Here is a 72,089-nt window from a genome sequence, read left to right as displayed (position 1 = left end):
GGATTTCTGTGAGACCGGCCCGATAAGGTGATACAATTCCGGATACGAGTTCCAACGGATGACGCGCGGGGGAGGATTGATGGTAACGTGGGTCGATTTTGATTGACCGTAATGGTTTGGATACGTTTTCCGTTGTGTTCATAATTCTGCATCGTTTGTGAGGGATAATGCCGCTTCTTTATTCCTTTTTCCTGTGATACACTATAGCCGCAATCAGTGCAGAAAAGCGTGGATTAGGGAAGATCCGTTTATGGGCAGGATATATGAGAGTCTATGTTGTCTTTATGAGATCATGAATTCTTATTTGCAGAACTTGTATCACTTCTTGGAAATATATAGGAAAAATATAATATTGTTTTCCGCATTCAAGTATTAGGGTCTACTCCTTTGTCTACTCTTTAGTATGCTCCCTAGAGTTAGTAACTATCCAGAATCTAGTAAAAACGTTCTATATTACATAAGTTCGCCGTGGTTCTTGCTTCGTAAGACATTTTCTACCCCCCAAGGACGGTCCATCGCTTACCGCACTAGAACAAACCAACGGTTTAATCTTTCCTCGAAGCAAACGAAGCATGTTCTCTACCGGTGCGCGTTCGAAATGAGCTCTGGGATGTCTTCTTCCGTTGGTGTTCGTCTTTGGGAAAATCCCACCAGATGGGATTTGCATTGTGCAGCGATTTACTTCAAATTCATTTTAAATTTTACCAGATGAAACTATTTCCACAAGTCGAGTGGGTGAACCGATGCCGGAACTTCATTGTGGTTGGGGACAAGCCTGCACTTTTCGGGCCGGCAAAACCACCAGTCGTAGGAAATGCATAAAAGTCAGAGAGAGGAAATTGATTTTTGTGTCAAAATTGTGCGGATCGAGTAGGCAATGCTTTCAAAAATGCAAATGGAAGCTGAGTCTGCCTGGTTGGGAAGGAAAGTGCTCGATATGTAACGTTTTGACCGAAGCGGAAATGGATTTTTGATTTTTCATTTTCATACACCAACTCCTTAACAAACGTTACGCTCATGATTTTGTGGATTGCAACAAGCCGCCCATTTCTAAAAGTCCTTTTGAAAGCATCAAATGGTTAGTGTTGGCACCCGAAAAAGCTTTCTAATGTAGGGGAGAGTGTGGTATGATGAAATAAAATAAATCTGCAATTTTTGAGCGGCATTTTGCAACTGAAAAGAATACTAAAATGTAGAATTGATTTATTTTCATTTGTTCTTTTTCGTTTCACCTCAAAGCTTTCAAAAAAATAATAGAGGTGAATCTGTTTGACTCTGAAAGCATTTAATATTTACTAACCATACTGCAATGGCTCAGACATTTACTAAAAACTTTAATATGTTGTTAACACGTTGACTGCCATGTCTCCCAAAAGTGGGTGACAGCAGAAATCAGTTCTAAAAAGTTTTTGACCCATAAACAATTGAAAATGCGGCATAAAAATTCTAGTAATATTTAATAAAAATTCTTTGGAAAGCCAAGTGTTTGCTTAGCCTTCAAAAATCGTTGATTTAATAAATGTTTTAAGCAAGTTTTATTAAAAAAGAGTGTGTTAAAAACGCTTGGCAGTCAACGTGTTAAGCAACTATTACCACGAAATGGTTTCCAAATTCCATGCATTGTGTTTTAGAGAAAACACTAATAAATGTTCTCAGTTGGGAGTAAAATGTGCTTCTGAGTATTCAAATAATGGGATGGATTGAAAAATTTCTATTCTATTAAAAAATGTTTTAATGCCATTCACGGATCGAATTATTTTACCCCAAAATGAATAATAATGTGAAGAAAAAATATGTGGGGTTTGAAATCATAGCATAATTGTGCTCAGATTCTTGGTAACATTGGGAATTGAACCGTTGCTTGTTACACGCATACCACGAAATTTGGATGTGTTTTCTTGGAATTAACCTGAAACAAATTTCGATTTGCACTCAGGCGATCCTTATTCCCTCAGCATCCCCAAACCGAATGCGAATGATTGCCAAACAGTGTAACCAACTCGTTTGCGTTACTTCAAAGAGTTCTTCCGTTCGCGTTTGACGAAAAAGCGCTCTCGTTTACTTGCAACTTTATGCGCCACAAAAAGGTGGCGAGCGAAAAACATATTTTTCCCTCGAGCAAACGAAAAGAAAAGTGTCAATCAAAACCACATGTTTTTCTTACGGCACCATTCGGATGCGAACGGCTGCCGGTAAGTGGCTCGAGCGAAACATGCTGGCCCCAGCAGTGGAACATACTTCTCGACACGGGACATAATTTTTCTCTCGACAACTCGTCCCCCCTCACCCCTCCCTACCTCTTGGCTAGTCGATTCCAGTGACACCACACCACCAGGATTACTGGCAGGACCAAACGCCAGGCGGTGGAGTGTCTTAAATCTGTCGCATGATTCATACCGGCGAACAAATTGCTGGAATTTTTCGTCGTCTGCAGTTTACTTCACGCGGCGTTCCGCTTTTCGGCTGCATGTCGCTTTTGCTGCACCCGCTACAAATATATGTGTGCTTCTGCAGCTGCACGACGCTTGGGAATGTCGTCCGGACGCGGAACGTGCACACACGGAACCCGATGCGAGGTACGTTCCTGCCGCACTGAGTCACCGGTGCTGACGTGGCCGAGTCTTTCGTGGCGAGGACGAGCGTTCGAATGGTTCCAATTTGTCAAACGTGCGATCGTTCGCCTCGCGCAATACCCTGGCGATCGGGTGAACTTCGAAACAGGCATGGAAACCCCCACCCGAGGTTAGTTTGGGATGCGCCAGTTTAGTGCAAAATTAATTACATCTCGTCCGTAGATTTGTTGCCGGCGGTTTGTATCGTGCCACAGCTCCGCGACAGATCCACGGCAGTCCTTTTCCACGCACGAAGAAGCGATTTTTCTTCCCCCCCATCGGTTGGGACCGCGCGGAGAGGCAACTTCAAAAATTGAAAAAAATAAGAAATAACAAACCCAACCAGGAAACCATGCTCGTTACGCCCAGTGGCAAAGATCACATCATCGACATCGATCATGCCGTGGAATGGAGTTGCTCAACCGCGCTGCGAATGCAACACGGCGGCGGAGAAAATACGGGAAGCGCTTGTTATGGGACACATATGGGCGACAGGCGACACTTTTTACCGTACCCCAGTACGCCGGTGGAAAATCCTGCGCTTTGATCCCACACACGGGCACGGGCACGATCGACTCGTAACGACTCGCAGAAGAAGCTGCCGTTTGATGGACTATCGTGTTACAGACGCCGAACGTGCTAGCCTTCGGTAGAAATAGCATCAGATACGCCACGTGTCGGCGTCGGCCAGCATAACAAGCGACGAGATTAATGGCAAACGGTGCGGAACATGGAGACGGAAAACAGGTCTTAAATTTAAAACAAAACGATGCGATTGAATAAAACAGGTTTTTTTTTATGGGATCAAATGCAGATACGGTTGATGAGACATGACTTCGTTCAAATGAAATATTTAAAATATAAATTAAACAAGGTCTTGGTTTCACAATGAGAATTTAAAAATAAATAAATTTATTTATTAAGGTATTACGGACGTTGCCGTATCGCTCTAACCGTAGCCAACATGCTCTAACTTACTTTTTTGTTCTTAGGGCATTTCCTCCCTACCATTAAGCCTTGTCCTGGGCTTTCTCGATTAAAATAAATAAATATATTAACCAATTTATGATTTAAAGAATCTAACAATTAGAAGCTGCTCTATCTATTGTTATCTAAACCAACTCAAGTCATGAACTCAATAATCAACTGCATGACACTTTTTAAATATGAACAACCCTCACCAATTAACTGTTCTTACATGTTTTTTTTCAATTTTAGAGATTTTGACCTCCTCGGTCATTCGTCTCTTTTCTTACATGATATTTTTCACTCTCTATGAGATTTTACTTTAATATTATTGATATTAACTATTTTTTGGTACTCTCAACTAGTTCATTTTGGTGCGAGTTTTGACTTAAAAATCTATGTTCTTACCTTACTTCGTTTAAGATTAACCCTTTGTAATCTAGTGCCGTTATGACGTCTAGTGCGTAATATGAAGATCATGTAATTTAGAAATTGGAAAAAGTAGAAAGTGGTAGAAATAAATTTGTAGCGTTCTCTTTCTTGAGGTTTTTGGGTTAATTGATTTTTATTAGAATAATGCAGTCATATCCGAAACATCTCTCAAATAGATGCACCTCTAATTATCTAAATTTGAAAGGTATTAAACTAATATTTTCGAAACTATTTAAAATTGTCCTTCTTATTTAAAAAAAACCCTTCAAGAACTTTTTTTTATATTTTGTTCTGATTTATTAGCACTCTTCTTTCGCCAAACGAAGAATAAACAAATAAATATCACTACAATTGTTACCCCCGCTGATGATAAGTTGTGGTGCCAAGTTCTATTGAATTTTGTAATTTATTTTCATAAAATCTGCAGTACGAAGCATTACCAAACATTTGTGCGCACATAAAACCGCACCATAGTTCAACGCCAGCAATTTTAATTTAATTTCGTCTCCATTGCACGATACACCTTTTCCATGGCCGGTACATATTGTTTCAAAGCGACCGATGAACGAATTTTACAAACCCCGAACATTCCCAAGACGATCGCTCATAAATCTCTCGGTCGAGCCGGTGTGATGACGATTGCAGTTCCACATCCTTTTTCGGACGGAATGCCGGTCTGCGCCGGCAGAGACTGGCGCACTGGAATGCAATGAAGCATTTTCGAATGGGATAACTTTGTTGCCCGTCGTCCGGAAAATGTCGGCCGCATCGCTCAACGCTTGCTTGCTTCGAAGTGGATCCTTCCCGCTCCGGCAGGTTTACGTACTGCAAGCGGACGACAATAAACGACTCGACGGTTTACCACTTCATCGTTCATGTCAAACATTTCCGCCACGCACCGGGACAACTTTTACCAGCGACTATAAATTTAAGGTAATCTCCTTACATTTCCTCCAGGAGCTCCTTCTTTCCCGCTTTCCCACTCGTCGGTCGGAAAAGGGTACAAGAGCCTTAGCGTAGTCCTCGCAAGCAGCTATTCATTTTTACGTCAACCTAATGAATGTAAACGGCTTGGAGCGTCGGTTTTTCGCCAGCGCCAGGGTTAGTTTTACTCAATCCCTCCCACCGACCGATGCGGACCACGAAGGTCCAACACGATACTATATAGCTGGTCGAGCGTCTTGAGTCGGAAACGAACGCAAGCAGAAAATTAAATTCTTAAGAATCGGTACAACCGATGCCCAAGCCTCCCCCAATCAAGGAAGACCCGGCCAGCTCGCCACCACCCGGGCTATAAATAATGTGTATATTTCATCTGAGCGCACAGCCACAGACTTCATTGCGGTCGGAAATCGAGCGAGAACCCTTGGCTTTCCTTCTGGTTGCGGGACTCTCCCCAAAACAACAGAAAGAAGCACACACCCAACACTGGTTTTGGGGTTCCGATAACGATGAGCAATTCATTACCAAGCTAACTTTTGGGTGTCATCCACCCCGAGATGCCCCAACTTTTGGTACGTTGGACACGAATGTTAACGAAATCGTTCACGCGTGCTCTGGTTAGGTAACGGGCAAACGCCGCGGTTAAAATAATGCTAAGACATACACTTCCTCAAACGACCTGTTGCGAGAAGACGCTGTTTTTCAACATCACCCGACGCCCAATTACGGTGTTGTCGCGAATAATTGGGTTGTCGTATTTGTTCCCCGTTCCTTTCCCCGGTGCGGTTGCGAGGTGGATGGTTGATGGCGTTCCACACCGACGCAAGTACGATTGTTTTAGCCCAACTTACAACGAGCTTTTAATTTGTGTTTTTGTTGTCCCTACAAATAGCACGGGAAACGGGCTCTTGTTGAACATCGCGAAGTGATACTCAATTAGGTTTGTGAAGCGACAAAGAGAATGTTGTTCTTCTTTCATCGCCAATGAGAGGTTTTCGAAAGTAAGCAAACAGTCTTGTAATATCGTAACAGACGATCAGTGGATCACAGAATTTGTGTTGATGCCGGTTTAATTTCCCTCATCATACACTTGTGAGTGTAGAAGACTATTAAATTTAAATTAAACTAGGTAAAACGGCCCGGTTACACGGGCCAGTTACAGGACCCAGGTACAGGACCTGGATACAGGGCCCGTTGACAGGTCCCAGTTACAGGGCCCGTTTACAGGACACGTTGAATGTTCCCAGTTAAAGGGCCCGGTAACACGGCCAATTTACAGGGCCCGGTTACACGGCCCGGTTACAGGACTCAGTTCACAGGGCCCGGTAAGTCGGCCCGTTGACAGATCCCGGTTACAGGGCCCGTTTACAGGGCCTAACCTTATGAATGTAGTTTACTGCTTAATTTTATTCTGCATTGGTTATTTCCATTACGTTGCAGCACCACTTTTTCCAAGAATACATGCAATGTTCGAAAAAATTGTCCCTAAAATCTCGAAAACGTTTCATTTCCTTCGTACTGCAAACTTTGAATGAAACTGTGTAGCACGTTCACGCTTTACCGTTTTCATTTCGGCAAAGTAACCATCGACTACCAAAAACTCGTCCAGCGCAAGAAAAATTTCCCCTACCATGCTGCATCCATAGTATCCTTAGCAAAATAACAGCAAGTGGGGAAACCGTACAGTGCGTGGGAAAACCGGAACGTCGAAATTGTGCATCTCACTTTGGCGCTCGCTTCGCTCGTTCAACGGTGCTATTGCTATCTAAGCTCAAGGTAGAAATTGTCGAAATTGTGCATCTCACTTTCACGCTCGCTTCGCTCGTTCACCTTCGTTATTGCTATCTAAGCTCAAGGTAGAAATTTCATCTCGCTTACGTGCTCGCTTCGCTCAATCGCACTGTCTAATGGAACCACTCAGTTAGCGGAGTTTGTATACGGGACTAGGTAAAACGGCCCGGTTACACGGCCCAGTTACAGGTCCCGGTTCCAGGGCCCGTTGACAGGTCCCGGTAACACGGCCCGTTTACAGGGCCAGGTTACAGGGCCAGGTTACAGTGAACGTTTACAGGACCCGTTTATAAGACCCGTTGACTGGACCCGGTCACAGGGCCCGGTAACACGGCCCGTTTACAGGGCCCGGTAACACGGCCCGTTTACAGAGCCCTGTAACACGGCTAATTTACAGGGCCCGGTAAACGGCGGTAAGACGGCCCTTTTACAGGGCCCAGTAACACAGCTCGTTTACAGAGCCCGGTAGCACGGCCTGTTTACAGGGCCCGGTAACACGGCCCGTTGACTGGTCCCGGTTACAGGGCCCGGTAACACGAACAATTTACAGGACCCGTTTACATGGCCCGGTAACACGGCCCGTTTACAGGGCCCGGTAAACGGCGGTAACACGGCCCATTTACAGAGCCCGGTTACATTGCCCATTTACAGGACCCGTTTACATGGCCCGGTGTCACGACCCGTTAACAGGACCCGCTTACGTGGCCCGGTAACACGGCCCGTTTGCAGGGCCCGGTAAAAGGCCCGTGTACTGGGCCCAACCTTATGGATGTAGTTTTATTTTGCGTTGGTTATTTTTATTCTGCGTTGGTTATTTTCATCACGTTGAAGAACCACCTTTCCCAAGAGTAGATGCAATGTTCGATTCGAAATTGTCCCCAAAATCACGAAAACGTTTCATTTCGTTTTGTATGCCCAGAGAAAACGGGAACTATTTTACTACGATGGTGCAAACATTATTACGCATACGGTATATGGTATACACGGTGGTGCAAACATTATCACGCATACGGTATTTGGTTTCCCTTAGCAACAGCACAGCGGTTAAGGGGAAATTTCGACGCTTAGGGGAAATTTCGACGCGTAGAAATTGTGCATCTCTCTTGCGTGCTCGCTTCGCTCGTTCAACTGTGCTATTGCTATCTAAGCTCAAGGTAGAAATTGTAGAAATTGTCTGCATCTCACTTTCCCCCTCCCTTCGCTCGCTTTCAATGCTATTGCTATCTAAGCTCATGGCATGGTGTAACAGTAATTTGAGAGGCGATATGCATGTGAGTTCGAACTGGTTTCGTCAAAATAGCTCCTCGTGGGTTTTTCGACTAGGACTAACGTTCTTATTAAACAATCTTCCTAATCCCTTAAAAGTTGGGAAGCTCTGTTGGAGCCATTTTAATCCCCCCAACCCTATTCTGCCAGGACGAGTTAGCCCATATTTCACGGCCAGTTCATTATTATTCAATTACTCAACTGCCGTTCGCCAAGCTTTGTTTCCAGCCTGGAAAGATGCATCGGAGAGTAGGGAGGGAGGGTTAAATAGGCCCACCTTGGAATGGGCAAATCTAAGACGCTCCTCCATTAGAGTGACACGAAAAAACCGACAGGTGATTACTGTCGGGGGAAATAACGATCGGAGTTTAAGTTTTCCGACACTAATGGCCGATAACGTGGCCGGAGTGACTTTTACGAGAAGTAATTGATTTAGTGTCTCGGTGAAGATCGAGATGGGTAAGTTAGAGCCTGGCAGCTAGTGTCTTTAAGGTGCAAGTTTTTCGATTACTAACTTGAGGAATTTAATTTTCCTAGCGTCACGAAATGTTACTTACAGAAATATCATTTGAAAGTCATAGAAAACTTGTCAATGTAAATGATACTGTAATATCATATTTATGTCAAATTTAGGGTAAGGGTAAAAACTTTTCTCGATCCATAGTTAATCCATCTTTCCGCTTTTTGGCGTTCTGACTCCAGGTAAATGGCCAAAAATCTGCTCGAAATTCATTTCACCCCCTGCTCTGTGAAAGCCAACTCCAGGCTTCGTACGTAGCCAGAAATGGTCGAATACGGGGTTTAAAACGATGGATTTTTCATGTAATACCTCACAAATAGCGCATCCAAAAAGGGAATTATCCAGTGGGAAGCGGAATCCAGACAAAAACAAACCCAAGGGAAGAAAAGCCAAGGTGAAAGGATCTTACCGGCTTAGTTCAACGACTTACTCAACCGCAAGCGATGCTGCGATTCTGCAAAAAAAGCACCACTAGAAGACCGATGAAACACACCACCAGGTGGGGACGGGAAGTCCGGATGAAGATTATGTTTGCTTTGCTTGCCATCATGTTGCTTCCCCAATCGGAACGATTTTCCGCTTCGCCAGAGCCGGTCAGCGCGTGAGCGTTTACAAAAAATAACGAAATGGCAGAAGAAAGAATGAACGATTTTGATCGTCCGGGCGAGAAAGGCGGGAATCACCGCCGGAGTGGCTGAGCTGGCCACTCTTGTCCGCTAAAGCTGCAATTTCACTCCCGGGGATGGAGCTTTTCTTTTTTTAGTTCGATTTTCGGACAAACGATCCAAACAGAAGCGCACTCATCTACGGGAAGCCTTTTCGCCCCACGCTGCGGGAAGTGTAGGAAGTCTAATATCAAATTTCGAACTCCCGGCTTCAACCCCCCTTCTCATGCGCGCTCGTTGCAGCCGAGAGGCCACACCCGAGAGACACAAAGGCGGTTTGGGCACTGCAGTTTGGCATGGCCAGCCCGACCAAAACCACCAGACCCGACGGCTAAACCGGGAAACCACATCCCGAGGTGAAGTACGATGCGGACTACGGCTACCCAAGGGGGAGAGAAAGAAGGAGGGAGACGATAGGAGAAACATGCGCTTATGATGAGATCTGCGTTCGTCCTGCGATGCATCGCGGCGTCGAGGTTGGTGAATGGGGTATGATTTCATCCCTTATTGAAGCACGGTTGAGACTAGATCGTAACGGTCCATCTTCTGCCCCTCGGAATGGGGGCCATACATTTGATGTGCTTCTTTCGTGAGTCTTTTTAGTTTTTGTTTTTGTGTGTGCATGCTTTCCTCCCTGAACGGAAACGCACAACCAGTTCCCAGTGGGATACTGACCCACCAAATGGCACAGTGGGATCGAGCCGGGAGTAAAGAGCTGATGGAAATATTAATAATGAACGAACCGTACCGTTCGATTTTCAACAGCACATTTCACAAATTTCATGAGAATCTTATTTTAAGACACACAATCCACACTTAGTCACACAGAGTAAGCATGAATATGAATTTAAATACTTGTAGTCTTACAATAAATAATGTATCCCAATATTTTGGGATTTAACCTTCAAGTTTATGTAATTTTGATTGAAAACAATTCTGGTTTCAGGTTTTGCGAAGTTTTGTTCACAAACAGCAGGCTTATACATTTTCTTGTACTTTAAGGCAAAGTGTCTTTAAAAGGTCAAGAATCGTGAAAGTTGTCAACAAAATTTAATCACTTAAACTTGAACATTGCATTTAGCATGAGTCAGTTTAAAAACTAAAGGAGTTACACAAACGGAATCAATAAAAGAAAAAAAATGGAGAACATATGTACAAATTAATCACACAATCCACACTTTGTCACACAGAATATGCATGACTATGAATTTAAATGCTGGTAGTCTAACAATAATCCACATATTTTGTGTTGCAGCCTTAAAATTGATGTACTAAGTATCTATTGAAAGGTTAAGAATCGTGAAAGTTAGCAACGAAATTAAATCACTTAAACTTGAATATTGCATTTAGCATGAGTCAGTTTAGAAACTAAAGGAGTGACACAAATGGAAACAATAAAAGGAAAATATTGAGAAAATATGTACAAATGAATCACCTGTAGTTTTTTTATTATTTCATATAGTATTTGTTGTACTGAACAAAACCTTGCCTGACACCTATTTTAATATAAATTGATTCAAGTCTTTGAAACTAATTCCATTTATTGATCAAACTTTAAACTATCCTCGTTCATTTTCGTTAAGAAAAATCAGAATAAAAATTACATTCGAATACAAATTTGAAACATTAGACAAATAAATAAACTCCGCATCTTTCATTCACACTTAAATCAAGCGGATTATTCAAATCTCTTTAGAAACTTTGAACATACAACGACAGTTTAATGCAATCCCACTGTGCGCTAAAGAGGTGCCTAAAATGGGCTCCTCTTGAGCTCATGGGAAACTGTTTGGCCCGTTGACTCTGGGCCAGTTCTATAGGCCTTTCATCCCCGGCGGTACGATGGTGCGAAAAACCGAGAACACCGGTCCAAACACGTGTAGGTGGACATCGTCATAAATTATACACTGGTGTGGTACATCGCAACGGATGATAGTTCTTTTGCTTCTTTCCGTTTAATGGTTCGGTTTCGAGTGTACGGATCGATGTACTCGTGTTGCCTTTCCGGAAGGATAATGTTTTGAACTATAGGTTAAGGAGGGAACAGTTTTTTTACTTAACTGAACGTATGTTGAACGGAGTGCTAATCGCTAGAAGATTTATAAAACAGGAAGTGCGCAAACGTTTTCCTACAAGCTTCGCACAAATATAACTAATTTGTAAATATTCATCATCGTCAATGAAAAACGTAAACATTTTTAACGTTTTGTCTCATTAACTTTCACTTGAAAGTACGTGTTAAACATGACCTAAATATTTCCGATAAAAATAGTCCCATAGTGACTCTGCACTTCGTATAAAGCTCAGTTCTCGCCTGGCGAATGATGGCGAATTCAGCTTCGTTCGGAGACGAGGAGACATTTATCAAACGGCTCATAAAAATGGCCACCATGGTCCGGTTCGACTCTGCACCAACAGCAGCAGCCTGCAATGAGCCCCAGAAGACGAAGCCATCGATCAGATGTCTCCAGTGTCAACCGCATGTGGTTCGAGAAGCGGGCGAGGGGGTCCTAGCAATTTCTGGGTGGCCCACGGTTTACTCCTCTGTGGCTTTTTATGTTTTGTCAACGGAAGGGGATAGGTGTTTCATTTAATGCAGCTTGCATAAATAGGGTAATTTATTTCAAAGCGAAACAAATGACGTTTAGTGTCTTTGTTTATTGCAGTGAAATGTTTCAAACTATCACAACATTCTTTCATGCAAAAGAAATATTATTATAAAAGTTCCATAAAGCTTATCGGTAATGAAGATAAGGAAGTTAGTTTCGGAAGAAAAGTGCTTGAATTTAATTACAATGCACTTCATTATACATCTGGCAAACGTTAATCCACCCGGTATTTCCACTCGGCAGGAAGGGAAAGTTCATTCATCCGATTTTCTCGTTCCGATTAATCGCAGATTCCCAATTATGCACACACAATGGAAATTCGTGCTCGAACGCAATCAACTTTCAAGCTCTGTCGCATAATTCCATCACGTCACCCATCTTCAGCGTGCGATATGTCTGCCGGTAGCGATAAGAAAACGCAAACGGGTGATGTGCAAATTTTCCCATCTCCTCGAACGGATCACAACCCACCGTTACGTTGATTTCCGTTATCCGTAAAATTACGGCCGGAGTGTCACGCGGCGTTTTCCCTCCCCGTACTTCTGCAACCTTTTTCCCCTTTCCGGCTTCCAAAAGGTGCAGCTTCATCTTGAGAACTTTCCCGGCTTGATCAAGCAAACCGGAGCGTTATTGTATTTTCATTCGTTTGCCAGATTTTCCCCGTGCAATGCAATTTGGAGCGACTCTCCTCGTGCTCACACTTGGTGTTCCGCATCGCTCGTACTTCGCTTATACCCGATGCAGGCCCGATCGAAAGGATGGAAGGAGTTTTACATATTGTCATATTGGCGCATGTCGAACCGGGCGAAGATCAGTGAACCGGGGCCGGGGTGTGGATGGGTAATTCGATTCAAAACTATGGGTAGGTTTGATTGAAAGTGTAAATATTGTAACGAACCGACGGTACGGTCGAGGAAAACCTGTTGGGGCGGTTCGATTGAGAAGCGTTAAATCAAGTCTGCACGCTGAAACGTGTGGCGCAACGATCGATTGTGTCTGAAAGTATAATTTTGTGTGGAAGAGATCTTTTTTTTCGTGATTCTCTTGTGGGGTTTTTTTTGCGTAAGGAAATTTTCTATATACAATAAGTGTAGAAGCAGAATACTTGAACGGAGAAGACCCTTATGCAGGTTGGCAACAAAAGATGTTTTATATGTTACGTTTGCTATCAAAACCATAAAAAAATACGTTTCTCGACAGAATAACTCGTCTTGTGTATTTCTCTCTTTGAACTGTAATTGTCACACTTAAACAAAATATTTTCGCAGTTTGTAACCATACAGAATAAAATCGTACGGTTTAGAAAAAAAAATTTGGAATTTGATGTACCATGTTTAGTTTAACGTTAGCAAATTATTTTAGATGCAGATATTTACACACATTGATTTGTTTCTTACATTTTATCGATGGCTTATAACAATATATTATCTTCTTTTTTTTTTTTGATACCAAGTTGAGAAACCAGAAAAATATAGTATTTTAGGATAAATTTATACACTGTTTTCTTTCCGTTTTCGATTTGAAACTCTATTAGAAGCAAATCGATCACATCGTTGCAAGTTTTATTTGTTTGAAAAATCTTATTATACAATTATTTGGACTTGTATTTCTTTTCTGTAGACAAAAAATACTTTATACAAATTTGTGGTATGTTTTGCTCACCTTCCGTATTGAAAAGGTAGTCAATCAGCGATTTTAACCACATTACAAACATTCGGTGCACATCTTTCCAAATTCCACATACCGTTCCGAAGTCATCCGAACCGAAGTACTCAAATAATTGGGAAACTCGGGGAAATTGTTTGCCAAATCAACACCACCATTGGTGGGAAACGATCGATCAGTTCTAACCGGGGGCCCGAAAAGGTGTTCATGCGTGCCTGCACTGCAGAATACACCAGTATCCGCCCTCCAGTAAGGCAGCATCATCTGCAAAGCATGAACTGCTGCTGCTCCGTGTAGGCCCAAGAGGATGCCATACGCGGGATGGCATTTGAACTTTTCGCGCCCCATTTTCCGCTCTGTTTACCATCCGAAACGGTGTCGAATTGAAAGCTATGCCATCGCGACACCGAACGGGATCGAAGTGGCCGGAGGAGTCGTTGGCAGCGGGTGTGGGCCGTGTGTTTATTGTTTTCTTGTCTGTTTATTTGTTGCTGTTGCAGCAGCAGCAACAGCAGGCAACACCGCCGCTGGTTGACAATCATCTTGGCAAATACCTAACACACACTCTGTTGCGCTCGGCTCCGTCCGTCATCGGCTGCGGGAACGATGACTTTTCGCCACCTTAATGTGAATTAAGAATGATGTTTATTCATGCTCCATCCGTGGTTAACACCCATGCCATTGCGCTAACGGAAACCAATGGGATTTACAATGTGTTAGCGAAAAGGGAAGACTCACCTCCCACGGGACGCAAACCGATGTTTCCGCCAAGGGGCCCGGATCCTTTCGCGCCCCATTCGACGCACCAAGCCGGCATCCTAAGTCTTCCCATGTCGCGGAATGATTTATGTGCCCTCTCCCGAACGCCTGGAGGTGTTGAAGGCGTTGGCTCCACAGGTTGACACACCGTGCACTTACGACTGCGAAACGGTGTAGCGACATTAAGGTAATTGTAGGGTAGCTGCTGCCGATCCCACGCCCGGCCCGAGGCCTTACACTGCGGGCGTCTTGACATATGGTCCGCGTGCGAACAAATCGGGCCGACATGACGGCTGGCGACATTTTGACATCTGACCTTCGGCGGAGGAGAAGGAGCAAACATTTGCCGGGTACGATTTCTCTGCCGCTTTTTGATTCAGCGCCCAGTTACCAAATGGTGCTAAAACCATTTCGCGAGCCCCATGCAAAACGGTTTGATTGTTTTATTTTCGTCCGAAAGCTATCAAAAGTCCTTCGCCCGGCTTTGGCAGATAAACACGAACGTTTACCGACAAACAGATCGTTCCGGAGTGTCGGTGCCGATGGCTCGGTGCCAAAACCGTCGATTGCAATTTGCAATCGGCAGGCTGATTGTATTACGCTCCAATTATGGTGACCTCGTTATTTAACGTCAAATTACCGGACCGGTCGTTCAGCTGCAGTTACAATTTGACGGGTATAAACAATGTCGGACTGTCATTATTTGGGCTTCGGGACGGAGGTTGTCCCAGAAGCACTGGGGAGCAAGATTAAATATAACAATAAAAAAAAAACACATCTACAACTGCCAGTTTTATGAGTGACAACTCAATAATCGTGAGCTGTGAAGATGAAGTTTGATGGGTCAGTGTTTTATGACAACTTTCTTTGTTTTTCTTACGCTGTTAAAGCTATTTTTGTATCATAAACGATAAAAACTGCTAGATTTCTGCGTCCTAACTAGTATGAATGTTAACACTTCAACCATGACACAGGATGTAATAGCCCAGGGCAACAAACGGATGAACTGTTCATTATTTTGAAGTACTCAAGATAAGCTTCTCAAAGCCATAGGAATCCCTGCTTTAGCGAGGTATGAAGTCTATAAAAGCTGTTTGCAAGTTTGCTTTCAATATCGAATGCATATTGCCTGAAACCATACAGCGTCTGTTGTTTGGAAGTTGTTGTTATAAGCCATCCTCCGCGAAACAGGAAGAGCTTCGGTGGTTGTGGTAATGGAATCGCGCCCTAGGCACTCTAGACCTGGCTTGTCGTAGTCATAACGTGGTTTTGTTTAGCTGCTGCATCTTGTTTGTGCCAATAATTATGAAGGGGTGATCATTATGTACATTATGTAATCCCATACGCTTCTATGCTAATAATTTTGACACATGCCAATTAATTTCCAAACAAGTTATGTGTATCGTTGCTACCTGTAGCCAAGTTTGAGAAAATGTTACCGAATTTTATGACGCAGCTCACTTGAACATTTTGCACTATTATAAGGATTCTCTAGCTTTAACAAGCTTACCATTCTTATTACAAAATCAAAAACAAATGGAAGAAGAAATAATTGCAACAGCATCACCGCATGAAAATTGCACAATAAAGTTCGCGATTCCTTAAAAAAGCCATAGCGTGTACTGAATACGAAAGGAAGTGCATTAAAATCTCACGGTCTTGCCACTCGTATCTTGGACCAGCAGCTTCACAGCAACCATACAGCCCAAAAGTGCTGCTTGAGCCGGCCGGGGTCAAGTGGAAACCCTCGTCACCCGTCGTGAAGTGTAAAATCCAACACCGAAAGGTAAGCCCCTTTCGACCGCGGTTGGAGCTTTTCGGCACGAGAGGGTTTGGGAGTGTGTATTAGCTTAAACAGTAATAATGAAAAGAACTGGCCAGGGGGTACAGTAAGGAAAGTGGACCTGTGGGTAGGTAACATTGTGCAGCTTAGAGTGTAATTTATTTGATTTCCCCGCAGCAGCAGTAGCAGCTTTACTGGAGTACTTAAATATTCCACACTGATTCTGTGCCTTTGGTTCTGAGGTGTAAGCTTCAGACTTTAGTAGGTGTAAGCTTCAGACAGTGCTACCTGTTACAAAAGCCACCTACCAGGGAAGTACTATTTGTCTGGCCGAGTTCTTTCAGTTTTGTTTTCAAACTGGGTACCATTGGAACTAATCCTTTGCGGAGTTTCGAAATCCTCCTCTTCTGCTTGGTATCGCTATCACGGTTGTGGTTGTTCTAAAGCCCAAATAAATTGCATCCCTTCAGTAACGCTCCATTCACAGCAATCGCTGCTTATCTTTTATCATTCACGTTCCCCCGCGTTCCCCCGTAAATGTCTGAGGTTGTGCTGGCACACGTATGGATATACGTACGTGCCTGTAATCCATCCGAACGACATCTCTGAAAACTGGCACCCCAAATCCCTTCGCCTAGTGGATGATCCTTTCCATTTGGAGATGAACGTAGAGATAAAGCGAAAATAATCTATCCACTCTACAATTGCCCACCTCTGTGTCGTCCCTTGCGAGTTGCCTGTTGTACAATTGCGACCTCCTATACCCGTGCAGGATAGACACAGGTTGTCTGAGCAATTTGAAGGTAGTTAATTAAAATTTTGTTGATGAAATCTACCCACCGGATTTTGTAGGACCGCAACCTGTTATGTTATTTTGAGAGCATCGGTTTTGCTTTCAATGAGTGCTTCGGTAATGCATGAATGCTCTTTGAGATGGATGTTGTGGAATTGTCCATTCGGGGTATAATAGTTAAAAGAATGTTGTTTCCAGGATCGGTTGAATTTTTCGTTGCCAACCATCAGAACATCGATATTATAGTCCAGTTCCATGTACATGCCCTTTCAACCCAAAGTTTTTCTCAATCGTTCGAAGACCAAAGGGCAACAAAATGCGAACAGAATGCATCGACAAATCCCTAACAATGCTTTTCTTAAGTTGCAAAATTTATTCGTGTTGCACCAGCAGGGCAAGATTAACGACCCATTGTTTGCTGCTGCCCAAGAACGCTCTCGAGAAGGTTCTGGCAGCCGGTGTAAAGTTTTGCGCACGAAAATAAATGACCTTTTGCGGTCCCACCCTGCTCCGGTGATCGTTGCACTTTGGCTCATGGTGGCAACTGTTTACCGAGAGTCTCCGGTCGAAGGGAATATTTTCGCAAACCGCTTACCTGATTTCGATTGATCGATGGGAGCATACCGGTATTGTAGGACGACTTCTTTGCGACTAACAAGGCTTACAATGTGTTTCTGGCGAGCCGTATGCTTGGATGGCATTGCGAGTAGTTTGTCTCTTTGAAGTGGAACTTCAAACAATACACCCGTTGCAATCAGGCAGACAGGTAACCCGACGCATCAGAGGCATCAATCGAATTGCTCGGAAACAACTCGTACCGTACTCGAGTCTCGACAGGAAGACAACCAGTAGGACAAACAATCACTGTTACATCTCTCCTCTGCACTGCTGCTGTGTTGGAATGCATCTTCGTAATTTATTACCACAATGTGGAAACTTTCCCTTGCGATGTTGGTTTTGTTGGTGCACTTCGTACAACATGGAGTTTGTAATCGATACTATGAGTTGAAAATATGTGTTATTGCAGACTTAATAAATTAAATCCTCTAGCCTCAACAGACATCATATCCAGAGTACCTCCTAGGTATGTTTTTTTTTTATCAAATTTTCCGATGGTTTACCTACAAAAATTTTCCTTGTCCTGTTGTGATCCAGGAAGTGCCGTACAATTTTTCCTACCATTGTCACGATGTCAACCGCATCGGTCTGCGGTCAGCTTTTCGTGTCGTACAATATGTCAGCGGTGAACGCAGCCGAGCCAGCACGATGATGTCTCCATTTTGGAGTAGATTTTAATTGACTCATACTGATAGGGCATACACTGGCGTTTCCCGAGTTCCGTCGCTTCGTTGCTAGCGCTCCCGTAAGAGGATTTTTTCGCCTTTGATCTCTACCAAGAGACACTCCTTCACACTCATTCTGAACAAGGCGCGATGTTGGATAGCAATCTGGGTTGGGTGTACTTTCACGTTGATTCAATGCAGTAATTTTCCCATCCCAATGGCAATTTCTTCACCGTCAACAAAAGGAAAATCAGTCCCACGAAGAGGGCTTTTAGCGGGAAGACACAGGAAGCTCCAGACATTGGATGAGACTTAAGAGGCAGAACAATGAGTTGTGAGCTGTGATTATACCAGGAAATTATACCACAACGTGAGCGTTCGTTGTATATTTGTATATTTGAGTGTTTCAAGTGGTAAAACTTCTTGGAACAAAATAATTGAGAAAATGGTATAAAAATATCCAAATTTGGTGAAATAGAATTGTTTAAGAAATTTCACACAAAAGCGCCCTGTACCTCGTTCTCTCCGACGGACTGTTTTATGGTTCTTGGAACATGAACGAATTAAACACCGGTGTAGCAGCACCGTTGGCCCTTGAGGAGTACCGTTGAGGCGCTCGATTACAACGAGGATCGTTTATCATACACTTTGGACGATGGAGTGTAAAACCGTGCCCGGTGTCGGTACACGGCACATTATCCGCGTCGTTGTACATCAACCCATCGGCTTCCAGTGTTTCATCAGGGAACCACCAACGAACCGATGGGAGTTAAAGTAAAAAGGCCTTCCTTTGCAGTGGTGAGACTTAATGGCTAGGATATGGAAATTCTTCTGGGAAGAAGCTTAATAAGATGCGATATATTTACGCGACGGGGATGGTGTTATATTGTTTCGTTGTATAACAAGCGTATCAGACGCCATCTTTCTTTTGTTTCCGACAATTTACAAAATTTTAGGAAGCTTCCCAAAGCGACAACTGGCTCGATGATACCCGTTCTTATGAACGGTCCTTGTACGGCTTTGGAGCCGGAACTTGGGGAAACCATTATCATCATCAGCCCCATCGACATCATGGAACCTCTCGGGAGAAGCGCTCCTAGAAACATCCATTTCGGAGCCGTCCGTTTTGAGAGATTACCATTTTGTATTCCCGTTTTCCTTCAACCGTTGGGCAATCTACTAGTCCAGGATTGTTTCTAGGACACACCAAACCTACCTCACTCACCTTACCGAGTCTTTTGGGCCTGATGATTGATGGCTGGCACACTGTCCATCGCTGGACCGTGGTGAGTTGCGAGAGTGCGTTTTAATGACGAACTCAGCGACAGTTGGGTGGAAGTCGGAACTCGTTAAATGCAGCTCGGAGCAGAGGGAGGAACTACTTCGCCTTCTTCTTCCAACCGCAGATATCAATCCACCAGACTAATGAGTCGCACAAAAGACGCACTCGGAACGCAAACGGAACCGGGTGCCCGTTTTTATTCGTCGGGGCGAGATGAGATATAAAACACTCCTTCCTCCGTGCTCCAACAGAATTCACCTCCACTGAATAGGGCCGAGGCACAACGACATCGATTCGACCCTGGGGACCCTTTGGGACCCTCTCGGTGGTTCAACGAACGGACGCCCGGCCGCCGGACTGGCCACTGGCTGGCCGAACGTCATCAGGGCAATTATGAAAATTGCAATTAATCAATTTGTCACTGCGAGGAACGCAAACTCATCCGTCGGACTCCGTCGGCCGTTGGCCGGCGAACCGACGGGATGCTGCACTTAAGTGTTTAATTGTTCGACTAATTGGGTGGCCACGCAGAACGGTATCGGTCATGGATGGAAATCGAGGAAATAAAACCTCCCCGGCTCGGTTTTTGTCTGGAATTAGATTTCCGTTCAATGGCCAGCCTGGGCAGGCTGTTGCTGGCTAATGGGCTTTGATGACCGGCGATTGCATTAAATCGTCTCTGCGAGCGTTTCAACTTTAATCCTTTCGTACAGGAAGATTTATGTGCATGTTTAGAATGTTGTTTTTTGTCGCGATAGTTTAAACTATGGCGTGAAATGAACGTGGAAAGCTATCATGTTGCCGTGATGAAAGAATGTTGTTCTGAATTAAAATTTACGGCCTATGATCCCTCGTTTTTCTCTAGGAGAATTCAACTCCCAACTTACCTTTTGCAAGATAGCATAAACTTTTTTCACAACGATAGAATTTTCGAATGTTGCTCAATATTTTTAAATTAAAAAACGAAGCTGCTTCAATTGATAGTCAAATGCAAATCTACACGTTATTTGTCCAACGTAAACAAGCAAAACATTCTACGGTTCTGATTGCAAGCTTTATTGGTTTGTTTTATAAGAGCATATAAATATCAATATCAAATTCTATTGTTATTGATTTAAGGTTATTTTAGTCTTTTGTATGTTTTATGTAACAGTAAACCAGAGGAAGAGCATAGGATAAGCAAACTAAGCAGCTGATTGGAATCTCGAGCTTTCAAGGGCCCTGTCCTTTTGGCCCATATTTTCTAACATTTTAATTTTCGAATTATTCTTAATAGTTTGCATCAAAGTTGCTTGATTTATCAACTGTGTGATGAGTTTGTGAATTAACTTTTGCATTTAATTAAATGAAGAATGAGAAAATTTTAGTATGATCCAAGTCATCTGAATTGTGTTTTAATGCAGAAAAGGTTCCGTGTTTTTTTTGTGTAAAAATATTAGATTCTTGCAACATAAAACAAAGTGGTCAGTGTAAAAACTCTATTGAAGATGAGGAAAATACACAGAATTGTTTGATGGAAATGTGCTTGGATTAGCAAAAGTCCTGCACATTTCCAAAAATCATAATTCTATTAAGCCTTAGTTTTACTTTTCCATTTAAAACATTACACGATTGTTAATTTTTAATCGACTTAAAACATTTTCATTAAAAAAGTGAACAAATAAAATACTTGTCAATTTGGGTTATAGAAAATGATATTAGTATTATTGATGGTTTCGCACCTTTGAGGAAAATTTAAAATGTAAATTCCTCATTTCAAATGTGTGGCTTAAATAAAATTGAAATTTTATAAATTTTGAAATTTTATATATTTTTAGAACCTACAACTTATAGATGTTAGGGGTCTCTAGAACACTTAATCCGCCTCTGCAGTAAACTCAATAAAGGTTGTCACAGTTTTACGATATTCATCCTAAATGTATGATCCAAACTGAATTTTATTCCTTTTTTTTGTTTTATATTCGTGTTGTTACTAAAATAACAAGTATTCTAGTAGCTAGAACTTTTCAATTTAGATCTAAAAAAATTAGAACTTTATGGATCTAGAGAAATTAACAGCCATTAGCGTTAACTTAAAAATTGTAAGATTTCTTAGCTATCAATAAACAATGATTAAAAACGTCTGGAATCATTAAGATGTAATCCTATTCCACCTAATTATCTAATTTTTCAGTGAACTATCATATCTTTTTCCAGGGCGATTAACCGGCAACGATTGCCCTCCGAAGAGGAGGCTCCACAAAAGGCGTTGAAATAGGAGCTCCATTAAAATATACGCGTCGTTTACGTACCATCCCGGCCAGATATCGCTCCGTTCCACGCAACACTGCACCGATGGCCGCTGCAGGCAAATGCGTTCTTCTAAATTAGCTACTTCCCTTTGTGTCGCCGTTTGCCGACGTTTCCCAAAACGGAAACGAAACTACCTTCCAAAACGCCACGCAACCACGAACGAAACCGGCGAGAATGCGCCTCCCATAAATCTTTCTCCCAACCGCCACCGACGCCGACTGCGCGCGGTTTTCCCCCGTGACATGTGTGCGGCCCGGCCGACAACCGAAAATCTTCTCGCAGTAAGCGGATTAAAAATCGATACTCAAAACCTCAGCATCTCACTCGACGCGCGCGGGGTTGACGGTAGCGGAGATAGCAAACCGGTAGCGGCGTCACTTGCCGTCCCAGCTGGTCCCAGAAGCTCCACGGCGTTCTGCTCGTAACAATGTCCGCGTATGGTTCGGCGGAACCGGCTTTTCGAGCCGACCAGACACGGCGCAGACACCAAACGTCGAGCGATATCGGGGAGCATTCTTTGCCCTCTTGGGTGCGCTTCTTTGCGATCGTTCTCGGATCGTTAGAGGCGTACCGGTGCCTGGTGCCGTGACCAGGCGAAGATGTTCCTGCTCCTGTCGACTCATGTTTTTCCTCCCCCCGTTCCTTCCTCGCCATAGAACCGAGAATACCGTCCCGGGGCAGATTTCGTTAGCAAATGCCGTCCGATTCTTTGTTGCCTCCTGTTGCTAACAACTTCAGTGCTCGAACGAAACAGTGGCGAGGGAAATTTATTAAAATAAGAACACATTTGTGTTCCTCCTCGAGTTTCGCGTGCCTTAAGGTAGTTAGTTTCTTTTTGAATTACAAGTTTGTTGTGTGCAATGCAAAGTTTTGGCATTTTTAGTGCGAACCATTTTTATTGCGCCAAACAATATGTTGAAAAATGAAAAAAATGAACAAAAGTGCAACCTTTTCAAAAATTAAATATACTTCAATGTATTGTTCAGAAATTAAACCCATTGAAATTTTTAAAAAATCAACCTGATTCATAATGAAAACGGCAATGAAATGTGGTTGTAAATGAAACAATTGAGGGTATTTTAATTGGGAGCGCGGAAACGATACGAACTGTCAGATTTCTCGTCGCGGTCCCATACAAAAGGTAAACAACACCTTTGAAAAAAGCGAAAAAATGGCTAGCCGCGTCGTTTCGTTTCCGCGCAACGTCTCGACACGTAGGTGGCGTCGTTTTGGATCGTCGAGACGGCCAGCAATTTTTTCGCTTTTTTCAAAGTGTTGTTTACCTTTTGTATGGGGCAGTGTCGAGAAGTGTATCGTTTCCGCGCTCCCAATTGTAATACCCTCAAATAATCTTGTTTTTACAAATATGTACATAAATTCCTAACAAAAAATAACCTAAGTAAAACATCACAACACAAAATAACCAAACTGTCTTGAAAACTGAAAAAACGTTGACATTTTGTACATTTCACTTTCGTCAGATAAGGCGAAGAAATGTTAAAAATGTTATCTTTCATTTCAACACCTTTTATCGTGCGCTCAACAATAAAAAAAATGCAAGCGTAACAACTTATTGCTATTCTTTCGACGAACTGTTTACGTTGGTAGAAACCCAAAGAAGAGAATAGCTACATTTTCTTTTACTTCCACAACTGATAGTGCCTTCATGGGCACGCTGCAGATTCCCGTGCATCATCAACTGCTTGCGTTGAACTGTGCAAAGAAAAATAAAAGGATATTTACTGCATCGTCTTGCAACACCCTTTTCCCACCGATAAACACGACGTTGTTGTTGGTCCATCGCTAACCGGTTCGTCCGTGGCCAATGGTTTAGATCGCCCCGAAGTGCGTACCGGAGCGACTGCGCGGTAACTAAATTTAGCCAACATTCCGCGGTAAGCCCATTACGACACCTTGACAGCAGCATAACGTGCGCCGTTCTCTTTTCCAGTTTTTCCTATGTGATTTGGCTTTCTTCGCGCTTTGTTCTCCCGTGTTTGGAACGCTTTTCCCTCAGTCCGTTTCGATCGTTTGTGCATCTTTCGTGCTACTCAGCAGCTTCTCCACCTGCGACGGCGCGCACTTCAAACCATTGTCCACCGCATCCTTCGGTGTTTTCCTTCTTTGTTTTTGTCCGAACACGCTTTTGCGGGAAGGAAATCTGCCTCTGAGCTTCCTTAATCTCGCCTCCATGCTTCGGGTTGAACGGTTCAGGATCTAGACGGTTCATTTTCTTGTTTTTGTTCTGCCTTTCTTTCGCTGGTCTGCGGGTGCGTGGCGCTTCTGGCAACACTGTACGTACGGATGCGTCCGTTAAATCGTCGGGGCGGCACATTCGCGGCGGTCCCAGGTAAGCGGCGATGCACCGGAGAAAACCCCTAATGATTAATGGCACCCGGGGTAAGTTAAGTGGAATTTCATTCTGTATGTGTGTGTGGCTCGTTATTTTCGTGTTACTATCGTCTCGGCGGATTTGTTTTTTTACTTTACTCCTTTCAAAATGTTTTTGTTTCGCTTCCTTCTTTGTTGAAGGACCGTTTAGCGCACAACGACAGAGAAAGAAATTGAGAAAAAACACCCACAGGAAGGGTATAATACACCGGGGGCGAAACGGATTACCAGTGAAAAAGTATTCGATTAAACCAAAATTCTCCACCAAACGAGATGAACCACCGAGGGTTCTCGAGTGGTATTGTAATCCGGAGCTTTAAAGGATTCGGTTTTGTCCGAAAAAAAAGAGTGGCAAGTTCAACGTAATAACAGATCGCTTAAAGTGCAATTAAGGGAGAAAGGGAAAGTCGCTCCATCCTGTGTGGTGGAAAACATTGGCGAACTTTTAAATAAAATGACCTGCTCGGAGATTGGATAACAATGCCGGTGGGTAGCTCGAGAAACTTCAAATGAATGAAGTCAACCGTTGGGTGAAAATATTATCTTTATAAGAATACTATTTATTGACGGTGCGTTGTTGCTCCAGTGCTTTCCCCAGTGATGGAACCATCTTCATTCTCATAACGTGAAGCAAGTATTTACATTTCCACGAAGTTACAACCTCATGTTTTTTGCTCTAATTTATTTATTTAAGCACACGTTTGAATTCACGCAAATAAATGGGACAGCAATGTTTGAAAGTTTTTTATTTTCATTTCATTTCTGCACAGATATCGTTAAGACAAGACGAAGCAAGGATGCAAGGCGCGGAACAAACTGTAGCAGACAGACGGTGTAATGCCAGACGATGGTGTAATTTCCCTCGTGGTGAAAGATGAAATGAGAAAGAGTTCCAAACTGAGTTTCTCGTATCGTTCTCTTTTCTCTCCGGAGTGTAGCTGAGAATAGATGAATTCACATCTTTAAACACGCTGATCGGGGTTCAGCCGCGCAAACGCAGAAGTGGCGAACATACCAGTGCTATACATATGTATTAGGAAGTGTGACTAATCTGGATAGAGTATTTTTAAGAAAATGATCGGAATTAAAATGTTTATTGAAGCTTTATTGATACGTAACGGAACACTCAAACCCCGGAATGCAACATCCACCTCACATCACTTACATTGTTAGGACAAAAGGCTCGAAGCTGACCGTCGCTAATAGGTGCAGACATCGGCTTAATGTTTCGGACGGATTCACTCAATGCTTGCTTTACCTTAAAAGTTACGACAACTGTAGTGATATGGAATCACTAAAAAAAAGCCGTGGGACCAAATTTCTACAGTTATACTTCATTTTTGAACATGATATCTAAAGTGATCAAATAACATCAATTGCTGCATTTTCTTGTTTATGATACTTCCTTTTTAATTAATTCCGACTTTGTTTTCGTTATATTGTATTCGTTGTTAAAATATGAAAAAGTTTTTAAATCGTGAATATTTTGGTTTAAACGCTAGTTAATACAAGCGGGATACAGTTGTGGCAATACTCACCAGAAAATACGTTATCAATAATTGAAACAAAATTTTACTCTTTGTGAAATTTAAATTTCTAACAACGTCAACGTTTAGGCCTTCATGCAAAGTGAATAAAGAGTAATTATAAAGTGAAGTTTTAAATAAAAGCAGACATTGCAATGTGCCATACAGTTGAAATATGGCTGCAAGTTGTCTACCGTTTCCTAACCTTGTCTATCTCTTATATCTCTTTCTTATTCATGCGTCCCTTGTCGTTAAGTGTTGAGTTTTTTAAGTAAGCTACATGGTAAAGCCTACATGGCAAACCAAGTAAAGCCTACAAGGTAAACAATTTAAAATAATAATAATAATAATTTCGTAACAAAAACACACCGGAAAGGGAAGAGTTGCTCACACCTGACGTAGGAGCCGTGATGAATGAACACACGGCACCGCTGCGAGCGCAAAAGGAACGATGCGAAGACGCCTGACGGACACGCGGTCCCGATGCAGGGTTTTATGCTCGCAACATACCGGAGGTCTGAGTCGGGAATCATTGTACTCTCGTACGTCGGTCCGTGCGGTCGTGCCAAGCAGGTGAGCGCATAACGGTTCTGTTTGCCGCAGACGGTGTAACTGGTGTATCGTTTCGCTGGCTCGCTGGTGTATCCAATCTGTGTGTTCAAACAGTGTCCTGCAATCCGTCAGGTTGGTCCTGCCGAGGTGTTCCTGTGGGTGGTTGAAAGTGATCGATTGGCAACGTGATCGATAAACACAAAAAAATCATAAACGAATATTTTTCAAGACGGGAACGGGACCTACAAACTGGGAAACGTTGTAAGTCAAACGGAGAAGAAACTGAATGGAATCCTTCGGCCCGCTTCGTCGTACGTGGTGAAGTTGAAATATTTATCCCAGGAAAGATTGCGCTCGGGACCGATGTGTGGAAATCGCGAATATCCGTTTTCCCGCTGCGTGCTGCGTGTACCAACCGTATCACTGTTTTCCTTCTTCCGAGAAATTTATTGATTTTGTCAAACGGTTCTTCGCTCGAGGCCGGAAAGCACTGGTATTTTCACTTTCACCATAATACCCCGGATGATCCTTCGATCGTGCTAGTGTTCGATGGTGGTAAAGAGTGGAGAACGAATAAGTGGCAAACAGATTAAACAAATAGAAGGATATAAACGTACTCGAACACGGAGGATTGCGTACAGTGCACGTTTGTTTTTTTTCTTTTCATGTGAGTGTCTATTAAAAACGAAGCATCAATACTGAAGCGACTTGAGGAAACGGGTTGAAAACATCCTGGTCGGTCGAGCGATCGACCCTGGTGCTCTCCGTTTCCCCCTCCACCCGGCGATGCGGGAGGAAAATGTAGTAAATAAATAACGATTTAACCGACGCATCGCCACCTCTGAGTGTGCCGAAAGGAGCACCAGGAAAATGAAAAACTCTACCACACACGCACACACTGGGCACGAAACGAGCCGCACCAGGCAGGTTCGAAAGGATTACGCGGCACATTCCGATACATCGGAAGTGCCGTTCGGTGTTTATTGCTTTCGTAAAAGTGAAGTGAGCTTTTTTTCCGCCCGTTTGTGTTTTCGTATTTATCTCCCTGTTATTGGTATTGTTTTCCTTCAACACTTTTCCCCCCCCCCATTCGGTCGGTCGGTCGGCCACGAACAGAAAACAAGAAGGGCAACAAACGGAGGATCGGAGAGTCATGTCAGAAACCCAGCCCTTTTGCCCCGGTAAGCCCAAAGGTAAACATTATGAAGTGAAACTGCCTTCCGGACGGCACAACGGTTATGTTTTGTGTTCCTTAACACCGCGCCGGAGTTGGGGAATGCCAGCCTGCCGGATCGATGTTTATCGGTGACTTTACGCCTTCCGAAAATTGTTTTTCTTCGGCCCCAAAAAGGAGGAGAAGAAAGATGGTACTGGTGTGTACTGAGCCATCGCTTCTGATAAACACTGCGCGCCGTCCGCGCCGGAAAAACGATTGCCAGTGGGAAGAAAACACAGATGTAACAAACCTTACTACCTCCCTCCGATATTCTGGAGCTCATTTGTTCTTAGGTTGTTTCTGGGAACACTTTCACTGCGCTGGTCTTGTTGTAACTGTGGCCTATGCTTGATGACTTCTGTCGATTTTGTTGACCTAAAAAAAAAGCCCTCTCAAGAACCTACATCGGCGCACGGAGTTTTAACGATTTCGAGAAAAATAATTGCTTTTTAAAAAAACCGTGGTTTTTGAATGAAATTATTATTTAAACATAAATGTATCGTTTTAGAATAAAATTTATTCTATTTATTCTATATTTATCTCTATCAATGCATTCGTGGCCAAATTATGACTACAATCAACCAGCATTTAAAAGTTTCTGTTGCGTTTGTAGAAAAATTAGAGTTGGAAAATTTCGATAATCCTACTACCCAATTTAATAATTAATTTATACAATTTATTGAAAAAATCGCGACTCACCCTGAGTTCCTTTGTCACCCTCGTTGATCGGAACAATTGACCATTAATCGCTTCGAACCCCCCCAAAATCACACGTGACCAACCCGGGTTCGGGAGTTTCTCCAAATCAGCTCTTCCGTGCACATAATTAATACTTCTGGGTGCGAAAAACCACCCTTCTGGTGCCCTCGAGGGCAAACAGACCTGCGGAAGTAGTTAGCGGCATGGTAACAAGCCCCAACATTAGCATACGCAGCGGCCTACCGTTTTCGAGACACCGGTCTTTATTACTCCTTTATTTATTCCACCTCCATTAGCGATGATTACTCAAAAACTCGCATCCGGGATGATCCTCGTCCGGGGCCCGACTGGAGTTGCCCTTTTTAATTGCTTCACACACATTTTGAGCGCGTTTCGGTGGGTTTTTTCTTCCATCGCTCTCGCTTTCTTGTGTTTTTTTTCCTCACTTTAATGGTATCCTGAGCATTCGCTCCGCTTTCGAAAAACCTAAGGAAACCTATAATTAATTCGGCAAACCCTTTAAAGTAGATGAGGCATGCCGTCGCGGGCTGACGTGTTGCCTTTACTTCGGGCTTCCACTTCCACGGTGGCGAATTTATTCGTCCTTTTTCTTTCGTTTCGCTTGCGGTGGTACCTTCCGAACTCCATACAACACCCCGGGGCTCGACCGAGGGTAACTTGTTGATGAATGTGTATTAAAACCGCAGCCTTCCAGAGTTTGAAGTGGATGATGACCTCAGTCCATGAAAAACACAGTAAAATAAATACGCCCAAGAAGTGCCTCGGACCAAGCCCGGCCGGAACGGGATGGATAAGAAACTCGACTTGGGTTTTTTTTTTCGTTGCCGTTGTTTCCTTGTCGGTTGCCTTGCTTGACCTCAGCCATCTCCGGAATTCGGAATGGGAAGCAACCGGAATGATGGAGCGCCCGAAACGCTAAGCTAAATTGAAACGACCATCAAAAAATGGATTCCGTGGAATGTCGGACCCTCGGAAACACGCCGGCAATTCTTGGGCCCTCGAACGGCATTCTCGAGCGGAGGTTTTCCTCCGAGAACGAAGGAGAAAAAATAAAATATAACAACATTGAAACCTTAAGGAAACGGAAACGATAAGAATGAAAACTAATTTCTTTTGTACGACTCATTTGTGAGGTTTGATATTCGCTCGGATACTTTTCGTTTAGTTCGGCTCCCAAAAAAACCCCTGGGTCGAGATTGGAATCAGGATATCGTGTGATTGTATTTTTTCTTGCTTTCCGTATTCCGCATATTCCTTTGGCGTTAGCGGTTCTCCGGTGCAACCCCAATGGCTCAAGGACCACGCACGGGGAGTTTCCATAAGGGCTCCCATTCGCTGCGAGCTTTAAATTGGATTTAATAAAACTGTCCGAACAAGGGCGCATTCATTAAAAATATAATTTCAAACGCAAGACGCCCGGGAGGGTTCAGGCAAATCGGATGACAGCGTCAGCTTTTCGGTACGAGAAACACCGGGATTCAAAGGGATTTTCTTACGGACAGGTTACGAAAAGCTATTTCCGGTAGAAACGGTCAACCTTGTCATTAGTTGTTGAGTTTACGTTCCAAAAAGGTACAAACAGACTGTGGAGCAATTTTGTATAGGGATATAAGACATGAAAAAGATGCTAATTCTCGAAGTTTCGATAGCATTTTATATCCCTTCATATTCGTAAAATAGTATTCCCAAATCCAACTGCGTAAATTTTATTTTACTAGGGTTTCTGAAACACATAATCGGGTTACAAAACCTTACAATGAAATACACATTATTTAATTCGTAATTCTATGAACATAAAATACAAACAAGCAAGTACTTGAATATGTGTAAAAAAGATATTAACGAATAACCAACGGCAGATAGACGATAATTTCACGGATGAACTTTTTGTTATAACTTTTCTCATTTTGGTTCTTTTCCAGTAATCAGCTTGTAGAGGAAAACAAGAAACAAAACCAGAACAAACGTCTGTGAAAAATCTTGCGGAGTCCTTTCTTTCCGCCCCATTTGCAGCAATAATGAATCACTTGATGAAACCAGATTGGTTAGCGTAATGGCAATGGTTTGGTTCGCAAGTTAAATTACAAAAAAGGAAAACTCCTGTCTATGGTTTCGAGTAAAAACTTTAGCCAGTGGTTTGCTCGAGAATGTAGCCACAAAACAAAATAACAATTAAGCTTGGCCAGTGCACTAGAAAAGTACGCAAATGCATTTCCACCTTGGACAGTTAAATGGAACTTGCTGGAAATGACACGGCTCAATTGTTTCATCATCATCATGATCGTCGTTAAAATAAGCAAAGTACGAGTGTGTACACAGTCACAGCGCCAAGGAGTTTGTCAGGAGAGGAAAATTAGGAGCGAAAAGCAAACACCGCCGTTCGTGTGCGAAGGTCCTCCGTGCTCGGGCGAGCCACGAATTAAATACCTTGAAGTGGGTAACGTTGGGTCGAGCTGGAAAATAAAAGTAACGTTCCAGAAGTTCGCCCGAAACCATGGTGCGGGCGGAGTTCGGAGCATTCGGGCCCGGGAAGAAAAAAAAAACAAGCCCTTGGGAAGAAAGCAGAAATCTCTACCATGAGAACCTTCCGAGAGATCATGTGCCTTTCCGTCGTTGCTACCCACTCGCTTGGAGTCTGGTTTTGGTGCTGGGGTTCTTTTTTCTTGTTACCCGTTTTCTTACGGCTTTGCCTTTGAATGGTGGTGCGCTTGTTATCAAATTAAAAACTTGTTCATAGCTTCACATTCCCGTCCCCACCAGCGGTGGCGGTGCGGGGAAAGGGACCGCACAGACGAGAGAAAAAAAGAGTCTTCTCATAATAAAAACCAAACTCCGACAAATGAGCTGCCAAAGGAACTCCCTTGAAAGACGAAGCTAAAAGAAAAGGATCCCAAAGAAATTAAGCCCTCCACACTTCCTTGAGGGGGAGGGAACTTGGAGTGCTGGTGGCGAGGACCGGGAACGGATCGGGAGACCAGCCGTCCCTTGAAACCTGACGCACTTTATTGTAAGGCGCAGCTTACCCAGGGAGTCACAGAGCGCCAACGAAGGCAACAACACGCTGCTCGCTGGGATGTGATTAAGTGTTTGCTGGGGAGTTAGTGTCTAAAGCCCAAGAAAGAAGCGGCTATGATTCCTAAACCTTCCAGAAAAGTAAGGAACGCCAGCCCATGGACATAAGGCGTGCGCCCGCTCACAGCATGTTCATTCATAATCACGGTTAGAAGGGCCGGCTGGGAAGAGGTGAATATATGTATTTCGTTTCAAATTTATTAATGTAACCGAGCTACTTCACGGAGCCTAAGGTCTGTTCGCCTAAGGCTCTCGCTATTATCTCGCCCCAGGGTCCGGACTCGGTTTGGGTCGATTGGAATAATAATCAGTAAGCAATAGCTCGAAACAAAATCAAGTTTCCAGTGGAGGTGCATTTGACACCTGCTGTGCCGGTCACGATGGTGTTTTGGTCGTTTGCTTTCTTTTCGTTCCTTAATTTATACCCTGTCATAAATGGGTAGGAAAAGTTATCTGTATTTATTTGTGACTCGCTCTCTTGGCTATCGCTGATGGTCCGAGGTATCGTTGGCTGTGGGAAAATTGTAACTTCCATGGAAAATGACCCACACGAACTGTGGCAGCTTTCATTGATCGATTTCGCGAAAGAAAAAATGGCCATCATCGAAATGAATGAACGACTCTGAAGATATCAGAGAAACACCCGCCCGTTTCCATTCTACAACTCAATTCTCAAAAGCGGGCACGTCCCGTGGACCGATGTGCAAATGCGAGAGGATTTAATTAAAATGGAATCCATAATGTTTCGCCTCGGTCCCGCAACCAAACGATCCCCATCGTGATCAATATTTATGGCAAACGCCAATCGCGAACGGTCCGGGCACACGCCGACTAATTAATTGATTCCCGTCGAGCGGAAATGAGGAATAAAATGTGCTTTGAATAAATTATCCACCGGCTTCGGGTTCAACTCGGTAACGGTCGTGCATTGACAGTCATGGTTTCCTCTACTGGGAATAAAGTTAAACCCTTTTGTCTCCTACCTGCGAAATGCATCTGTTGAACTTCTGCCATCGGGCGGATAAAACAAACGCACCGAGTTCACGGTTGAATAAACTCTATCCATTGTGGGCAGTTCTTTTTTCAAACCACAGCAACCGTTTGCAGTTGACTTTATGACTGACGACAGTTTCAGGGACTTTCTGACAGTTTTATGGCAGGAAATGTTATAAAAATTGACGATCTGAAACCGTGCCGATATTGATAGAGACATTCAACAGACAAACGGTGCATACACCATAAGTCATTTTTAACTTTGTATCTCCAAAGCTTACGGGTAATATCTCATCTTTTTTATTAGGTACATTCTAAACAGAACAGACAGTAGTGTGCTTAACTGTCTGAATAAATCGTTACGCTTAACTAGACGTTGCGATATGGTGAGATGCCTTGACATTAATGTGCTTCATGAATAATAAAAAAAGACGTATTTGAAAAGCATACGCTCCCCGATTAGTTCCTTGAAATGCTTTGTTCAAACACCAAACAGCTGATTCAATTCATTAGCTCAAGGTAAACTGATTTAAACATCGAAAGTTGTGAACCAACTTCCTCGTTCGCATGCTCTTTGTTTCCATCGATGAAAGCTTCCTGTAAAATATTGACCTACGTAAAACATGGCCATGCAACGAGCGAAAGAAAGTGAAACTACTATGGCGCTGGTATTACGAAATGTTAACAAATCTCCCAACTGTGGAGGCATCAAAGGCAACGCCCAAGGTTGGGCTTGACCAGCGCTGGGTTTGCCGCTGCTACTGCTCACGTATGCACAAAATATTAATAACATTTTCGACCAATTAGCACCTCGCAGACAAATAGATATTGATTAATTTACTACCACCATGTTTGGCATTTTGGGAACCGAGACCTCCCGATTGACCCACTTGGGAAGGAAGACGTACAAGGACGCTGGATTACGTTAAATGTCTTAAGCCTCCAAACTGTGGTTCTGCAACCTGTGACCTCCATTAGATGCAGTCGAAAAGCTAACGCCTGGCTGAACATAGGGCAATGCGTAGGTGTGACATGATTGGTCGCTTTCGAAAGTTAAACCATGCCAGAGTTGAACGATTCAATTCTCACCCCGACGCCACCGAAAGGTGGGAAACTAAAGTCTCGCCCTTCATAATGCGACGCTGCGCGAGCCGTTTGAAGCCCTCGGTCGCCATTAGTAGGCCGACCGGCGTTTCAGGGTTCAGGTTTTTTTTCAAATTCTGTCCGCTTCCTTACTTGGCAATCGCGTCATCGCGGGCTCCTTAAAGGCTCGCCTTTTTCCCTTCATTTTCCGCCGCCTTTGATTCTTCTTTTCCTTGGCCTGCATTCACGTCACGTCGTGCGAACCTCGATCACCGGCTGCCCGGCTGGATGGAATGTGTTTCACAATCGCTTTGACCAATTACTGTCAAAGGCAAAGGCCTCTCAACCGCGGCTTCCCGAGTGTTGGAGATAGGCTTTTTTTCAGTTCGATTGGTCCTTGTTTTTGATTCCCGCGCTCCCGGGAACCCTCGGCGGCTAATGATTTCCTCCCGTAATCCGAAGCTCGATCGAGTCGGCGGATCGTTGACGAAAGGAAAAGAAAAAATCAATGCATGTTTTTCTGAATCACTTTTTCAATTTTATCGAGCCTGTTTCCTCTTTTTCCTACTCATCTCTGTCTCGCTCTCGGCAGTGTCTCGATCGAAGCCGTTTGTTAGCCACAAAGCGCGCGCTAACGAGTGTGTCAATCAACTGCATCAATAAGTCAAACAGCATCCACAATCGGGATGATATAATAACGTTTACAACCGATTCCGAACCGGTTCGCGGCGGTGCGATGGAACACTGACATTTCTCCACCGATTGTCGAGGACACCGCCGATTGTTAAGCTCTCCGCCAGCGCTGCTTGGCCTTTCATCGCATTCCGAACGGGGCGGGAGGAGAGTGATTTTTATCGATCGATCGATCCGTCATAAAACGTGCGAACGAGTGTGACATGTCGTATCGTCAGTCCGCGAGCTAACCTCCTGTTGGATTTGGCAGCTCAAAGATACCAACGTTGATGACTGAACTAAAGTTGGAAACCGAGCAACGAGACAAAAACGTTGCCTTTGGGGAATAGTGGATCGTTAAGCCATCGTTACAGGATTGGTCCACGCCTGAAGGTATACAATTGCCCTGTCTGATACTGAAAACCTATCCGACCTTCTTTGTTTGTGGATTACTGAGATCCTTTTCAATTGCACTGTGGATTGTTGCCATGTAATTTGTGCTGGAAAACCCGATACGATAACGACGCAGGGATGTGAAAATAGGCGTGGATGCACTTTCCATGCATGCAGGTTTATTTATACGAAAACAAAATCTCCCAGGTGTCCCAGTGGATGTCGGTAGAGCACTCGAGATGCTATGGATATGGATATATGGAACACTCTTCTGAATTGGATCGTAAACCGGAAACAGGAGTTGTCTTTCTTTTATCGTAACAGAATGGAAAGCTTCCCCCATCCACATCTCCCCCCTTAACAGCAAACAAACACCCCTGCAGCTACACCGTACGGAAAAGAGTTACGTCAAGCATCCTTTCTTCGTAAGTAAGGTGCATCGAAAATGCATAAGCTTCATTCATTTCCGGTACGGTACAGGATGTACAGAAGGATGGCAGTTGCCTTCCAGTTGGGGAAATTGTGAAACGATGAAAGAAGTTTTTTGCACCGTACCCCCCCGCCCTGTTACCTTCACCATCCAGTGTGGAGCAAAATCCTTTCCCCGAGGTAGAAAATGGCGTAAAATAACTTCTTAGAATATAACAAAAAGGGGTGGAAAAAACACAACCTGTGAATGCATCGCTGCTAGGCATAAGATGGCGTGACAATATGACCGGTTTTCCACGGTGCCGGTGGTATGGTTACGTATTAAACTGAACGCCAGGAATTGTGGTACGCGGTCGGGGGAAAATGGCTACGGTTGATAATACAACATCCAGCAGGAAAGTATAACCAAACTCGCTGGAAAAATCGAGTGTGGGGCAAAAGTTAACTCATGATTTCGTATCGTTCGTGTGCAGCGAAGAGAAATGTATGTGTATGTGTCTGTGTGGTTGTGAAGCTGGCTGGGTGGTAAGCCACTCCGACAGGTCGCCGTTGTCATCCCAGTTGACTTCCTGACACCTGTATCTGGCGGAGAAAATGCAAGTCACAGGATGCGACTAAGTGAAACCCGTACTAGCGACCGGTCCTTGACGCGCTGTCACAAAATGCTGATAGCAATTTTTCCCCAACAGTCACTGCCGGGAAAGGGTATGGGTGGGGAAAATGGGGTTGCACACTCGTCGGAGAATATGAACATTTTCCATGACACGGAGTCTGCAACAAACGATGGCGACAAGCGGGGAGCAGTTAGTTCTTGTCGGTTATCACTTGCGTTCTCTTTTTGGCTGAAATGCATGCGTTTGCAAGTATTTAATTTTGGCCACTGAGCGAATACAGTTATGTCTTGTGGTAGTTATTTAGAACTATCATACATTTATTCAAATCAACTGCTTACAAACTTCCTCCTGATGACTTTTTCCAAGAATCTCACGATTTCTGAGTCTACCTAGGAAACTGAAAGTATTTCCATTAATCCAACTGCCTTGAAGTCGTAAAAGCAAGATACCATTTCCCAGAGTCCATCCGCTTTGTAATGGTTTCTACCTGATCCGGTCATTCTATCATTTCGATTCCGCAGAGTGTCTGTCATCCGAAAATAAAAAGAGATCGGTCGAACAAACTGACCCGCATCGGTTAATCAAACGTCAAGCATCAAACTCTCATCCTTCGAAGCATCATTTCGGAGCAACGTCATGCCGTGCTCAAATCGGTTAGTTTGCGGAGGATTATTTTCTTGCAACGGTTGGATCTAGGTAGGATTTATCCATCCAACGGAGGTCAATTTTCTTTAGTCCCTACTGTAAACCACACCGAAGGATGGTTTGTTCAGCTTTAGATGGTCGTTCCAAACCCCTTGGTTTTTGTTTTGTTCTAAACCATATCGATAATATTTTCCGTTGAGATTGATCCGTGAAAGCTCCACCGACGGAGAAGTTGGTAATGAAAAGTTTTGCTTTATGAAGCGATAAATCTACCGGATGCGGGATGGTCCCTTACGGGTGGGAGGATTACCCTTCCAAGCCCGGAGCTCCCATCCCGCCCCACATCCGGTGGCCTCCCTCGTCCGATTGGCTTGAGGTCAAGCATAAGTGACACTTTCTTCGTTCGGAAGGAGCTTTATGCCGGCTCAGCTTCTCGTCGAGCGGTCAGATTAGCTTTCACCCCGCGACTGCTGTAGCTCCAAAGCGATAAGCATCACCCACCTACACCTTTGTCCGGTCGACCGGAAAGACCTGCCTCAGCTTAGGGGGTTTTATCTTTCCTCCAGACCGTGAGTCGTGTTCCGTAAACACCGCACCCCTGGGGGAAAATCGTGTGAACGGGTGCTCCGGTTTCCGAACGACGCCGTACGACGGGGTCCATTGGGAGCTGTCACCACGATAAGACCTCGTGGCTCCAACCAACGGTTGTCCAGGTCAATCGGACCCACGCACAACATGGCCGACAGACGAATGGGTCAAATTAAAGTTAGTTATCTTCGGAAGCATTTTTCGGTGGGTTGACTTTCTACCTTCATTAGTTAGGGCCTTCCATCGTTTCGTCGTCCTCTATCCTTTACCTACCACCGGGTGACGCATGGCCGTCGATTGCCTATAGTTCCCTCGATCTATGGGGGCTCCAAACCTCCGGATCCGGAGCGAGCCAAGACACCCTGTCGTCAGTGATAAAACACCCGGCAAGTGTGCGAATGTGCGTGGGAGTTTCCGGGGAATAAATTAGCCCCATTCCACTCGACGACGCCAATGGTGCAGATAGTGAACCGGAGGCGACAGCCTCGGCACGGTAATTCGTTTGTGCAGATTTTCGGGCATTAGCGTGTTTGTTCGGTCTAGCTTACGGCACGTTTGCTCCGACTCCGCCGGCTGTCAGGGAGCCGGGAAGGATCCCCAACTCGTTAATGGGCCTACTATATCTTGTCTTGAGCCTGTTAAGCTTCCCGCAGGGGCCTCCCGGGCTGGCTGGGTCGGTAGTAGATTAGAGGTGAGTTTCTTCCGAACCATACCCTCGGATGTCGAAGCGCCTTCGTTCGTTCGCCATTTGGCTCGAAGTAATCCTTCACTTTTTTTGGGGACCGCCTTCAGCGGCTCGATGTCGACGCCGATTTCATCACCCCCCAAAACCCGGCAGAGGTTGGCCCCCGACCCACGGTGGTTCTTTAAGCCCTCAACTGCGTCCCCAGCCGCGGGCCCGCCACGGAAAGCCGTCGGTGTAAAACTCATAATTCAATCATTTCGAAGATTAAGATGTCATGTCTAGGTCGTTGGGCATATTCTTTTCCCTCACTTCACGGTGGATGTGTTCATTTCTTTTTTTTCTAATGGTCCTGGAATGACTTTTCGGTATTGCGTTACATCCAACCAGCCCGTCCAAGTGGTTGTTGGGGAAGACCTTTCGGGTGGGGAAGTTTGAAACGACGAAAGGTCGCATTCAACAGCAGCAGCCACGCTTCTACAAAGTCAAATTGGTTCCTCCGATCCGTCATAATGGGTTTACAAATATTCCGCACGTCTGCTCCGGCAGCGTGTCCGAAATTAAATTATCGACCCAGCAGAGGCTTTTTGATTTGTAAGCCATTCGGTGCTTGAAGATTGATGGGTTAATATCGTGTATTTTTTTTATTTATTTGACCGCATCACCCCGTCTTATTCGCTACCGTCTGGGTGGTAAGATTTATGAGACGTGAGATTATTTCTGCACCGATAACTCATTCATTGTGGTTTAACATTTTAAAACCGATATTTATCATCTCGAAAAGTAGAACTCTGAGATGTAAAATAAAAACCACATATTTCCTCGCAACAAGCAAGAAAATAGCAATGCATGAGCATCACCCTTGTTTCGATTGGTATGCCAAAAAAGTTGTTCCATCCTGGGGAATCCGCATGCCTGACTCCCATTTTTCATACCAATCGTTTCAACCACAACCTTTAAAAACTCCTTCAAAAAGGACGACCAAACGAAGTCTTCCAATTTATACCAAAAATACTCCGAAAACCCAAAATCACAACAGCTCCGAGAACATGAAATAAAACATAATCCTTTCCGATGGCGGCTTTTCCTTCGTTAACCCGCTCGAACACATTCCGTTGCGAAAACGGGGTTTGGCATTAATTTAGCGTACAAATCTTCGGCACAAAAGTACAAGACAACTGGGGTCTCTTGAGGAGGAGGAAAAAAAATGCAAACACCGTATCCGTAATTCAATCCTTCCGAGAAAATTGGATCGCTGCCCGTTATTGGACCCAAGGGAGGGAATGGAAAGAATTGAAGGGAAAGGAGGCGAGTCTTGTGGCATCTTTAAGGAAAATGGCTGTGTGTATGTGTGTGTGCGTGTGGCTTTGTGAGTACGTTAAGAATCGGATCGGTTCGGCCCGTTGCCAAATCCTTTCCTTCCTTCGAAGCGAATCTTCCGATTGCACCCAATTACGTTTGATTTACAGCTCACCGTTTTCTTTCACTTTCCGGTGCGCAATTATACACCGTCGGCAGCAAATCGCCGAAATCGAAAGCAATTTATTATCGGACATACACGCCCAGGGACTCACGCCGTGCCCGGGAGACGTGCAACCGTCGCCACCGGCGTTCGTTTATCGTTTATATCGTTCGTGTTGCTTAATCTTCCCGGTTAATTCCCCAGCAGCATCTTCCAGACGTAGCAAACGAGTGTTGTGTTGTGTCGTGCTAGGCCAGGCCTCGAGTTTCGTGTGTACGTGCGTCGGCTTGCGGTCCGGTTGCAGTGCAGCGTGCCGCGGAGAAGTGCAAGTGCAGTGTCGATGAGGTGCCGCCAGCTCAATTTGCGCCGCACGGTAGCATTGGGCTGAGGAGAGGACCAAGACGAACGAAACGCCAGAGCCAACCACCGCCAAGGGTTTGCATCGAGAACCTAACCCCCCCGCAGGGCTCAGCATCCGCCGGCTGTCGTAAGCTTTGAGACGAAGCGTGTTGAAAAGAACAAGAAAAAGCGAGGGGTGAAGTAAGGCGAAACACTCCGACGAGAGCGACGATCAACATGGGCGCACGGTACGTGCTGTTCGCGGTGTTGCTGGTGCCGCTGGCGGTGCTGATCGGGGGCGCATACGGTGGCTCCTGCCGGGAGGCCACACTATGTTGCAATGGGCGCGACTCGTCGTGCGTCGTGCAGAAGGCCCCGCTGAACGCGATCATCGAGGACCTGAACGATAAGCCGTGCTACTGTGATCACGCCTGCCTGAAGCTGGGCGACTGCTGCGACGACTTCAAGTCCCACTGCGGAGGTAAGTGTGTTGGGCGATTATCCGATTTACCCTGTTTTATGGTGCCGTTTACGGCGTGACGGAAATATCCCCCGCGGATGGCCCGATTGCTAGGTGATAGATGCTCACGGTCCAAACGATACCGATTAGTCGTCTGAACGTTGCGTTAGCGGGTGTGAACAGGTTTTACACACATTTGAAAGGTCGTTCCACTACAAATTACAATGTATTATGTAAAAGCGAGATAACATTTTTCCTTTTGATGCTTCGCGTTTTTCCCTTCGTTTTTGTTTCAATTGATTGATGTTTATTGTACTACTTTGTTCATTACATAAAATTTTGATAAATTTAAATTCATCTTAAATATTTGGGTTCATAATTGTTTAAAGCTTTTGAGATAAAGAAATTGAAATTAAATATAAATTTTCTGATGATTATATGCAGAGGTTATTCTTCTTCTTCTTCTTCGTCGAGGATTTACACCAGTAGGGCTATTGAATCCAGCTTCCTGGGCGTTCGCAAGCTAATCTGGTGACATAGACCTCTATTAATGTTAAAGGACCGGCTGCTAAGGCCATATATATGCAGAGGTTCTATAAGGAAATATTGTTATCATAACGTAACATTTCTTTTTGGTGGTTTATTCGATTTTTAGTTTTGATTCGCATTAAAAATTGATTTTGTATCGAAATTAAATTGTTTGCTTTTCGATATGTTTGGGCCTCATTTAATGGAACCATTAGAATATTTAAAAGAGATTCAATACGGACATTAGAAAACTCTTCTACAACTAAATTAATTGTGGGCAATTTAGTTGCGGTTTTGTAAAGCCAACTTGATTCGAAATCAAATAATTTTACACTAGAATTAATTTGGAATCTTGCTCGAATGCGTTTGAGTTGTCTTTTTGACCGCCCTTTTAACACACAATAATGAAAAGGAGCATCAAAACTTCAAAGGCCCTAAAAGATAGTCAACAAATATACTAAAAATAATAAATATACTTCAAAAATACCATGTATTAAAGCATTCTTCGGGTGGTCAACTTGGTTCACAGAGTCGAACAGAGAAATCCCATATTTTCGTTTTTGGTTTAAATTTTATGTAGGTTTAAATTGTAAGAAAAGCCTTGTTTTTTCATTTTCAGCCGTTTTTGAGATATTAGAATCGAAAATTGTGTTGCGATGTTTGGATTCTAGTGTTAAATTTGTCACTTTCACGAGCAATTTTTTTACATTCTGAATGGATAAATGGAATGGATAGGTAAATTATAACAAAACTCTTATGTTTGAAAAGTGTCGTACTACTTATAGCGCAACACTATATAAAGATTTGAACCTGTCACAAATGCCGTTGGGCTGTTGTTTAACTTGGCAGAACAATCATCTAAATTGTCTGAATAATTTCCTTTGAAGTGTCATAAGAACATTTTTAATAAAATAATTGTACTGTAGTTAAAATAAATCTGGTATTTAAGCTCACCTTCACTTAAATGAGCGTGTTATTTATTAACCCGATTAAAACACTGGAAGAAAGGAACTGCAGTTAATACGTCGGTCCATTAAAACAAAACAAATGAAGAGCGTTTGGGTTTCATCAATCACACTAATGCCACGATTAATCAACGAGTGCATTCGCCGCTTTCTTCGAAACTGCATCCCAGGGACCCATCCCTTCCAGCTGTAACAGCATCGCACACATTCCTCGGGTCCTTAAATTTCCACACGATCCCCATTTCCCATCGGACTGCCCGGTGTCAAGCAAATATAAATTACCCACCGTGGCATTAGATCTCTGCGCCAAAATGATAAATAAACGCATCGAGCAGAAAATGGGCGGTGGCGAGCGCGAACTTAACGGAGCGTACGACGGGCGAATCGATCGATTTGTCCGCTTTCCATTAATCCATTCCCATCGACCCTTCCCGACCACGGTTGAGTGGAAAAAGTAATTGGAAAGTTGGAGAGCAGGGCAGCTTAAAATTACTTTTGCAAAACATTGGGCACTGGAAAAGGATTAGATGCGTGGAATCGTTTTTCTTCCCCGGTCCAAAAAGCGATCAACCCTTCTTCACGTTTCGCATGAATACCATTTCCGGGGGGATTTTTTGGCGGGCAGATTTGTTTAGTATGGTTTCTTCTTTCTATTTTCATACATTCTTCCATCGTCCACCCACGTTTCCCAAGTTTCCCATCATCGAACAGTGGGTGTTTCTGTGGTGTGGAGTTTCTGAGGGGGAGAAAAGGCAATGATTGCATAATTAATTGCCACGTTGAGCTATGAATCACGCGGGGTTCGGCTACCGCAACGGGACCATCATAAATCAAGCACTCAGCGGAGCGATATACGCGCGGGAAACCATCAGGTCTGCCGCCTCGAGCGACTCCTCTGCTGCTGCAACGTGGTGCAGCATATTATTTTTAGTGCCCATTTTCCGATCCATCAGGGCGTCCAGCACAGAACGGCCCGAAGGGTTTTGGAATCGTTTTTCCACTACGTTTCTCGACCGGTTGCGTGTACGATGCGCTCAGGTCGCAATGTGTGTGTTTTTACGACAGAGCAAATTTAGGCAACTTTTCGATATTTTCCCCCCGGTTTTTAAATGCCATATAGCGCCCTTCAGAATGACACAAAGCATCCATGCTAATGAACGGGCGGATTGTAGCAATTGGGAAATCTATGCACATCCGGCACGATAGTCAATCATTGGTCTTTGGTAGTGGTACTCATGGATGGTGATTGTGAACTATTTTCGTAGGAGCCTTTTTGTCAAAACATTTGATATTCATTAGAATAAAAGTGCTGTAGAGTAATAGTTAAAAGTATCTCAAAAAACGGCTTTGCCATTCATGTGAATACCGAAAAAACCCCTCTGATTTAAATGGTTCGCTCTGTCTGCAATGAATGTGTATGTGCATTCATCTAGGAAAAAAATTGCCTAACAGAGAACCCACGTTCATATGCATATATTGGCCGTCCTACATTATCCCCCATTATTTATGGAAATGTTCACCGTCCCAGGGCACAATTTATTTGCATCTAAAACATCCCGTCATACCTTCACGCCTCCTCGGGACGAAGAGGGCGGGGAGGGGTCTTGCCGTTTCGGGATGCAGTTTCATCAAAACGACAGACGATGACCCGCAAATGGTGACATACAACCGATGGGGCTGGCAAAGTTTTGGGGCGGGTACTCGTGATTTTCCGGGCCGGTATGTCATAGTTTATGAATATGTTGATGCAAAGCCGCCCGAAAAACAAAATCGCACCCGGAGAGAAAGAGAAGGGGGGGGGGGGGGGGGGGAGATGGAATACAAATTCCGTATGAAACCAACGCGAGCAACTGAGAAATAAGGCAAAAGCAACTAACCCAAGCCGTAAAATAACCATTTCCGGTGCTTTCCTAACTAACTTCCCGTCGGATCCCGTCCGTTACCATCAGCATCACCAAACGTCACCGTCGTCATCTTGGGCACGAAATGAAAATTCAGCAAAAAAACAAAAAAAAAACACCGCCTGCGCTTTTCTCCGCAAAACTTTTACATCGCACCGCATCGCCAGGACCAAGACCTGCGAGCGAACGAAACCGAAAACCCTAGAATGCAAATGAAAATGGTAATGGCAAGCCCGGACGCCCAGGTGAAACAAAGGCCCCAACGCCCGCCTTAAGACCTCAGCAGCGATGTTGTCCTTCGGGTTCGACATTTCTACCCGAAAAGGGAACCAGCTAACCCTGCACTGGGGTGTTTTGTTTCCCCGTTGATTTCCCGACCCGTCGCCAAAAGAAAAACCGGACAACTTTTTTCGAGCCACCAGGCAGGAGGTGATGGAAAGGGTTGGAAAATATTCTATTAATGTTGACTTCGTTTTTCATTATGACCAAATTTTCCCCTAGTACCGAGCCATCGCACCGTGAGATTTTTCCGTCTCACTGTCTTCGGCCCAGCTGGTTCGTTGATTGGCGAGAGGAGAAACAACCGGAAGTTTCAATAGATCCAGTTGCTTCAACTGTCAAATTATACAGGCAGATGTTTACGTTTCTGATCCGGGGGGCTCAAGATATTTCAGGGCAGAAAAAGGTAGAGCTTATTTTATTTCGCTTTGCAACAGAAAAAGAGTGAACAACAAATTGTTTGTGTTAACGAGAGATCTTTAAAATGAATTTGGAAATATCGTTAGAACTAAGAAGAAGGATCAGAGAATGAACCAAATGTTCTCTACTTTTTGTTTTATTTTGGCCATATTCAGAACCTTTCTCAAACCACACAACAGAACTTTCTCAGGGTCCTGTACCGTGGAACTATTTTCCTTTTTATTAACAATCTCATTACGCAACCACTCTTTGTTGGCAAATTGGAACCGTCCGTCCATGGCGTACGAAGGACCAGTCTCTTTCATGGAAGTTGTTCCATTGTGCCACTGCGCTGCAAGACATCTGACTTCCGGGCTTTATGTGCGGTCAGTAAGCTACCGGGCGAGGGGACACAAAACTCATTGCATTAGGACGATTGAAAGAAAATGCAAATTTTCAATAATTCATCACAATGACGTACGGTGCACTGAATTCCTCCGCTCGAACTGCATCCCAGGAGGGTGGGCGGAGATGTACGTGCATGCAATGTTGAAGCCTGGGGCTTCCGTCACCCGAGGTACCTCCCGTCCTGCGATTTCTCTTTCATTCACACTGCTGTACACGTGAACGTCACAAGGTTCGGTACAAAGAAGAACGAGCTTCTTGGGATAAGCCCGGTTAACGAACAGTTGATGATTTGACGATGAGCACGTGGTAGATGACGGATGAGCTGCATTCGTGCGCCGGCCAGGAAGCTGACAATTTCCATCACAAGCTGCCGACATTTCCGCCCACCTCGTCCAATGGCGATGGAATGTCCAGCATGCTCGGTGTTTCCCCCTCGGGGCGGGTTCGTCCAACGAACAGCTGTATGACATGCATAATAATAATTCAATATTGTACTAATTCTACTTATGCAAGTCCTCCTCCTCCGGCACTTCACGACTTCGACGATATTCCTCTTCCAGCGGGATGAAGTGCTTTTCACTCGCCAAGTTCGAGAGCAAGCCAGCCGGAAGGACCCGCCGGGCAGGCTCGGAAAACAAATAATGGAACTTCCCGACCACCATCATCGATAGCAATTTGTTAGACAAACAGTTTAACTTGAACTTCATGATAATGAAGGTTGTTTTCAGTCCCGCCAGCCGGCTCGAACTTTATGGAACGAACGGCCTCCAGCGTGTGCCGTTCTTCAGTCCCCCAACGATTTAGAAACGCACAAATCCCCCCAAGTGCTACAACGGACAGTTGAACAATCGTCGCGAGAAAACGCTCCCTGCGCCACCGAACACCGATTTCCGGCCGGATGGAAATGTTTTACATCTAAATTACACTCTGTTCCGGCACGCTGTAAATAATTTACGTTTGGGCGAGAAGAAAAAGACACCGAAAATGCTACATCTCATCCGAAGCCAGTGGCGCATAGGTCAGACCTCGGGGATTTCGGATACAGCTGGGGTGGTGAAAATGTTAAAAACACAATTTCGCTAGTGCTAGGTTACGTACTTCTGCACGTGCCCTACCCAGGTTCTGGTACCGTCTGCCAAAATTACTTAAAATGTTAAAGTATTTTTGTTCGCTCAACTCTCGCAAACTCGCGGGCCAAGAACCGTTTGGCGTAAAGTTCACGCCAACCTGATTTGTAGTCTGCTCTGCTCGGTGGCTTCAATTTTTTCTCGTCGAAACCCTGACGCTAAGTCGCAAAACCCATAAGGCTTCGGGGCAGAACCGCCTAGGAACAGGCTAGGAACAGAAAAGATGCTGAAAGTGTGCGGAAAAACTCTTCAACAAAGCGAACCAAAACCGGCAAACCCGCCTGAACTCGTGGAGAAGCGGCTCATTTGCAATTCTCGTAAGTTGGTGGATTGCTTAATATGCGAATATTGGCTGCAGTCGGCTGCGCCTACGCGTGCCGGCGAACTTTTCTGTCTGGCTCGCTCAGCCAAGCTGGAGTCGATGAGCCGCGCCTGGGTTCGGCGAAGCGGGGAGTACACAGCATTAGAGGCCGCCCCTGGTTGCTCGTCGAGTTCCTCCGGCCATTGAATTATGCATGAGCGTATGGGATGGATGCGCCCTACGCGCGCATCTTGCCAACCGCAAAAGTTTTGAAACAATCCACGGATGAGGAAGATTGGCTGGCACTTAAAAGCAGCGGGCTTCACTTTGTCGAATACAGTTTATCTCATTTCGGGGTTTTGATCCTTTCAGCTCTATATTCTTCGCTCGAACAATACGTTTCTTGTTGTTCTTACTTCAACACAGACGAATAATGAACCGGATATATGCGATACATCCACGAGTTTTATTTCATTTAAGCTTCCTATCGATAACATGTACCAAAACGCTTTAAAGCACTCCAAAATTATCAAACTAATCTCTACCAAACTAAGTATCACGAAAATTAAAAGCTTAAAATCGTTCCCAGAAGAACCCTGCAGGAAATGCAACGGAATCCAGTACATTTACCCTCGAAGTTCTCCCTGCCATGTTTTAGCAACACACTTTTTATCCCTTTAATTAGTCCCATCGGACTGTCGGGAAACATGCCATTGCCCGGCACGTCCACGATGCAAAAAAAGAAAAAGAAAACTCTCGAATGGAGTGCAAAATGGTGTCCCGTGTTTTGTGTCACCCTTTTCCAATGGCACGCCTGCCCCGCAAAAGGATGCAGTACAATGTTGCTTCATCCGGAAATGTGTGTGTGTGTGTGTTTTTGTTTCTTGTCAACCGTTTTTTTTCTTCCCATGTTCGTTCAACTTTTACCAGAACTCGCCGTCAGAACGATGGTACATATATGCAATATTCATTTCAAGTACAGCGTATTCTGTCGGGATCAACGTCGAACGAGGTCAAAATGGGCCTGAAGAGCCGTAGGGCCATGGCATTATACATCTTTTTATATTTTTCTTCCCTCCACGCGGGTGCTCTGGTTCTACGTGTGTGCTAACGAATCGCGGGACTAACATCGTTAGGAGAATTATCATAACGAAGAGGAATGCTAAAGCGAGTGGCGTTGCACTAGCGTCGCTAAGAGCTTTAATTAATGAAAAGGATTTTAATAGAAATTTACGCGGTGTTTTGTTTTTTTAATACCAATGTAATTCCCTTTGGCGTTTAAATTGTTAAAACACAACACAAAAACCGCCATCTGGTTGTAAACTACAACGAACGAATTTGTTGCGTGCAAATAACTTTTAAAACATTTAAAACTTGTTGAACACCACAAACTAACAAAAAAAAATGGAAAGTTGAAGGTATTCCGTAAGCGTAGATTATCGTTTTTAATCTCACAGGCAAAAAAAAACAGAATCATCCTGTTTTCCACGATCAAAGTAAAATGTTTCATAATTTTCCACGTTCAGTTTTTATTCCCATCCTGGATTTCCTCGCAAGTTAAGAAACAGTGAAGCATTTGTTAATCGTTTGGACGAACTTGTTGGTTTCTTGTTTTAAAACATTCAGATATTCATAAATGATTTGTATATTAAAACAAACAAGCAACTGATGACGATCATTGGTTTCTTCAGTACAATACTCGATTTCAACCGAGACTTCAAAAAAGGCTTCAGTTTTTAATAGAATCTAGATGGCATAGACTTAGAAACGTAATAAGAATTATTGTTCTAATATAACCAAATAGACAGTGAAATTCCAGATCGATCCGCACGATGTTTCCATTCCAACATAAGATTCGATGTGCCTTACGTGGGACTGAAGTTTTCCCCCCCGGGACTACTGTCACACGCATGGCAAGATCCTATCACAATGAGGCATTGGTTTGATGTTGCCATAAGCCTTTGAGATGGTTTCTACCATCAGCGGTTTCCAATCGAATGCCACCGCGTACGAAGGCTTTCCGAACGTTTCCAACGTGCTCTACCATCAGAGAACATCAAAGCGTTCCTGCAAGCGAAGGAAATTGTGGTATCTCCGATAAAGGTTGAATTCCTGCAATCGTTATCTGATGGTTCGAGGCAAACGAGCACAATGGATTAAGGCGTCAGCCACATGGTATTAATTTACAACCATAATTTTCTAAGCCGCTTCGCTAGCAATTCCTGGGCGAATGATTGTACTACCACAGTATGGTCGCCTCACCCGTCAAACGTTGGCGATTACTGAGCCTGGTACTGGCCATGGCCTGGTTGGTGGAACAAGAATGAATTCTGTTTTGTAGTAAAGATTGAGTTTATGGTTTTCAGGTGTAAAGAAATGGGAACATTCCTTTTTAACACGGTGTTCCTATCGAAATTGAATCGTAAAGAGCCGCGTCTGACATGCCGCGAATCATTCGTGTCACGCCCGGCTCGAAACGCGACCGAACCACCTGTGCGTGACCACATGCCAAAACGTGACAGTACGGCTGGGGCGTAGACCCGGCCGGTAGACATTCCATCAGATAAAGTGTACCTTCAAACGAGCGTGTAATCTCGTGTCCATCCATCAGAAGACATCCCTTTGCGGGAAGGTTCCAGACAGCGCACCACGGTAAGCGTATTCAAGCGATGGCAGGATTTGTCCGGGCTTCAGTTTTGTAATTCGCAGCGGGTCAATCACCGATTCGCATGCAATGTTGGCGATGTCCCGATCCTCGCCCGGGCGGAGTGACGGCGGGGAATCTCCACGGTGCCATGCTAATCATAATAAAGTGACTAGCCCTTCGGGTGAATGTTTACGGCGAATAAAAGGTAATAATATTTCATGCCTCGTAAAGAAAGGTGCTGAAGCCCCGCATGGCCATAATCAACCTCATCGGCTTACACGGTGTTTGGTAAGTCGGGGTGCTGCGGACAATCCTCCAGAACTCCAAACCCAACGTCCACCCCCCATTCTGGTACCACCACGGTGTGATGCAGATTTTCCCTCGACCATTGGGAGTCACACGATGGACTCCGGGGAGCAATAGTCGGTGGAAGCGAATCGAGCCAGCTGCCATCAGAGAGATAGAGCTGCGTGCTTCGCGAGGCAGCTGTCATAAAAGTTTATATCTGTCATTTCCTGCACTCCACTGAGGTGTGGGCCTGCAGAAGCAATTGCTTTTTGCGAAAACACACACGCACACAACACACAACACACATAAAAATATGATGTCCATCGCATCGGGCATTGCTGGAAAAGATTTTCAATCCCCGGACAAGCTGCACCTTCCTGACGAAGAGCGTAGGATGAGCGTACTAAGTGTCGATTATTGTCCATCACAATCAGCAGTCGGGTCGGATTCTCGAGACTGAATGGACCAACGCGATGTACTGTACCTTTCAGACCGCTCGGGGCTTCCCGCCATTGGAAGACATTTGGAACCGAGAGCTAGTCCAGAAGCGGGCGAGAGTGTTATAGTGCAGCCACTTCCCCATTTCGATAAGTACGTAAATGGTAAAACAACTTCTGGCCCTAGTCCTAGCGCCCTGTACTGTTGTTCTTGGCCAACCTATTATGGGACGTGTTACAGCACACTCTTCCCAACCGCCAACCGGACTAGGAAGCGGCTGTTTACGTACCGGCATGTGGCGAGTAAACAATGGGGGGAAAAGCTTTTGCGCACACAAGCACCACTCGTCGTCGGTCCGGCTTCGGGATGTGCTTCGGAAAACCGTTTAGGGCTCGTGTGTGGTGGAGCAACGAGTGCGAGCTTCCGGAACCGGACCCGTACCCTCCAACAAGTAGTCGGACTCATCGACCCAACGAAGGGGACCCGGGGACTCCACGCATAAGTGAGCCAATTCTTCCTCGCTCGGGACAATGCTCTCACCACAAGACGTATCGGATATTACATAAATAATAAGGCCGGAAAACAATAGCCCTTGGGTTATTCGCCCTTGACAGTGCCCGACGGCGCAATAAGACCGACGAAGGAGATGCACTTGTGTCAAGCCACCCTCAACCACCCCGAAGGACGGTTCCCTTTCCGCCTGCCGGCAGTCAAATGTGTCGAAGCGGGCCCCGGTTCGTCGGAAGTCTCTCGGTGGCAGTGTTTTGCCATCGTGTTTGTCCTGTTTTGTTTCCATTTATAGCCACCCAAGGTATTGGGGCGCTTCCTGGCGCCTCCACCGGTGCTTTCGTAACTCAGCGTTCACGTCCCCTTGTAAGGGAACGCACCATAATAGGCAAACATCGCGGACGACCGGCGACGCCATTACATAAAGTCCTCGAAACAGGGGCCATCGGGTGCGGCGGTCGGGGCAAAGGAAAATTGCAGATTTTTATTGATCGATCCGACTCATAAAAGCCAATGGTGGAATGCTCTTCTTTTGCCTTGGGATGGTTTCGAATTGCGGATCAAATCACAAGTTATTGCCAACCTGCTGCCGTTTGCTGTTTGTGTCTGTCTGTGTCCCCGGGAGCAGTTGGAGTTGATTAATAAAATTGAATATAAATTGAAAAATGTTTTACCATCGCGGTCGTTGCGACCGTAATAACTCTGAACAAACAGTTTGTACGTTTATGTTCTACGCGGTGCCACCAGGATGAGGTAAGCTTTCTTTGCTCCAAATAGAGGTCTCTGTTTTGATGATATGTCCATTGGTAAACAGATGAAATGAATATAGAACCCAACTGTTTGCTTTAGCAAATTTAACCCCAACACACAGTGAAACAGTATTGCGAAACAAAAATGGTTCTACAACCACAAAACCACAGCGCTCTTTTTCCATATGTGAGATTATTCTACGTCGGTTGTGCCGGAAATGAGAAGCAACAATGCCGGAACGAATTTACCAAACCACCAACAGGACATTAAGAGTGAACCCATTCGTCGCAAACATTTTAAACCTTCCTTTTACAAGCTCGCAATCGCACCGTGGTGTATTGTCTTTTTTGTGTATGTGTTTTATATTTACGTCCACCTCATTATCAATTCATTCATGGTCATGTTCTCTTCCGGTTTTCCTTTTTCGTTTCCCCTTTTTCCAAATCTAGTGATCGACTGCATCGTGAGCGAATGGGGCCAGTGGAGCGAGTGCGACACGGCGTGCGGAAACGGGATGATGTCGCGCACCCGCATCATCGAGCAGAAACCGCAAAACGGTGGCAAACACTGTCCGTCGCTGGTGCAGAAGCGCGGTTGCCAGGGACTGAAATGCCACAATCATCACGATCGGAAAGCACTCCGTGGTAAGTACGGTGCCCTCTCCGTTCTCTTTCACATCGTCAAAATGTGGCTGCTGTGGCGGCGGGATGCGAAATTGAAATGACTTTCATACATTCACAGTGAATCCCGAAAGCGATGGTACACGCACAAGTTTTAATTTTGTCCAATAATTCTGACCACAAACTCGAATCCTAACCTTCAAAATTTCAAGAAACATTGAACGGACACATGAAAAATCTCCAAACTAATTAAAATAAATTCAAATTGGTCTATAACGTACGGAAACTGGGCAACATTTTAAAAGCAAAATTACTAAATTTGACTTTATAACAGAATTAGTAAGAAAAGATACAAAAACATAGTCGTTATGACTAAGAAGTACTAATGGTACGCGTGTATGGAGACGTTCATTCGGAAAAATTGAACAATTTGTAATTCACTCTTTATTGTATGCTTTTGATAATGACCACTCGCGATGATAGTTTAGCACAGAATGCCATTCTATCTAGACGAGCTGTCAAACGTCCGTGCTGCCAGGCCGTCCGGTGTGTGTGCTGTCAGTCAGTCCGTGCTGCCAGCTACGCCTGGGCTAACATTGCTGCCGTTGCATATATCTTCTTCTTCTTGGCGTAACGATATCTTGGTCATGCCTGGCCCATTAAGGGGCTTACGAGACTTGTTTCCCTGTTGTACGTGGATAGTCAGTCCTCTCGTACAGAGGAGGGTCCGGTCTCGGTTGGGATTCGAACCCACGCCGTCGAGGTGATGAGCCCGGCGCTCATGGGCCGATTTTCTAACCGACGCTACCGCTCGGCTGTCGCGGACCCCCGTTGCATATATAACATTCATTATTAATGAATGGTCATGTAACATTTTTAGCAATCCCTCGGTGACATTACCGGTCTACGAGAAAACTGATTAAACTTGTAAAAGTAAAGGGAAAGTAAAAAGAAACATTCTGGTTTTGTGGAATAAGCTAGAACACTTACAATATCAAGCTCGAGAAGAAACAATTGTTTAAAACGTCACGGGTCAAACGGTGGAACGTATACGGATGACTAAATGCTTACTTTTCCATTATTTGACGCTCGTAAACTTTTTCCTTGTCATACTTTACCTTGCACATAAAACTTCGACGGGGCTCCGACAATGATAGTTGTACTAACTTTTTCGAGAGTAGCTGTATGCTTTTCCATAGTAAATGAGAGCAGTGTCCTTTGTGTCTGATGAGTTCTATTGCTAACAACAGGCTATGGCTTACAGGCGACGTCAGCAAAGAAAAAACAACACTGGTTCGTTATGTACATTTTTGGCATGCCGAGACATACGTCACTGGAATGGAAATGTATTGCCCCCAAAACGAGACAAAATGGCAAACGTAGGGATGGCCGAAGCACGGCCTCGCTGGGATCAAAGGATCTCTTTTTTTCGTTTTGCGATCGGTTAGCATGATTTACGAACTATTGTGAAGCTCGGTGAACTTGTTTTTGTTTTCGTTTTACAATTCACTTGTGAGTTGCTAGAATTGGCTGCTTTCAACCTATATGGTACTCGCTTCCATTTCATGCGGATATTGTTTCCGAATGTGATCGTTTTTCAACAAGTTTTTTAACTCTTCGCTGAGTGTGCAAAGGGTCAAAGAAACTTTGACGATGACGTTTGCAAGCCCTTGACCGTTCTCTTACCCCATCGCTGCCCATTTTGAGCTTGTTACTTCCACAGGGCTTATTTTTGTGTTACCTTGTCACGTCAGGACGAAGTTCGGTGCTCGGACCGAGTCTCCGAAAGACTCGGCGTTTGTTGGCCAAATTTGAAATTGAACATTTTATCACGCATGACAATCAATAGCTGTCAGACTCGGTGCTCGATGTTACTCCCCATTTTGTTTTCGTGTGTGTGTGTTTTTATCCTCGCTTGCCCTGCTCGTCCTTCACAGCGGGACAAACCTGAGTATATTTTACAGCCCACATGCGTGCGTGCTGTTGGAATTGTGTTCATCTTCGTTCTCGTTTGTTTGTTTGTTTTTTACTCCGAGATGGCTCGGCACGGAAACTGCCAGGTTTCTCCTCTCGCTGTTGGTTGGCCCAATCCAATGATTGATGGCCACGGTCGGTGTCAAAGTTGTTCTGTAGTCGAATACAAGGGACTCCCGCCAGCCGTGTCTGTATATTGCACACGCCGTTCGGATTCGCGAAGCTCGTTTGTAACGGATCGGAATGTTCCGGGAAAGATCCGGGCAAACGTAAGCCCTTACGTGTTTTATTTCGTTTTTTTTTTTCGTCTACTCGTTTTGCTTTTCCCGTAACGCCATTGACGGGACACGAAGGTTCTGCGATGCCGTTGGATTTTGTAAGCCCTTTTTTCCATACGAGAGAATCTCCCCATCTCCCACCACCACAACATAACCACCACCAGCACCGTTTGGATCTCGGTTTTGGGTGAATTAAATTTATCCCACCCAAACAGATAAAACCGACGGACACCGCAGAACTCTGGCCCGGTTGGGCAGTGATTAAAAGCGTGAAGGCCCGATAGGGCGACGACAGCGATTTACATTTTAATAGACTTTCTCGGCGCTGTGTTTACCAGGATAATAAAGCTGTTTGATCAGCGCGATGAAGCTCCGGCACGTGCGCCACGGTCTGCAGCTTAATTCGAAGCCCGTTCAGCAAAGCGAACATTCACCAAATTCCTATCTCCAACATTCGGTGGACGTTGCATACGAGGATAAAGAGTGTAGGAAAATGGGCTTCTTTTTTATTGCATTTCCAGTTTCGTAAATCGTTTTATTATTAATGTTGAAACATCGTTTGATATAGTTTCTTTTGCACGAACTCGTTAGCTATCAGCAAGTGACTGTTTTATTCCTGTGAATTGAAGTGTTTTTAACGATTTAAAATGCATGTAAACGCCTATTAATATCAAGTTCGTAAAAAAATTGATTCACAAACCATCGATGTGAAATTCATATCAAACGTTAATTTGATAATATTTTCCAAATATCCACCAATTTGGTTTTCCAACCGTGAGTAATTAATTTCATTTATTTCTTGTAACTTGAATTGATTTAATTGATGAGAAATGGGTACGTTAACAACTTAATTGGTTTTACTTATCAATTTTCATTTTGTTTTTGCAATCCAATATGTTAGGATAAGCAAATGCAATATGAAATCTATAAAATTTATTTCGAACCATGATTTTCATTTCATTTTATTAAACAAGTTTTTAATCCCTTTGACACGTAAATCGTTGCTTCTATAAGTAAAAGTCTCAATTAGGGCTACCAAATAGTGAAAACTTACAACGGGATCAAACTCGTCCAGTGTTACGCAAGAGAATTAAGCAATTGTGTCAGTTCGCTTACAAATGAAAGGAACTCCTATCTTTAGTTAGTTTAGCAGTTTATCCTTTCTTATTTGTAACATGACAGCCTTCGTAGAGGTGCACCACTGGCGGAAGGGGTTTGTTGCATCAGTTCTCCTTCCGCCCGAGCCACTCACTAAGTCCATATATCCTTGCATACCTGCTGCAATTCCGCGTGCAACGCTGGGTGCATTAGATTAGTGTCCATATTTCAGCGGTGGTCCGCAGTGCACAACATTCGCGGTGTCGTGATTTCGAAGCACGAGGAAACACTATCAATCGGGCGGCAGAAACACTGCACCGTTCGGGACGGGAAAGCGGGCGATGCCTGCAGCTTACCGCAGCCTGATTTATTGGAGCAAAATCGGAAAGGATGCACCGGGCAGGCCTTTCAGCACATCGTCTCGGTCGGGCGGCGTTGCACCATTGCAAACCGGGTCAGTCGGGTTCGCTGGCTTCCCTGTGCACCTTCCAGAGCAGGACGAGCTACGTCCACTGGTCAGACCCAGTCTCCGTCGCGTCGGTTCGGTTGGCTAAAATAATCAAAAACTTTGCCTGAGTGGAGCTTGATTGCAAAGCTGCCACTTTCACGACGCGCTCAGCCCCGACACAAAAACGAGAACCGACCACCAACCACCAATAACTGACGTGAGGGAAACCTCCGAAAGGACGAGGGGAACCGGGACGGGATTAGATTTTCCATCCGCTTTTCCAGCCCGTTTGCTTACCCGTTCTCACGTTGCACGCGCTGATGGTATGTTTTCCCTCCGTTCTCTTCCATTCTCTTCCCCAGAAACTGCCCTCCTCCTGCCGGCCGCCCTCTCCAAGAGCCGCCACGAGAACGACACCAGCGACATCCGGCGAAATCTACGATTGCGCTACAAGAATGCATTCAAGCACAACCGAGGAAATGAGTAAGTAACACCGACCACCGAAGGGAACGGGCGGTCATGCGACAACGGGGCGGGATGCTGCTGGGTGCAGTGACTTATCGATTTGTAACCATTTGCGATACCCTCAGCTTCCGAGCGACGGGCGCATTCGATTACTGGCGTCCAGTTTTTCGCCTGCACTTGAACGCGGGACGATTAATGGAACGACGATTCTGCGAAGGACGTAGATTTCTCTCGAAAGCCACATTACAAACAAAGGCGCCAATTGGTTTGAAAGTGTCGTTCTAGATGAGCTTTACTAAGGCACATCGAATCTTTTCATGAAACAGTGCACAACACTTTGAAATTTAACTCTTCGTTTTCGTGGCTTTGTCTGGTTTGATCGTTTAGTGAAACAATTACATTTAGCAGCATTCTACTTCATCTTTGTTTTTTGTATGCTGTTTTTGTCTTTTCTCCTCTTCAAAATCGCCCATAACGATGAGTTAAACTGCACTTATCATAAAGAATCATATAATGTTTTATGAGTTTGAAATTTAAAGATCTCTATTTAAACTTTTTCACGATCTTTTGATGCTTTGGAAATTAATTTTATTTGCATTAAAATTATTCAATTGAAGAATTGCAGTCAGAGTTCCACAGACAAAATATTTAAAGCGGTTCGGCCGTCAGATTTACCTTGTTTTAAAATTTATATTTCAATTTTAGTTTTGAAAAATATTGTTCTAGAGAATATTTCAAAGATAAAAGCATTCATCGCTCATTTCAAAACATACACAGCCTTCATTGAGTGAGTCTTTGCACCAAAGACCGCTACCCTCATATGATAACTTTTGGTAAAATCTAAAGTACAATTGAAAAAGTTAAAAGAAACGGTTGGACTATCAGAAGTTCTTAGATACTACCGAGAAGTTATGTTCCAAATGAGAAAACTTTTATTGTTATATAACAACTCCAGAGATCGTGGGTGAACTTAAAAATCAAATTGGGTAAATCAAACTTCTAAGAGAGAAAATTCTTTTATTAGACATCCCCAATAAACTGATTGTTGCCTTTTTTTGACAATTAAGCTAAAGGATAATGGCATTGAAAAGAATCTGGATCTAATTTCCTCCAACCTTCGCCCTAGCAGCTCGTGATAGTCGTAGGCAAACAGAAGTAAAAATTAAGTTAACCTTCGAAAATGGGTTGGTTTCATTTTCGGAAGCTTTGCACCGACTCATCGCATTTGGAAGGTCGTCAATTCCTGCCCGTACGTGACCCTCCATGACCCCTTTTTCCTCCCAGCAAGTGCGTATGAGTCGGGTTTCCGGTAGCTGATCGGTAGAATCGAATCTCAAAGTGTGGTGGAGTCACTCCGAAACCGGGTCGGTACCTTATGCGTACACCGGTACCGTTCACCGGGTTGACACCTCGAGTTCGGCCAAGCAACAAGCATCGGAATCGACGCCGTCGTCGTTACGGTCTCGGTCACGTCCGACTCGGCACGTACTCGACATATTTGGGATCTCGGGTTTCAACCCCCGAGATGGCGGGAAAGAAGGTTTTCGATTACGTCGGCGAGTCTTTTCCCGTGTAGTTTGCCGTCAAGCGAATCCGGCGCTCGCTTGGCTGTGATATGATGCCACTTGTTGTGCGACCGTATTTTTTTTCTTCGCCGTATCTAACGGTGACTACCGTTTTCCCGGACGAGCTTCCAAAGCTCAGGAAGGTATGGAGTGTAATATTTTCGCTATCAGTAATCAACCAACGTGTGTGTGTGTGTGGCGGTGGAGCAAAGGTATTGAAATTTCATCTCCCCCTCCCCGGCAGGCTCGAGGGGATGGAGATCCAATTTTCGGGAAAACCGTAATCATCTATGTTGCCACGTCGGCCTACGAAGCTGGCTGTTCCTTTTACTGTCTGTATGTTTTCCTTTTTATCGTTCAAACCGCAGGTACTGCGTCGAGTTCGAGGTAATCAAGGCGACCAAGGCGTGCCATAAGGACAACACCTACCGCGGGCTGGCCGAGGGCGAGCGGGTGATCGTCCGCTGCGACCTGGAGGCCTTGCATGAGGACCGAAGCGCCGAGCCGCTCGCGAGCAACTCGATCCAGGACGAGGACGAACCGGAAACGCCCAAGTATCGCTGCCGGGGCGACGGCCTCACCGGGCGGAACACCCGCTTCACCACGCTCGCCATGCCCGCCTGCCGGGGCAAATGGATGCGCCTCTCGCTGGGCCAGCCGAAGAAGTGCCCCTCGAGCGATGCGCAGTTCATTTTCGTCTAAACGGCTCCAGCTTCCATTTCTTCCAATCTTTCATCGCTCCTTACACCCTCTCTCTCTCCCTCATCTGCACACAAATACCCTCACTCTCTCTCCCTCCATCGGGCGTCTTCCGGGGTTGAGCAGTACGGAGCTTCCGGGAGCTTCGGTCCAGATGACTCTTCAGCAGGCAAACGACTCCCGGGCATATCACCGCGACCGGCTGGAGCGAACCTGGCGCAGCGAAAACAAACGGCTAATGTAATTCTAGGCGTTAGTTATGGTTTACTTTTTCCGTCTCGAACATCCCTCCCAGGCCACGCTCGTCAACCCAACCCAACCCAACCCATCACCATCATCTTTCACTCCCACTTTTTCTTCATTAGTCATGTGTAAGGCGTATAGACGTAGCTAATGTATAACTAACAGACACACACACAAACACACACAATTAAGTAAACACCGCAATCTTCTCTACCAACCCGAACCCAAAACACCACAACCGGGCAGAGGTTAATGACACATTTAAAGAAAACCACAAGAAAAAAAGGGCTACCGAGTATCCTTAAGATTAACACTAACGAATAAAACAAGAAAAAAAAACACACACACACGTAAACACACGCAGATTATTAAAGTTAAGAAAACGAATTCAAACAACAAAAAAAAACGTAACGGGCGGGGGAAGAAGAAAAGCCGTTCGGGAACGGAAACGTGCCAGAGCGTTTTCCGATTGTTCACTTTTATTGTTTGCATTTGTTTTCTCTTGCGAATAGAGCCACTACAGTTTACTCTAATCTTGCGGGGGAGTTTTTCCTCGTTTTTGTTCATTTTGAGTTTTTAGTTTTGAGTTTTTGAAATTCTTCGTCCCGCCCACTCGATGGCGTTCGTTTCGACTAACTAAGAAGTCTTGTAAGAAACCGATCACACGGAACGGCCGGGGCCCGTAAGAGGAGTGGCACCGCCGGTATTGCCGCCGAGCAAGAGCATCTACTTAACTGTAAATAGTATTTTATTAGACTATTTTTATATGCCATTAAGCCGGTTAAATAAGAAACTGAAGTATTTATTAAAAATAGGGAAAAAAACGACAGACAACCGTGTTACATTTATTAGGGAACAAATGTAAAATCCGAAAGTTGGAACTTAAAAAGGTAAAAACCGTTTGGATAAAAAAGGTAAAAAGTGGAAGACGAGGTTCACGGACGGAGTTATGGTTTAAATATTCAAATCAACCATCACGGAGATGCCTTAACGGCCTCGTCGATTAGGTGTCTATGTTGGCCGTTACTACCAACTATCCGCACACGCCCGATTTGTGCCGTCGAACCATCTGTCAAAACTCGGAAACCGTTCGGGGCCATTTGCGAGCCCATTCAATTATGCCAACATGGAAAATGGCTTTCCGCTACGGCCACCCCATTACCTGGTGGTCTGACGAGATGGCCAAATGATTGAGACCGTTAGCGAGGTGCTTCGGATTGTGGGCGGCGGCGTCGGTGAATCCATTTCGGAACCTCGTCCCGCTTCTGACCGCCTTCCCTTCAGATGGAAGGAAAGGTGTGCCATTGATTTCTGGCTTCGGAGGTCGGAGAATTCCGGCCCGGTCTACGCCACATCCGACTCATGCATTTAGACGGCTCGATTATGCTAATTATGCGCCGCGCGTCAAAACGGCGGAAGAAACGGCGACGCAACAACATCGACATCGTATCATCGTACGTCACACCTGCGTCGGATAAGGAGCGGCCGGAGCGTTTTGCTCCCACGTCTTCCGGGCTCCCGGTGGCAGTTAATTTATGCCCCGTTCGAGATGAGTCGACCTACTTGACGACCGTTGGCTTTCCGATAGCGCCAAAGACCCATCAATAGTGCAGTGGGTTGACGGTTCGAAATCACGGGCTCGTCCTAATCCGGAGCCGTTCAATAGAATACGAAGGAGATGAGGTTGCCGAGCTGTATAAGTAGGTTCCTTTGCGACACTGTCCACCGTTGCGGATGTAAATTAGGGAAAGTCTTTGATCGAGCTCGGTCGAGAACGTGTTTTAACTAGTGAATTTTATCCTTCTAGAACGTCACAATATTTCCTGAGATGCTCTAAAATAAATTTAATTTGGAGACAAACTGTGCATGGAAAGCGTCAATGAGCTTTCTGAAGATTGTCATTAAGAAAACAAGTCGAGAATATTGCTCCATTTTCAATGACTGCAGCTTTCTTCCTTCAGTTACAATAAACCAATGGATTTTGTTTTCCATCTGCATGTTAGAGAGATCAAATCTTGGTAGGGGTTTTCCAGTCCGCAAAGGTATTACCCTTAAGGTTTTCTAGATTCTTCTTGATATCCTAAAATCCATGCTAAAAGAATAATATTTTGTATAAAATATCTACGTGATTTGCATTGAAAAATATTTCATAATTTGATATATAGCTCTCTATAGTCCATTTATACGAGATAATGTTTACACCATAATTTAAATGAGGATTGATGATTTCAGAAGACGATAATGTAAGTACGGAAGTCAACACCAGCATTTTAAGAAAGCATGTTCTTGCACGCTGTACAAAAAATTGTTCGGCCCACACTCAAAGGATATATTTAATAAGATGAAGACCCGTGCCTAACCTCGGTAATCAGAACTGGTTACATACGTTTCTGAAAGAAGGACTTGTGGTCAGCATATGCCTCGCGAAATGAACGTTGAGGTCTATTATAAACTTCACCCAACTACAGCAATCATTGACCTGTACTTGGAGGGAAATATATTAAAGCTGCATTTTAAAGACCTGTTGTGCGTTTCGAAAGCGTGTGGAGGCTCCAATGACAACAAATGATTCCTTGATAAATTGTTAGTATCGTTAAAGGCTATGAGAAATATCTCCCAGCGGAATAAACAAGAAATATCAAAAACATAATCGTAGAAAATTGCTTAAATCCTTACATCACTACATGGTGCAAACATGATCACGCATACGGTAGGTCAATCAAAACAAACAAATATACTTTTTTTATCATATTTTTAAATGAACTGAGGTGTTTTTCAACCAGTTTCCATTACTGAACGTAACAAAATAAAAATCAAATAAAGCTAAGGTTAACTGATGGAAAATCCATTGTTCATACAGTGTGTTTCAAAACGACAACAAATCCAAAAAAGCGCGTTTGTAACATTACCCTTAGCTATCGCTGCTAAAACCATGAATGTGGTGTGATAAAAACAGAAACGTGGATCAGATGATTTATAAAATACAATGCTTTAATTGATAAACCAGCTAAACACAATGAATGTGAGTGCTGATTAAAAATGGTAACCGAATCCCACGTCACTCTTTATATTTATTCGATAAAGTTCACTTTGAAACAAACTGTTGTAATATAAAACCTAGCTATGAAAAACAACTTATATGCTCCCGAACATAAATCCCTAGGAAAATAAACTTGCACCTGTACAGATTCAACTTGCTCATTTTTGTGTTCCCAAAACGGTTAAGTTTCACCTGTTGCTCGCACACACACCTTTAACAGCTTCCCTGGTCGGCGCTGCAATTGATTGTTTACCTCACAGTAGGACAAAGTTTCCCTATATAACACCACAAGAACCCAACATCGTCCCTCGGGTGTGGGTGTGTGTGTTTGAATGAGTGTTTATTTTGCAACAGGCATAATCGTTCAAGTTTCGCAAACGGCTGCGATCGTCTCCGCCGGTTCGTTCGGTGGCGTTTTTCCGGCCTCTGGCAGCCAAAGAAATGACCAACTCTTCCCCTGAAAAAGGGCGAGCAGAACAAGTTTGCAGTTTTGTCAAAATAGATCACTTGGGTAACGCCCGCCGACGGGTGGTGGGGGTCAGTGGGGAGTGAATTTGTTTTAGTGTTTAATTAACAAACTGCAGTGGGGCGAACTTTTCCTCCAGCCGGCGCAATGTTCCCTTCGAATGGGAAAAGTTTTCCGTTTCCAGATTTGCTGCCCGATGGGAGGGAAAGGAATCTTGCAGCGACACTTCACGGTGGTCGAACGGGAACTTCTTCGGCGCAGGGTGCATCTTCTCGGCGAGGTTCAAGTGACTGTGTCCTCCAACCCCGGGGAAGATAGAGCTTCCCGGAGTACTCTCTCTTTCTACCTCACTAGATGCCATTAAGTACACCGATGGGAATGAAATTAAAATATGAAATATACGCCCAATTCACCCCGGTAGCTCACCGCGCCACCGAAAACAACCCACCCCAACACGGGGCCAAGTTCGAGCACCTCATAATGTATGAGCCCACTCTGGGAACGCCGCGGCACGCCACGTTTCGCGTTCCGAGGCATCCATTCCTTTAAACTGGGCCTTGCGACCGGGAGAGGGTGATGCCTATTTGCTCTGCCCGGCTCAACATAACCATCTTTTATTTACGTTTTCACCAAAGCAAATATCCTCCGCAATGAAATTCCTTTCATCGGCGCTTCAGCCTCCCGTCCGTCCGCCCGCGTGCTCTTTACAATCGGAACCGGGAAGCTGCTCGTTCCGTGGGAAGTTCGAGCGGTAACGGGGGGAGAATTTACGGATGCCTCTGCCAACGATACACACCAGAAACTGCCCCTTTTCTTCCTCGCCGGTAGCTTTACTTCCCCCCCCCCCCCCTCCCCCCCCCCACTGGATGCTCATTTCAAAGGAAAGGCCTTCAGTTTTGCGCCACACACAACGCACACAAAGAAGGGGAGGCATGATTATTTCTCGTGTGATTTTTCCGCGGAAAAACCCGCCCGATTACAAAACGTCATGCGCACCGGTGGAGCAGTTTCCATTCTGGTGAAAAGCGCCAGCTACCGCGGTTTCGGAATTCATCATCGCGTCGGGAAACTCGGAGCGCGGATTTGCAGCGATTATGGCAGCATTATTGTATGCGTGTGTGTGTGTATGGCATTGTGCCGTATGAAGTGGTTCAGTTTTTGTTCACCATTCAAAGGAAGGGTCTAGTTACGTAAGGTTAACTGGTAAATGGTAAAAGTTAGCAAGAACTGACAATTAAAAATGAATAAATACTAGGTTGGTCAATAAGTTTTGAAAACGGAAATGAAAATACAGCTTTTTTGGAAGTTATCATTTTCATTGCTCAGTATAGTCTCCCAGAAAATGAATCCCTTTGGTACAACGATCTCCCAACTTTGTTATGCCATCACAGAAATAGTTTTTTGGCAGACCCGCAAAATACTTCACTAATTTGCTGAGTTTTGCGATGATCTTTTGAGCTGTGTGAGCAGGCGCCTTGTCTTGATGAAAATGATTTTTTTTGCAAATCTAGTATTTTTTCACGAACTATTTCATTTCGCTAAAAAGTTACACGATGGACACGACCGGTTCCGATTTGCTTTCGACTAGAATTTTTATGTCAAAGTGACGATTTGTTTAATTTTTGCTCTGTCTGTTTGCAACAGACTTTGTTCATTACTCTAAGTTGAACAGTACGCTAAATTTAAACATCAACATGATCAAAAAACTGCAAGACTCATTTGGTAGAACTGTGCGTTAACGTTAACGTAAAACGCCCTGCCGGAGTCTATTTTGACAGTAAAATCCGGGTTGTAAAAGTCCTCGTCTAATAAAGGTATTATACGGCTTAAACTCCAAACTCCATCGATGAATGGTTGCAAATGAAGGAGAATACTTCTTTAGTTCTTTCATCAACTTTTCATGGATTTCAGTTGCCGCTTTCCAAAGGTTAATTCCAAAACAAAGAATTTAATCACAGAACGATACTCAGGTTTTTCGATTATTGCACATGGCTCCAACACGTCAACTTCATAAAGCTTGTATACAAGAATGAATTGATGGATCGAAAAGACATTTGAAGCTAGTTTATATGAAAGATGAAATATTAAAATAGCATAGGAATTTTGGATTTTCTGCTGCTCCAAGGCTGTCGCTTTAAAAACTTTTTGACTAATCTAGTTTTATTCCTTAGAACAATTTTGAACTGATTTTTAAACACTAGACTTTTCACAAGTGGAAGGAACATTGTCACAAAAATTATACTCCAGAAAATGTGGAGTATTAAGCAGCTTTTCATTCATAAGAAAACAAAACGTGGTATTTTCTTCTTGGCACCAAAGGAGGTTGAGTAAATTAATTCCAGGAAATGCGAAAGATTAGAAGGCGAAGCCTCCCGTTGAGTCTGTTTTCCAAGAAAGAGAATGTCGCACAAAAATATCATTCGAATCACAGAGCGCACACTTGTTGGCGTGGGTTCATTTGCTTCTGTGTTCGTTTTGGGGGCGTTGATTTTCCTCCCTCGTTTTTCGAACCATCCAGAATCGCCAGACAAAGAAACGATCAAAATTCAATAGACGTTTGTTTTGGTGCCTTCCACGAGCGCCTCGTGGAGATGCCATTCCATGACCATCGGAATCCTATTAGCGGCCATCCAGTCGTTGCCGGGCGATACCTTTAAAGGATCGAATATTTCTTCCCAGGCCCGCTTTATTTATCAACACGTTCCATCTTTCACCCGGCTTGTCGAGCATTTTTCGTAGCAGACGGTCCGCCCGGATCCGTACTTTGTTTTTACTTTACACTTTCTTCCGTCGCTCGGTGTGAAAAATTATCTCCACTCACTCGCGTCACCCGGCCGCCCCGGGTCGGCACGGAGCGCGGTCGCTCTTTACGCTCCATCAAACTCCACTTACTTTCATCACCGACGGCCGGTTCGAGCGTCGACGCGTGCTATCGAATTTCATTTGATTTTATAGAACCGATACAAGGAAACGGCGGCGGGAAATGGGTCGGATAGCGGACGGTTTTTAAGCGGAAAACTCCTCCCCGAAAAACGCGACCACAAACGACCGGCGGATTCCTGCCGCAGGATGTTAATGTCGTCTGTAACTGGCATGTGAAGGTTTTACGGCCCCACCGCAGGGAAACCAAGCGAGCGGTGCGAATTTTGTTCTTCGTTTTAAAACCGCAAGCAACAACGTCGGCGGGACGTTGCGAATAAAAGTTTGTAATAAAAGTTACGAATGGCGCACCAAGACGCTGCCGGCGTCGAAGGAGTGTAGTACAAAGCAGAAACAAAACGAAAAGGAAAAACAACTTTCAACAAGACGAAAAAGCCAATAAATCTAAAATCAATTTAATACCACCACAATGCGCCACAGCGTTTGGCAGTTGAGCTGCCTTTTGCTTCCTCAATTTTGTTCTTTTTGTCACAACGGCCACGAATACGACACCCCGTATGGTCCAGAAAGCGGCTAAATATAAAAACCTTCGAAAATGGAAAAAATAAAAATTCGCATCCAGGGTACTTCATAAAGCAAAATCACTCGCAGTTAAAGGATCTTAAATTTTCTTTTCGAAGATATTACGGAAAGATGGGGCAATAAACACCTCCAATCAAGAACAATTTATTTCTTGCAGCCTACTGACTCAAATTACTTAGCGTTTTCACCAAAGACAATTAACAGACAGGTCGGGTCAAAGCTGTTTTTTGCTCCGCCATTGTTGTGACAGTTGGTTAAAAAAGTGTTTACAAAAATTTCCAGCATACTTGTGGGAGATCTCCGGTAAAATCTTCGCGAAATAGGTAGTTGGTAATTCTAGATCACAGTATCCATGGTCTTGCGGATAGAAACTGCTCTTCTGTGTGAAATCATGGGATATAGATCCTTTTGCTCGCTGTGATTGCCGAAATTAAGTGTGTTGGTCTGCCTTATACCCAGTCTTCCTCCAGAACATATTTCGAACGCCTCAACTCTTTCTTCTTTTGATGAAACATACCAAATTTGCAGGTTTAGCTCACTTTCTTCGCTGTTCGTGAGAAGTAAACAAAATTTTAACCCACTGTCAAAAATTTTCCCACGGTTTTCGGTTCGTTACATGGTATGCTGCGACCTGTCTGTTGATTGACTTTGGTTTTCACAGTTTAGTTCTACATCTAGATTAAAAAGTTGCAATTTAAATCAAAACTATTCTTAAAATTTGATAGCAGAGCAAAAATGATCATTTTCAACAACGAATAATATTCGTATCTGAGACAGTTGTAAGAACTCTTGTAGCTGACATTAAAATACGAGACATTGTAATAATGAGTAAATCAATAAGAAGCAAAATATGAAAAATTATGTTGATTTGGACGGTGCGCCATTTATCATGTTTTGAAAACAACTCGCATGGGAACAGGAGTAGTACTGAGGCCGTTTTATTTTTTAGTGACGAATGTCGCCCTTGAGGCGCAAAATCTCTTAAATAAATGAAAAATTAAAAATGAGACTGTTTTATATATCATCTCCTTTTCAGTAATATATCTTTTGGATACATTTTCACAAGTAGATTTGTGTCATAACTTATTGAGACATCAATCCACGAAATTCATGTTCTATCGACGACAAACGTCAGGGAACCAATTTCTTTAAATTGTTAAAGTCTGCACATGCTCCAGTCTCCGCTATATCTTGTTTGTCACGTCATGCGTTGAAAGATAGATGGCTGTTCTCTGGTAAAAAAAGGTAAGAAGATGGTGAATGCGTTGAAAGAAAACACAAAATGAGTCATATGATCTCAACAACTGTCATGTTTAATCTACCATGGAGTTCCAAGCAAATGGAATGGAAACGAATGGAAACTTATTTTTTAGTACAAGAAGAAATGTACAACTTATGAGAGATGGAGCGGGTTTTGGTGATTTTTGAGTTATTCATTAATAGTTGCTAATTGCGAGTGATGTTCTTACACCAATAAATAAATAAATAAATTTAAGGAATTCATGACTATACAATGATATTCACCACAAGAACACACAACGATTCGCATCTAATCAAGTGGAAGGCTGGACATATCCGCATAATTATTTGGTCAATAAATCTGAAGTGGAAAAGCATGTCAAGGATGCATCGCCAACCACCTTTTATCTACATCATCACTCGCACTCGTAGACGGAACAGCATCCGAGACATAAAAATGCATTTTTAATCCATGCTTCTTTCCCAGCCGAACCGTTTCCTTTAATTACAGACCATCGCTGGGTGGGTGTGTGAGCAATACTATAATTCCCGATAAGTCATAAAACGAAAAAGGAAACGTCTGTCTGAGTGCATCCAACCCGAGGTGCCCTCCTCTCGACCCACGCCGGGATAACCGAAATCTCGCTGCCATCAAACCAAGTGCGGCTCAGAGAATCGCAAGAGATCGTGTGAGAAAACGACGATTCCAAGGATGTTGCGACTTCATCGACAACTGTTTCTCAAATGCAGAAGGTAAAAGCAAGCGCAACGTAAAAAAACACAAGGAACGTTGCTGACTTCCTCACCGGAGGAAGATGCGCCGGGAACGATAAATTATTATTAAGAAAAACAGATTCCAACCTGCGGAATGGAGGAACCGACAACTGCCAAGGTTGTTTTTTCTTACCCTCTTTTGTCTTACATTCCGCACAACCTTCGGAAACCTGTCCGGCCCTCGTCATCGATCCGGCGGCTCCGGGGCAAGATTCTCTGACCGAAGGCAAAAAGGAACCACTCACAGCATCCGTGGTAAAACAAAACAAAATCGACCAGGAGGAACGCAAAAAAACAACCGACCACAGACACCCCCGTGGCTCGGGGAAGAGAATTTGTGTTCGTCGGAATGCCAGCGAAGTGGATTTGTTTGCTCGATTCGTGGAAAAATGTAAACGGCTTAGAGGGTGCACCAACAACGAAACGAGCAAGTAAAACATGAGCAGTGAAACATAAAAGCATCCCTTCATCCAGGTAAACCTCCCGAACAAGGGCTGCATCGTCCACTGACCACCTGATCGACCTCTGCTGCTGCCCGCGCAACAGCTTGCATTCGGTGGAAATCCGATCAATGCGTCCAGAAAACATGCACATGGCCTTGGGACGATTACCAGCAAAACCCAGATGAGCACTTTATTTTTTTATCTATCGACCGCTATTTAATTTCGTTAGCCTCCCGTACCATGTATCTGTAAATTAACATGAACCAATGGAAGACGATCGATTTTTAATACGCTTAAAAAAGAATTATATTTTAAACAGGTGACAAACAAATTGGAATTCAGCGGAGTACTTTCAACCCACGACGAATATTTCAGTTGTGGTTCATTCGCTTAACACTAGAATACATTGATTTGGAATTTTGCCCGAATGCTTTTTAGGGGTCATTTTGACCTTTATTTTTAAACGCTTTTTAAAGATCGATGAGAGTCGAAGTTTAATCCTTTTCAACTTTAATTTTTTCATAGTGTGTCATGTAAATTCCAAAAATAATGCGGCATAATGCTTGCATATTACGCCACCTTTAAAAAATATTTTCATATTTTTAAGATAACAAATGACGCCACAAATTGACCTTGAAGATGTGGATGTTAAAATTTTCTACAGTTTATTTTTTTGTCTTGTGCTTTTTGTTATTCCGTATACGAGCATTTTGGAGCGTTATACGGGATACGTTACTATGAGAATTGGCGTTGAAATTGAACGTTGAATTGTAATTGAAAAAATATGATTTTATTTTTGAAATGTTCATCAACATACTATCGCTCTAGCGCACACTTTTGTTCTGCATTTATTTTACCGATTTCGAATAAATAAAAGCTGAAAAAACTCAATTTTGACCGTTTTTGGTTTACTCTGTGGTAGCTTGAAAATGATAGAGAAATGCATCAAAAAACCAAAAACATCAAAAGACAGTCAACAAATATACTAAAAAGTAACAGTTTACGGATTTGAAAAACCTTCAAAAATAGTGAAGTTATAGCATTTTACAAACAGGGGTCAAAATTATCGCTTAAAAGCATTCAAGGGATAGTCAAGTTCGAGATATTAAAATCGAAAATTGTGTTGGGGTCAAAATGACCCCAATTTGGATTCTAGTGTTAAGTAGGGATGGGTAAATTTGACAAAAGACCGGATTCGCTTCCGAATGACTCCACCAGTTTCGGAAGCGGCTACGTAAGGCTAATCCGATGTTGGAGCCGTTCGGAGCCGTCGGAGCCATCCTTAGCCTTCCGGAGCCTTCCGGTGCCTTCCGGAGCCGCTGGTTTATAGATGCTCGGAAGCGGTTCCGGACGGTGGGTGCGGTTCCGGGAACCCACCACTAGTATTAAGGCGAAAAGTAGCACAACATGATGAAGAAAATTATGCACTTCACATGGCGCTGGTTCGGTCATTCGACGTCCGGCAGCATCCGGAAAAGCGCACTCGAATCACGTCAGCCTTCCGAACGCTCGAGGTAAAGCGCAAGTAATTCATAATGCGATGAGGCATTAGCATAATTAGAATTGAGTGCTGTTGAGGAGCTTTACGGCTCGTTCTTTCCGATGGCGCGGGAGAACCGATGGGTTGTAGTTTTGATTACAAATGATTTCCATTTTTCGCACGCGATGCTTTCCTTCTCCACATAAATCAGTGTATTCATAAGTTATTCATAGAAATTAAAATGCATTCTAACGAAGAACATGCAAACATTGAAATGATCGAGGTAAAAATGGATTTTGAAATGTGAGCACTGGAGGAAAAATTCGTTTAGACTAAAACACTTCTAAAAAATCCAATAAATAATAAATATTATGCCAGTTGGGTTTGCCCTTTTTCACTCGCTTTCCTCCGAATGTTACCATCGCTAATCCCGTGCAAAAGGGAAATTTCAAACTAGGCCTCCCATCAACTCACTTGTTTCGCGCAAAATGTGTCCTGGCGAAGAATCAACGTTTCGTATATACGACGGAAAAAAAATGTGCGGAAAAACAGTGCGATTTAAATGGTAAATTATTCACCCCCAGCTGACGAATGGCATCGCGCACGCGAAAGCATTCGACGATTCGCGTCCGGAAATCTTCAGCCTTTACTCCGCACGATGGACATCCGGTGCAGGACACCGCCACCGGTGATGACGCGTCCTGGACGAAGGCGGACATTTTTCCACACCGCCGGTGATAATTCTCCGGCTTTCGGAAAGCTCTAAGCTGGGTCCGGGTTCCGAAAAGCTCATTATTGATTCTACATTACCATCCCGGGAACGCCGTCCGCCTATTGGCACTGATTGAACATTATTCATGAGGCTTTCCTTTCGGTGCCAGGATCTTTGCTTCTTGCCCGTTTCGTGTCCGAGATTTTGGGGGGGCGGGGGGGGTGTCAAATCGAACGGCGACGAATAGAATTCATAATGCTCGGCCGAGGCCGTCCACCGTCGTGAGTCGTGATTAATTTTAAATTACAATATCTTAACGTTCCCCGGCAGTGATGCTTCCCATCACAGGGATCAGTGGGGAAAACGAAAATTTGAACATAAGTAGAATGAATAATGCTTCCAGCGGGGGTCGCTTCGGGGATGGGGCAATGTTTAGCGGAAGTATGCAAACTATGCAAACGTAGCGCGTGCGATGTAAGCCCCCTGATGTTTGCGATTGAGCAGGGCAAGGAATTTGCTTTCGAAATGTTTCCCCATGCGCAATCTCCTCCGCGAAATGAAAATTCCATTCAGTTTATTCTAGTACAGGCTGATAAACGTGGGAAAATTGTTGTCCGTCTGTTACGTAGGGCAAGTATTTGAGGAATCTCTTTGGACTTCGTTGTTTGTGGGCTGTGAAATGAATGAGTGTAACAAGGTAATCAAATTTATGATGGAAAAAAGAGAATGTATGCATTTCGGAATTACTAGGAATCTGCCAAAAAAAAACTGTGGTATAATTTCAGATTACTACCAAAACCCCTTGCGGGAAGAAATTTATCACGCTGCTAATGGCATGGAATATGCACTGGAAGCTTCTAACCATAATGAACCAAGCGAAAACCGTACGAAGAACCCCGAAGGACCGGTGGCCTAGAGGGCGGTTCGCAAATTACTTTATTACTGTACGACAATCCACCGCCCCGGACATCACGAATGCCTCTGGTTGAGCCACGGGGACCATCAAGGAACATGGTCGTACAACCGCAGCGCCACAAAAGATACAAAAAATACGAACTATTCCGGCTTGGCGTTTTTGTAGGCCGACATTTTCCCGTGAAACCTGTCAGACGCACTGCGGGAAAAGATAAAGCGTTTCCCAGTGTCCCAGTGTGACAGAGTGTGACACGCACGGGCTTCTGCTCCCGGGGCCGCAGATGGACGCAGCCAGCCGGGCACCATATCTAATTTTCACCTAATTAATTATATCATCACAATGACGATGTGATGTTTGTTGTCGGTTTGGGGCGGGGTGGAGGGTACACCGGAAGGACCATATGCCCGGGGGTCGACCACAAACCATTTCCGGACCGGGATGAATCATTGAGATGGGGCCTCGTCCTCGCCAACGCCAACCCCGGCGAGACGGAAACTAATTCGAGTGCGTCCTCGGAAGCATTTCCAGAAGGAAATTTTATTTCTTTTTCTCGATTCTTTTTTTTTTCTTTTGCTTTTCCCGAAACGGTGAAACTGACAGTGATGGACGATTGCCATCGAAGCGTATTGAGGCGAACGCATATTTGCCCGGAGCGCATTTCAGTCGGCGGCGGGAAAATGATAAAGCTGGAAGGAAAACGATGGCGAATGGAAGCAAAGACAGCTCATAACTCTGGGAGAACGATGCGATTGTGGTGAAAATCTACCCACAAAAAAAAAACGACCGCCGAAGAGGAGAAGAACTATCTTCGCGATAGCGATCTCGTGCCGGTGGTTTTCTGGTGGAGTGTAATTTATTCATTTCCATTTCTTCGATGCTTTGCTTCGGTCGACTTGATTTCGGTTTTATTTAAATTGCTCAATTTTAACGAAGTGCTTCGCTATGATGTTTTTTTTTCTTCCATGAAGAATGGTTCTCAATTTTTAGTTAACCTCATCATAAGTACTTTTTATTGAAAAGTGAAATAATCATCACAAACTTTGATTTGCTCACAGAACCAGGGATGACGAGGATTAATCATCTATGTCAGGGGTCGGCGAAGTCCAGCTCGCCAACTGATTTTATCCGGCACTAGAAAATTTTTGTGCTTTATTCAAAAAACCCATCTCAATTTTTATCGGATTTGATCACGATATTAGATTTGTTTTTTACCCAAAAATGAAGAAAATATGAAAATATATAAAATTATTGAACGAAGTATTCAACAACAGGAGACTTTTCCTAATATACTTTTTGTTAGACTTTTTCTACCGTACTTGCATTATTGATAGTTCCAAAAATGTTTTTGTTTCGAGACTCGCGAGTCCAAAATCCACAGTGATCAGCAATCACTCGTTTATTTTATATCTTAAATAGCAACATTTCAGGAATAAAATGTTCTTGCGAAATAAAATGATGCTCGAAATATTGATAACTTCTCACAGCTGATTTAATTTAATCACTGAGAGTGCGTCAGTTAAAGCAAGAAATTTTTAAAAATTTTAAAAAGAGAATACATTTCATATTTCAATTGAAGCAATTTATTAACAGTACAACAAACAAAGTTCAAATGTTTGAAACTTTGTACAATAGTACCTTTAGTACTACTTTGAAAACAATAAAAAATCGTTTAAAGTATTCAGTCCGCGCTTTCGGTTTCTTTTTAACCATCTGGTCCTTTTAAGAAAATGTATGTCGACCCCTGATCTATGTAACAGGATTCTAAATCGAAGTTTACAGAAAAAGGATTCAGTTCCATGCATCGAGTACGATACTTATAATAATCGTCCAACTTGGCATCACTTTCGATGATGAAGTTGCTTAAAGGGTTGATACAATATGATACGATAACAAAAACTATCACATGAACAATGACAGTTAAATATAGCTCAAGTACTAGTAAAATGTAGGTCAAATTTGCAACAACGCTTAAGCCAATTTTTTTTAAGCGTTTCAATATAGACAAAATCCCTGATACAGTTTGTAGTTAACATCATATAGTTAATAATAAGCATATAATTATAGAAACACATGTTGAAATGAAGTCAGGTTTTGGTATGACACTGGGCTTCCTTATCAGTTTAATACAGTTC

The 72,089-nt window shown here is 44.0% G+C and overlaps 1 protein-coding gene across 1 annotated transcript; it reads left to right on the top strand.

Moving 5' to 3' along the window:
- The first annotated feature begins 39,274 nt into the window (after window positions 1-39,274).
- Window positions 39,275-57,185, top strand: LOC131288076 (somatomedin-B and thrombospondin type-1 domain-containing protein). Its single transcript, XM_058317174.1, has 4 exons — window positions 39,275-39,518; window positions 50,485-50,679; window positions 54,816-54,936; window positions 56,852-57,185. Exons 1-4 carry the CDS (start codon window positions 39,275-39,277, stop codon window positions 57,183-57,185), a joined length of 894 nt encoding a protein of 297 aa, XP_058173157.1.
- Window positions 57,186-72,089: the final 14,904 nt, after the last annotated feature.

Source organism: Anopheles ziemanni, chromosome 3, assembly GCF_943734765.1.
Source record: "Anopheles ziemanni chromosome 3, idAnoZiCoDA_A2_x.2, whole genome shotgun sequence".
Taxonomy (NCBI): Eukaryota; Metazoa; Arthropoda; class Insecta; order Diptera; family Culicidae; genus Anopheles; species Anopheles ziemanni.
This window is presented reverse-complemented; position numbering and strand designations above follow the sequence as displayed.

Coding starts and splice junctions, on each gene's coding strand:
- LOC131288076 (XM_058317174.1), top strand. CDS start 39,275: ATGGGCGCACGGTACGTGCTGTTCGCGGTGTTGCTGGTGCCGCTGGCG. Junction 39,519..50,484: donor CTTCAAGTCCCACTGCGGAG/GTAAGTGTGTTG, acceptor TTCCAAATCTAG/TGATCGACTGCATCGTGAGC. Junction 50,680..54,815: donor CGATCGGAAAGCACTCCGTG/GTAAGTACGGTG, acceptor TCTCTTCCCCAG/AAACTGCCCTCCTCCTGCCG.